General features: G+C 35.5%; 1 long non-coding RNA gene and 1 pseudogene across 1 annotated transcript; both read left to right on the top strand.

The window, feature by feature from the left end:
- Nucleotides 1-38,163: 38,163 nt before the first annotated feature.
- On the top strand, nucleotides 38,164-52,510 carry LOC112642796 (uncharacterized). Its single transcript, XR_003125461.3, has 4 exons — nucleotides 38,164-38,267; nucleotides 46,392-46,457; nucleotides 51,675-51,714; nucleotides 52,402-52,510. It is a non-coding gene; the product is annotated as an uncharacterized LOC112642796 (long non-coding RNA).
- An 11,368-nt stretch (nucleotides 52,511-63,878) lies between these two features.
- Nucleotides 63,879-67,085, top strand: LOC112642795 (elongation factor 1-alpha 1-like; annotated as a pseudogene).
- Nucleotides 67,086-72,089: the final 5,004 nt, after the last annotated feature.

The following is a 72,089-nucleotide window of genomic DNA, read 5'->3' as shown; positions in this document are numbered from 1 at the left end:
ACACTTTTCTCAAGTTATTTATATTCATGACAATTTTTAGACTATGCTTTTAAAAATTGAATTTGTAAATAAATTATTTATAGATGAATTATTCTAGTATAATCCTCCAGAGTTCAGAAATTTATTGAATATTCTTATTTTTATGTCAATAGAGCTATTTATAAAGGTGAAATGAGTATCTATCCTTGTTAATTGGAGATAATTGAAAACATTGGTCATATAACTTAGGCTTTGAATGGAATATCATTTGAGAATGATGCTCATTTAGGGCAGCCCAGGTGGCTCAGTGGTTTAGCACCACCTTCAGCCCACGGTGTGATACTGGAGACCTGGGATCAAGTCCCACATTGGGCTCCTTACATGGAGCCTGCTTCTCCCTCTGCCTGTGTCTCTGCCTCTCTCTCTTTCTGTGTATCTCATGAATAAATAAATAAAATCTTTTAAAAAAGAGAGAGAGAGAATGATACTCATTTAATCACATGTGACCAGAAAGTTTTAAGAAAATAAGTTTTTGTTTTTGTTTTATGAAGCCAGTGCTTACAAAGCTCTCTTGGGAAAACTGGCCTCATATCTGGCTTACAGCTTTCCCAGTCTTACAGGTGAAATAGGAAAGATCACTTTTTGGAATGCATAGGAATCTTAGGATACTTCAGTGACCTCAGGCAAGGAGGAATTCACCCAAATTTATAGGTACCACAGGTGAAATCTGATTGGAAATTTTTGGCTTAGCTTCCCAACTCCAAGAGACTTTTAAAAGTTCAATTTGAGGGGGCAGGGCAAGATGCAGAGGAGTAGGGTCCCCAACTCACCTGGCCCCACCAAGTTACCTAGATAACTTTCAAATCATCCTGAAAACCAATGAATTTAACCTGAGATTTAAAGAGAGAACAGCTGGAATGCTACAGAGAGAGAGGGGTTTTCGCTTCTAACAAGAATCATCTAGGGTGAAATTTACTTAGGTTGTTGTTGATATTCTTGACGCAGCCCACTCATACAGCCACTCTGCACTGAGCAAAATGACTAGAAAGAAGAACTCACCACAAAAGAAAGAATCAGAAACAGTACTCTCTGCCACAGAGTTTCAGAATTTGGATTACAATTCGATGTCAGAAAGCCAATTCAGAAGCACAATTATAAAGCTACTGGTGGCTCTGGAAAAAAGCATAAAGGAATCAAGATACTTCATGACTGCAGAATTTAGATCTAATCGGGCCGAAATTTAAAAAATCAATTAAGGGGATCCCTGGGTGGCGCAGCGGTTTGGCGCCTGCCTTTGGCCCAGGGCGCAATCCTGGGGACCCGGGATGGAGTCCCACGTCGCGCTCCCAGTGCATGGAGCCTGCTTCTCCCTCTGCCTGTGTCTCTGCCTCTCTCTCTCTCTCTCTGTGTGACTATCATAAATAAATTAAAAAAATTAAAAAAATGTTAAAAAAATAAAAAATCAATTAAATGAGATGCAATCCAACCCAAGGTCCTAACGACGAGGGTTAATGAGGTAGAAGAAAGAGTGAGTGACATAGAAGACAAGTTGATGGCAAGGAAGGAAGCTGAGAAAAAAAGAGGAAAACAATTAAAAGTTCAATTTGACATTTCTTATGAGATTCCAGCAAAACAAACTTTAAAAGGCTTAAATAGAAAAAGATAATTCTTGCCGAACCAATGTAAAAAAAAAATGAGCAAATTTAGTCAGACTGAATGATCTTATTTTGTGATCATGAATAATATTTCCTTGATTATCTTTGATCAAGGGAAAGGAAGGGTGACTGTATAAAGAAATTTTTGTGTTTCAATAGAAAACCTAGCATGTCCTTCTGGGTTAACATATTGTGGTCCTGTTCATTGTCTTGGTCTATATTTACTACTCCTTTTAAACCGGCGGTTACTCATAGAGATGCAAACTCTGTCTTTTCTGGTAGATTTGCAAGGGACTTTTTGTTTCACTTGGAAAAACTGGTTTTATTTTTGGCTACTTATACTTTGGATTGGATCCTGTCACCTTGCACAAATTGGCAATGCTTAACTAAACTTCCTCCTGTGTCCTTTAATATCTGACTAAAATTTTCCAAACTAATTTCCAATTTTTTTCCTCCTCCTTGGATTTGTCATCAGACAACTAAAACTTGACTGCTTGTATCCTTAATGGTCCCTTCAAAACCACGGATAACCAAAAGAAACATTCCCTGAGCAACTGTCCAATCATGATACCTGCTCATCTGACTCCCTAACCCTGTTTTCTTTTTTTTTTCAGTCTTTTTTTTTTTAAACCTTTCCTTATTAAAAATCTTTTCTTTCTAATCTTTGAGACTCTTGCAGATCTTATGGTTCTTTCTACTGCAGCAGTCTTTTTGAAATAAGCCTCTCCTATGTAAGTCTATTTTTTTTTATTTGACACTATCTTCTGTTATATTCCTTTTACCTGGAATTATATATTCTTCTATTCTCCCAGAGTTGAGATCCTACTCATATTTAAAACTGAAATCAAAAGCTCTATTAAATTCTTTAAAGCTTTCTCTGATCTCCCAGTTAAAATAAATTGCAAGTCTATTGTATTTGAACCTGTATATATCACTTGTTCATTCTCCCTTTATAAAATATTTGTTTATTACGTTTTGTGCCAAACTAAATTCCTAGTTTCTTTTTTTTTTTAAGATCTTATTTATTTATTCATAGAGACAGAGAGAGAGAGAGGCAGAGACACAGGCAGAGGAGAAGCACACATCATACAGAGAGCCCGATGTGGGACTTGATCCCGGGTCTCCAGGATCACGCCCTGGGCTGCAGGCAGCGCTAAACCGCTGAGCCACTTGGGCTGCCCAATTCCTAGTTTCTTAATCAGGAAAGCTATATTAATCACTTTCTTTTTTCTTTTCCCTTGAAAAAAAGATTTAATAGCCTTTTCAAGGTATATTTTTTCCCCCATGTATTGATATAATCAACTACTTTCCCCAGGTCTCCCATGGGTAAGGTGGTATTTTAGATACATTTTGAGCCACACACATGTACTAATTTATTACATACATACTGAAAATAATTTCTCTAGCCCCACAGGACTTTAAAAATCATAAATGATCTTAGAATCCCTCATAGAAGTGCTCTTTCTCTTTACCTGGATGTGTTAAAATTAGTTTTTGTCTCTGAACACGTAAACATTAGTTTTAAGTTGTAAATTCAAGATTGTAATTATTTGGTTTCCGTCAGATTTTTTTTTGACATTCTAGTTAATATATCAACATAAAGTAGTGATTTTTTAAAACTATAATACGGTATACGTCTATAAGTGTTTCTTGGTCATTCATGCCTATTTATATTATGTGCCATGAAAATAAGGAAGTAAGAAACTAGCTTAGGATGAGTTCTTGTCCATAAAGATTACATCATTTCCCAAGATATAACGTGAAAAACTGCTTATTCTCTCCCCTTGTGTTTCTTATATTTGCTGACCAGTTTTTCTCCTATTTGTAATTTCAGCACCATTCCAAATTACGAAAACTATTGTTTTAGATTTAGCTGGTTTGGTGCCTTGATACCTGTTTCCAGAGCAACAAAATGCCTGACTTGTTCTATGTGCCTGAGTATCTATTTTCTGAAGGAATGTAGTAATGGTCAAGAATGAGATTAAAAGGAACAGTTGCAAAATAATCAAATAGGTGATATCAAGTGTAAAGCATAGCTCCAACACTGAGGATATCTGCCTTAACTTTAAGAATATTAGTGTTCGGAGCACCTGGGTGGCTCAGTGGTTGAGCGCCTGCCTTTGGCTCAGGTCATGATCCCAGGGTCCTGGGATCAAGCCCCGCATCAGGCTCCCTGAAAGGAGCCTGCTTCTCCCTCTGCCTGTGTCTCTGCCTCTGTGTGTGTGTGTGTGTGTGTGTGTCTCTCATGAGTAAATAAATAAAATATTTTTAAAAAAAGAATATTAGTGTTCACAAAGTAACTATAACAAAGTCACCCCAAAGGTAGTAGCAAAACAGTATAGAAATGTATTCATCTTTCACATAAAAAAACAGAAATACTGGGTCCAGAGTTGATAGGGAGACTCCCATCTCTGTGTTAAAGGTACCTATTTCATAAGCAGTTACTCTATCATCATATCCAGGGCATGAGGTATAGAAGAAAAAATGGAAAAGCACATATACATTGAATATACTCTGAATGCATGATCTAAAGTAGACAACATTTCTTCTCATATCCCATTGGTGACTAAATACATATGTTCACAAAAGGTGGCATGAGAGGCTGGGAATTGTCTCTAGCCATGCTCAATTCTGTTATTGCAAGGGAAGGAATAAGTATTAGAAGGCAGTCAGGGATCTCTGCCCCTCAAGCCGAAATAATCAGAGACAAAGAGCCTATGGTGATTTAAATCCTTATGAAGCAGTTCTATCTACAGGTCTATGTATTTTCAGCACCAATTCAACCTAGAATCCATAGGAAAGGATATGGCAAGAAAAAAGTAAAATGCACAATAGAGTAAGAATACTTTGATCTGCCTTGATCTGATTATTTGACTATTCAGGAAGGCCTGGGAAAATAATCAAGGTACACTAAATTATTTAACTTGGAAGTGGAGGAGTTAAACTCACATACACACACACTAAAATAACTTTATGACTTCTGGCTTCATAGTTCGATTTCTGACTAGAGCTACAGGCTTCCCTCAGCCACCAGAGACTCAGCACTTTGAACTGAGACTGGATTATGGGGAATTACTTATTGTTTTAAAAGACAAAATTAAAAAAAAAAAAAGACAAAATTACTATAAGCTTGAGTAAAGATAGTTCTTTTAAGTTTCTACAAACTTCATCAGACAGAGAAAAAAATGTATCAAAGGTAAAGCAGAGCAATAGTCTTTTTTAGTGTGCTTATTTAAAATGAGCATAATTTTCAAAGTCTAAGAATCACACTATTAATTAACATTAGTTACGTTATCCCTTGAGGTATGATCTTTCCTTTGGCCTGTCATTTTATCATACAATACTGAACTTAATCATATCCTTGGACCCTGAAAACTTCAGTATGAAATGCTACATTTTTCCCAAAATCTCACTATCATGTGTGGCCATATGGTATAATGCTGGTCAGTCAGTGGAATATGTGGAAATGCTCTTACAGCTCCTAATTTATATTTTCTTAGAAAGGAGAATTTCCTCTCCTTCCCATGGGCCCCTTTCTCACTCACATTGAAATGACAACATACAACTTTGACCCAGGGCAAATTTTATCCTTATTTCTTCCCAAAGAAATAAAAGTCAAAGAAATTCAAAGTCATTGAAACTCTAGCTCTAGATAATTTGTCCTCTAGCTCTAGATAACTTCCCTTTGAACTACTAAGTGAGAGAGAAGTAAAATCTCTTATATATAATCTATTGTAATTTTGGGTCTCCCTGATATAAAAATTCAACCTAGACTCTAAGTAACTTAGGATAAAGAGGAATCCAGAACCAGAAGAGTGGTCAGGTGGAAACACAAGACATGAAATTGACCAAAAAATCTTAGATGCTCCTGAGATTCTTGAGCCTGATGCTTATTCCCTAAATGTCCCTTAGTTCACTAGGAAGAACACAACTAAGAACTGCCTCCCGTGATACACATACCAAAGGGTGGTTGATACCACCAGAGAGATACAAACTCACAAAAGAAAACTATCCTATCTGAGAAGTAAACTCACTATAAAGAAAAATATCAAATGTAACACATGACATTAAATATTCTAAATAGTTCAGAACTTAAACTGATAGGCTTTATGGAAGTTTATTATGGAAGAATATTAGTAATTTAAAAAGCCCAAAGATAACAAAGTAGAAATTTTACTTAAGGTGGCTAAGATAAAATGCTAAAAGTTAGAAACAGCTAAAAGAATGAGTAAATGGGGATCCCTGGGTGGCGCAGCGGTTTGGCGCCTGCATTTGGCCCAGGGCGCGATCCTGGAGACCCGGGATCAAGTCCCACGTCGGGCTCCCGGTGCATGGAGCCTGCTTCTCCCTCTGCCTGTGTCTCTGCCCCTCTCTCTCTCTCTCTGTGACTATCATGAATAAATAAATAAAATATAAAAAAAAAAGAATGAGTAAATGATCTAGAAATCATATTCAGAATTTTATAGACATCAACAGGAAAAGATAATGAGATAAATAATAAGTAGGTGAAAAGTAGAATTGCCAATGTTTAGACATAGGATACCAAAGTGAGAGCAAATGTTTGAAGAAATAGTAAACTTAAAAAAAAACTTATAAAGTTTAAAATATCATAGTAAAAATAATAAAAAATAAATAAAATAAAATAAAATTTCATAGAAAAATAATTTATAGGATGACTAAAGGAAATCTATACCGGACAGCCCCGGTGGCGCAGCAGTTTAGTGCCGCCTGCAGCCCAGGGCGTGATCCTGGAGACCCTGGATCAAGTCCCACGTCAGGCTCTCTGCATGGTACCTGTTTCTCCCTCTGCCTGTGTTTCTGCCTCCCTCTCTCTCTCTGTGTCTCTATGAATAAATAAATAAAGTCTTTAAAAAATTTTTAAAAAAGGAAATCTATACCTACTTGTTATATTGAAATCTAAGTGAGTCAAAGACAAAAACCAGATTATATAAACTTCCAAAATGAGAGGTTTTATGTTTTTTTGTTTTACTTTATTGCATTTTGGGAAAAAAAAAACAACAAATAGCTAAAGGTAACCACTTATTTTATAGTTAGTATAATCTCAAATCAGATAGATAATACAAAAAAGGAAAATTATAGGTCTGTTTCTCTTACAAATAGATGAAATATCTCTAGATAAAATAAGTGAATCTAACAGTTTACTAAAATTAATGCATCATATCCCTAAAAGATTTATCCCCAAAGTCTGCTGATTCAATATAAAATAGTTAGCATTATAATTCACATTAACAGACTAAAGAAAAAAGATGTCACACATGTAAGTAAAGCATTTGATAGAGTAACATTTCTAAAAAAAAAAAAAATCAATATAAAGGAAATTTTCCTAATACAGAAAGGAATATGTACCGAATACCTATATAGACACATAAAGAACAAGAGGAAGACCAGGATTCTTGTTAATACAGCCACTCTAACATAGTACCGAATGTCCTGGTTACAGTACAAGAATAATGCAAAGAGAGGAGGGTGTTAGGGTGGAAGGGAGAGAGACAGAAATATAAAGAGATGGAAAAAGAGTGAAGGAAGAAGAGAAGGAAAGAAAGGAATAAGAGTCTAAGGATTGAAAGGAATTAAAATGTCATTATTTGCAAAGCATAAACTCATCTACATAGAAAAACAGCATTAAAACAATAGCACTAATAGGTTAGTTGAATAGTAAGTTGTTTAGACAGAAATCTGAGGTCTGGAATTATGCTCAGCTAAAGAAGCATGATAAAGCATATTATTTCTGAAAAGAAACTATTCTATAGTGCAATAATAGAAAATAATTAACTTAAATAACGTCCCCAACAATATGTTGGGAGTGGGAATGGGAGGGGGTTGCTGGGTAGCAACAGCAGAGTGCAATGGTAGTTGTTTTTACTAGAATAGTCCAATGGTGTGCTGGAAATTTTTTCTAGCTCTTTTGTCCAGGTTTTATTGTAATCCTGGAGACAGTAATTTATGCAATATCCCATTAAAACTATTTTATAAATAAAGCATAGTCTCAGATACTGAAACTGAAGGGTAACTGATCTGATTATTGGTACCAGTATTGAAAACAAGGTATTTGTCCATTATTAAGGATGTGAGAAATACAAGCAAGGTGACCTGGCTGATTGTAACAATGCTGGGGAGCTCAAAGAAAGAAAAGGACAGCTTCAAGGTGTTAAACTCTCAAGTAGACTTGGGGTCAAGAAACTAGGACACTTTTTTCTTTTTCTTTTTTTCTTTTAGCCACAGGACTTATGTCCTTGAAAATCTGAATCATAGTTTTATATTGCATCTTCCTGAAATATGGTATATGCTGGATTCAGACCCACCAATTCTCCTATAGAAAAATACAGTGATATAGAGTGAAATTTTAAAATTCAAAATTCCTTGGCATAATTGAAGGAAATCTAAGATGACTTTTTGTGTCTAGCCAAACTATTAGCTGTAAAATTCATATGTTAACATCTATTTCAAGTCTAGCCTCACTCAGAGCTACTAATTAAAATATTTAAAAATTATATTTTAAAATTGTACCTCTAAGCTTCCTCATTTTATTCATTTGAGGTATTTTCATAGAATATTAATGGGAACACAATTATGATATTTTACTCTGAAATCTATACCTTTTTCATTGCATAAATAGTTTTGACATTTATTTCAGATGTTAAAATGACATATTAACTCAAGGATACATGAGTAATAAAGTAAGCATCCAAAATGCCAAGTAATATATAAATGCTTCATTAATTAATTCAAAGGAATGTGAAGGTTAGTTCTTAAATCAGAGATTTTTACTTGTATATAGTTACAATAAAACAAATGGAAGTAATGAGACTATCTCATAAATAAACATCATAATTCAACCAAAATGTTCTTAGTCTAGAGGCAAGAACATTGATTGGGATTCAAGATTTCATAAATTTATCTCATAAACTCAGTTATATTATATACTAGTGCAAATACTTCCTGTTTTCCAAGCATTAATTCTTAACCTTTTAATCTGCTTTCCATAGTACCTACCACTGTGTCCTTTTCAAACATTCTAATTATTCCCTACCTATGTTTAAACTTCAATAACTTTCTATTGTTCTTAAAATGACAACTGAATTTCTTATAGCCTACAAAGCCTTGCATGATCTGAATTTTGCTGACCTATTGACTCTTCTTTCACTGTTTTCTCTTGCTCTAAACTTCTGCTCAGCTGATATTTCATTTCTCCCAGGTTATAGGTCCCAACCTCTGCTGGGACTTTGTACAAGGATTTCCTGAAATATGTCCAATTCCTTTCTCAACTTAGATAACCTGTACTTACCCTCCATTTTCTCAGAAAAGCTTTCCCTGAACTTCAGACTAATTTGTATTTCTCTGATAGTCTCTCATAACATGATGTTTTTTGCTTTGTAGCACTTATTTTTAGATTTGATGCTTAATAAAGTTTTGTTCTGTAGTTATACTGAGTTCCATGAATATATAGACTTGTCTTTCTGTTGTTAATCATTATAAGGTCAGTGCTCATAGATGTGTATACCTGTACATAGTTGATATTTATTTGGTGTTTTTTTAAAGTTTTATTTACGGGAGAAAGAGAGAGAGAGAGAAAGAGAGAGAGAAGCACGAATGGGGTGTGCAGAGGGAGAGAATTGCGATTCTCACTCCCCTCCCAACAAACTCCCTGCTGAGTAAGGAGCCAAGGGTAGGCTGGATCCCACCAAGATCATGACCTGAGCCAAAATCAAGAGTCAGATGCTTAACTGACAGAGCCACCCAGGTGCCCTAAACTCATTGTTTTTTTTTTTTTTTTTAACTAAATAGTAATTAAAGTGAGAGAAGAAAAACTCATTAGTTTGGTAAATGTTTATTGAGCTGTTACTATGCTCTTTGCATCAAGGATATAATGGGTGAAGAGGAAAATTTGGGTCAGATACAGAATTCAACTTGTAAGCTAAATTTGAAATGGAGTCTTCGAGTAGAATTAAAAGTTGTCATATTAAACTATTTAGTATAAAGAAAAGAAGCTCTAGATGGAATTAAAAGTGTATGACTATTTAGTATGCACAATACCATGTAAACAGTTGTTTAAGATGTATGCTTGTGAAAAGAATACTACACTCATGAGAAATGTTGGGACTGCCTTAAAAATTAGGATGGCCAGAAAGAAAACAAAGAACTTGGGCAAACAAGCAAAGCAATTACAAGTTAATTCGTATCTACAAATGCATAAGGTTCAGGAAAAGACTTTCAGGTTAATAATGCAAGCAGTTCCAGAGAATGGAAGAAGATTGGAAATTCTTTCAAAGATTAAACTGTAATTACTTGACATGTTAGATTTCATAAATATATTCTCATAAATTCTCAGGTTTGAATGCTATGTATGCTAAGAATCAGCAAAGAAAGAGTGATAACTTTCATTAATAAAAATAATGAGTTGGATTCCTAGAACTCTAACATATAAAGATACTCACATACCGTACAAAGGTAAACCACATCTAAGGAACTGAGAAGTACCCTCAATCTGCATATCAGGAAAAATAGTTAGGAATGCTTCTATATCTTTCAACCTTCTCAGTTGCAGATAACAGAATCTTCTCTAGCTCGTTTAAGTAAAATAGGATTTTATAGGATGATAGATATCTTACAGAATTTCTGAGAAGCTAAAGATCAAGTTCCTATGTTATACTGTCAGGAACAAACGCAGCCAGGAGACATGCTGAACTGCACACAGTAACTGCTAAAGATGCCACCTGCTAGAGACCAGACATCTGGGTTCTGACACAGGTGCCCCAGAATAATAAAAATTCTCTCCCACAAGATCTGTTTTCTTTGGGAACAGATGCCTCTTCACATTTCTTTGCTTTATTGAAATTAGGTAACAGATCTGCATGTTAACTACAAGAAAATTTGGAAAATTCAGTTTGTAGCTTTCCAACATCTATGGTACAAGCAGACATGCTAGAATGGGCTAAGAGCCAAACTGTTGTGTTTTCTATAACTAGGCGTTGTTTGGTTCTGTTCACTAGTATCCCAATATTGTAGGAAAGGAATCTAGTGGGAAATGTATTATGAGGAACATTCCAAAAAATCTCTAGGTTAGGGTTCTAAGAGAAGTGATACAAATTAGAGGTTGCCCAAGCAGTATTATGATAGATAAACCTTTCTTTGTTTCTCTGGGTGGCTGTAGAAAGCAGAGGTTAGGAGTGGGACAGAGTGGGGTGGGGCAGAGTAGAACGTAATAATGGTATATTCTAACAATGGATGACTTTAGCAAATTCAGAATACAAAAATGACAATATTTTTAAAGAAAAATATATTTAGTTCATGAACACAGGAGGTATAGGGTGGCTAAGGGTCCAAGATTTTCACTAAAGGGCAATATGCAGATAGATGGGCCTCAAGGAAATGATGAAGGCAAAGCTCACCTGTCTTTATTAAACCATCAGAGTCTTTAATCAGCAAATGCTCATGTCTTCATGAAGACACCATGGACACAGTTTGTAAATCTAGTTTGTATATACCAATTTAAATTAAAGGTGAGAGAAGCAAATACTGATTGTTTTCAGAAGGACAATCCCCTGAACAGGTGCTGGAGATCAATGGAGGTAATGCTTGACACAGATTTGACTAGTGTATTAATTATGTATCAGTAAATAATAAGCTAATAATTTTAACTTCATTTACAAATTTACCTCTTGGGAAGCCAGGAATAACATCAAGAGAATATAGAGAGTTGACTATTTAACACTCAATAAAATAGGCGGCAGGTCAGTTCCAGAAGAATTTGAAGGCTTTTTTTTTTTTTAAATGAAAAGTGTACTCTTTCATCTCCATCCCCTGACCCACCTCCCCTCTGGTAAACATTAGTTTGTCCTCTATAGTTAAGAGTTTGTTTCATGGTATGTGTCTCTCTCTCTTATTTTCTCTCTTTTTTTCCTTTGCTCATTGTTTGGTTTCTTAAATTACAGATATATATGAGATCATATGGTATTTGTCTTTCTCCGTCTTATTTCACTTGGCATTATATTCTTTGGCATGTTTCAAATGGAAGGATTCCATTCTTTTTTATGGCTAATATTTCATTACACACACATATATATGTAATATATATGTATACCATACACACACACACACACACACACCACATTTTATTTATCTATTCATTAATCTATGGATACTTGGACTGCTTCCATATCTTGGCTATTGTAAATAATGCTGCTAAACACATAGGGGTGCATGTAAACCCTTTGAATTAGTGTTTTTGTATTATTTTAGGCAAATACCTAATAGTGAGATTCCTGGATCATAGGGTAGTTTAATTTTTAATATTTTTAGGAATCTCCATACTGCTTTCCATACTGGCTGTCTCAATTTGCATTCTTACCAACAGTGCAAGAGAGTTCCTATTTCTCCACATCCTTGCCAACACTTGTTTCTTGTGCTGTTGATTTTAGCCATTCTGACAGGTGTGAGGTGAAATTTCATAGTAGTTTTGATTTGCATTTTCCTGATAATGAGTGATGCTGAGCATCTTTTCATTTATTTGCCATCTGTTTGTCTTTGGAGTAATGTTCATGTCTTCTCATTTCTTAATTGGATTGCTTTTTGGGTGATGAGTCGTATCCATTCTTTACTAACCCTTTATCAGACATCATTTGCAAATACCTTCTCTCATTTGATAGGCTGCCTTTTAGTTAATGGTTTCCGTTGCTGTGTAGAAGCTTTTTATTTTGATATAGTCCCAATAGTTTATGTATGGTGTAAGAAAGTGGTCCAGCCTAATTTTTTTTTTTTTGTTGTTGCATGTGGGTGTCCAGTTTTCCCATTGCCATTTGTTAAAGAGATGATCTTTTTCTCATTGTATATTCCTGTCAAAGATTAACTTACCATATAAATATGCAATTATTTCTTGGTTTTCTATTTTATCCCATTGAACTATGAGTCTATTTTTATTCCAGTACCATACAGTTTTAACTATTACCACTGCATTATATAACTTGAAATCTGGAATTATGTACTTCCAGTTTTGGTTTACAAGATTGCTTTAGCTATTTAAGGTCTTTTGTGGTTCCAAATAAATTTTAGGATTGTCTCTTCTAGTTCTGTGAAAAATGCTGCTGGTATTTTGATAGGGATTGTATTAAATGTGTAGATTGCTTTTAGTAGTATAGACATTTTAACCATATTTTTTCTTCTAACCCATAAACATGGAATATCTTTCCATTTCACTGCATTGTCCTGAATTTCTTTCACCATTATTTTATGGTTTTCAGAGTACAGGTCTATTGCCTCTTTGGTTAAGTTTATTCCTAGATATTGTTTTGGTGAAACTATAAATGGTATTATTTTCTTAATTTTAATTTCTGCTGCTTCTTTATTAGTGTATAGGAGTGCAACAGATCTTTTTTTTTTTTGGTATCCTGTGAATTTGCTGAATTCATTTATCAGTTCTAATAGTTTTTTGGTGTTTTTCAGATTTTATATATATTATATATTATATATATAATGTATATAATTTTTACATATACATAATATATATAAAATATAAATATATTACCATGTCTTCTGAAAATAGTGAAAGTTTTACTTCTTCCTTACCAACTTGGATGCCTTTTATTCATTTTGTCCCCCTGATTGCTGTCGGTAGGATTTCTAGTACTACGTTGAATAAAGCTGGTGCGAATGGACATCCTTGTTGTGTTCTTGGCCTTAATGGAAAAGCTCTCAGTTTTTTACCATTGTTGGCTATGGGATTTTCATGTAAGGCCTTTATGATGTTGAGGTATGTTCCTTTTATATCTACTTTGCAGAGGGTTTTTATCAGGAAAGGGTGTCTTACTCTGTTGAATGCTTTTTCCGCATCTATTGAAATTATCGTATAGTTTTTATCCTTTCTCTTCTTGATGCGATGCATCACATTGATTTTTTTGCAAACATTAAACCTTGCTTGCATCCTGGGAATAATCTCACTTGACTGTGATGTATGATTATTTTAATGTATTGTTGGATTTGATTTGCTAATATTTTGTTGAGGATTTTTGCAACTATATTCATGAGAGAGATTGGCATGAATTGTATGTTGTATTTATTTTGTGGTGTTTTTATCTGGTTTTGGTATCAAGTTGTTACTGATCTCACAGAATGAATTTAGAAGCTTTCCTTCATATTTTTTAGGATAGTTTTAGAAGAATGGGCATTAACTTTTATTTAAGTATTTGGTAGAATTTGCCTGTGAATCTGTCTCATCCTGAAATTTTCTTTTTTGGGAGGTTTTTTGTTTGTTTTTCTTGTTGCTTTTGTTTTTATCTTATTTTATTTAAATTCAATTAGCAGATAGTGTATCATTTGTAGAGTTCAGTCATTCATCAATAGCATACAATATCCAATGCTCATTACATCATGTGCCCTCCTTAATGCCCAACACCCAGTTACCCCATCCCCTCACCCTCCCCTCCACCAACCCTGTTTCTTTCTATAGTTAAGTCTTTCATGCTTTGTCTCCCTCTCTGATTTCATCTTATCTTTCCCTCCCATCTCCTATGATCATGTTTTCTTAAATTCTATATATGTGTGAAACCATATGATAATTGTCTTTCTCTGACTGACTTATTTCACTTAGCATAATACCCTCCAGTTCCATCCATATCATTGCAAATGGTAAGATTTCCTCCTTTTGATGGCAGAGTAATATTTCAGTGTGTATATATACCACATCATCTTTATCTGTTCATCTGTTGATGGACATCTGGGCTCTTTCTATAGTTTGGGTATTATGAACATTGCTACTATAAACATTGGGGTGCAGGTAGCCCCTTCTGATCCTCTGGGTAAGAGAGTGAGAAAATGAGCATGAATGGGAGAAGTAGAGGAAGAAGGAGAGAGAAAATCTAAAGAAGACTCTGCACATAGCACAGAGCCTGTCATGGGGCTCAATCTCATGACCCCCAAATCATGACCTGAACTGAAACCAGGAGTCAGACACTTAATGGGTGCCTGGGAGGCCCAGTCAGTTTTTTTTTTTTTTTAAAGATGTTATTCATTCATGAGAAATAGAGAGAGAGAGAGAGAGAGGGGCAGAGACACAGGTAGAGGGAGAAGCAGGCTCCATGCAGGGAGCCTGATGCAGGACTCGATCCCAGGACCCTGGGATCACATCCTGGGCTGAAGGTGGCGCTAAACCACTGAGCCATTCAGGCTGCCCCCAGTTTTTTAACTCAACTTCCTTGCTGATGATTGGTCTGTTCAAATTTTGTTTCTTCCTGCTTTAGTTTTGATAGGTTATGTTTTTAGGAATGTATCCATTTCTTCTAAGTTGTTAAATTTACTGACATAGATTTTTGTAACATTCTGTAACAATTATTTTTTTGCAGGGTTGATTGTTATTTTTCTTCTTTCATTAGTAGTTTTATTTGGGTCTCTCTTTTTTTTTTTTTTTTTTTTTTGATGAGTCTTGCTAGAGGCTTATTAATTTTTGTTGATCTTGCAAAGAACCAGGTCCTGGTTTCGTTAATATATTCTATTGTGGTGTTGTTGTTGTTTATTTCTGTATCATTTATTTCTGCTCTAATTTTATTTCATTTCTTTTGCTGGGTTTGGGTTTTGTTTGTTCTTTTTTAGCTCCTGTAGGCATAAGGTTAAGTTGTCTATTTGAGACTTTTTGTTGCTTCTTCAGGTAGGCCTGTGTTGCTATAAACTTTCCTCTTAGAACTTTTTCGCCTCAATTATTTTGGACCATTGTTTTCATTTTCTTTTATTTATATGTGAATTATTTCTTTGATTTCTTGTTTTACCAAATTCATTATCAAGGGAAGATAGAGATGTTACTATCTCACACTCAATAATATGTGCTGGGAGTTAGTCCCAGTAGGATTTGAACTTTTTTGAAGTTCTCTAATAAACTGCAGATAACACATTATAGTCCAAGAAGTAGTGTCATGTATTAACTTACTGAAGGATGATAAATTGTATTTTTGTAACTTTCAGATGTTTTAGAAAGGCTAGTTTGCAAACTTAATGTCCCTTATAGTCTTACCTATTATTTTTATTAAGTCTAGTGTAAGGTATAAATCCAAATTGTTCTGAGTCTTCTCAGTTTATACAGATATAATAGAGAACTTTGATAAACCTATAATTAACTATAGCAAATTTATTCATTCAAAAAATATTTAATGGCTGCCACATTCTAGGGACTGTGGCATAACAGCAAGAGAAACAATGTCTGCTATTCTAGTGCCTATTATCTATAACTGAAAGATGGACAATAAACAAACACATAAATATATAATATGTGATGTTAATAAAAATGAGACTGGGTATGGAGAATAGAGATTAGGGGAGGTGCAGGAGGACTGCTATAATATACAGGGTTTTCAGGAAAAGCCTTGAAGCTAAAGGGACACTGGAATAAAGGCCTGAGAGATGTGATAGCATAAAATACATGGCCCTGATTCTTCTGCTGAACAGAATCTTCAGTAGATGGATCAAGGCAAAGGACCTGAGACAGAAGCATGCTTTGCATGGGCCAGTAAGCAAGGATCCTCCTGTGGCTAGAAAAGAATATAGAAGAGAAATAAATAGAGTGGAAAGTTAGCAGAACACCAAATCAAGGTCTCAAAGGCCATGGTAAAGAATAGCAGTAATCACAGTACTCATTTGTTTAAAACCATTTTTGAAATGAAAATACATAGCATTAATAGGGTACAAAAAATCAAGTGGCAGTAAAGTGTTCAAGGTTCTTGGAATTTCATAACAGTAGTGAAAATATTTTTAATAAAACTAATAATCAATGTTGAAAAATCTAAAAGAAAATTTATGAAAAGTGCAAAGTAAACCTTTCTGTTTTTCACACTATTACCTCAGTATTTCAATAACTTTCCTACTTTAGGAAAGTATCTGTGTGGCTCATTTCTTCCTCCATGCAGGAGATTTAGTAACTTTTCTAGAGAGATGTGGGAGCCTATCCTGCATTTAAATTGTGTTATTCTTGGGGTGAGGCTTTAAAAAGCAGCTTAACAGAGCATGTGTGCTTCATAGAGTATTAGATTGTGAAATCCCCAAAATAAAGATGTTTTGCCAGTAAGGAATAATCTAACTTATTTTCAGTGTAAAACAGGTGTCCATTGGCAACAGAAGGCTTAAGTATATGGTTTAAGGTTAAATATGAATAAACTTCTGCTTGTAGCCTCCAAAAGCACATAAGTAGAAAACTGTATGGAGAAACTAAAACTGGTCAAATAATAAAATGTAAGCACAGTGAGTTTCACAGTTCTTTCTGAAAGAGAGACCTAGCAATGTCCTCCAAGATGCTGTCAGGGCTAAACAAACCATGCTCCACCTTCCTGTTTTTATGGTATCCCTGTCTCCTTGATATTCTCTATATCAGTTGTCCCAAAGACTCCTTCTATTCCTTTCTTTTTTCCCCTCAAGCTTTTTCTTGTTCCTATCTGAAAGTCCTGCTCCCTTGCCAAAAATGCATCCCGCCTTCAATTTCTTCAATGATTATTTCCTTCTCCCATTCTTAATGTTAAAGAAAGCTGCATTATACCTTTTTTTAACATTCTATGCATTCTACTGTCTAAAAGTGGGATTCTTATGCTCTTCTTACTGAGACCCATTGACAAGTCTCTGTTAATGTATAAACAAGGAGAAAAATAAACAACAAATGTGCACATGCACACATGCCTCAAATTGCTTCACTGAGGTTTGCCTACCAGTTTTCTAATTTTGAGTGTGCTTTATAATTGTCCATATTTTGTCTCCTCATTTGCTGAGGGGAATCATGAGCCATGCAATTGTTTTGGCTCAATGTAATACTCTGATCTCAGTTCACTGACCTCATCCTCTCCAATGTCCCCTCTATTCCACTCTAGCAGCCATTTCCTATAGCATAAATTGACATTCACCTGAATCTGATCTGCTGTTTTCCCATGATTCAGAAATCCTAAAATATTCTGTATTATCTCCCATTTTGTCCAGCTTACTCATTAAAGACAGAAACTTGCAAACTTCATGGGTACCTTTAATATTTCTAAATTTTTATTTGCAGACTACCTCTAAAATTTAGATTTGATGGACTTTTTTTAATATTCTCTTACTACTTTAACCCTCTTGATTCTTATTCTCTTTACTGTGTTTGTCTATGAAAAGTGTAACTAAAGATAAGTCAAGTTTCTTTTTAAATTTCTTCTACCTAGTGAAGATAATCATATAACTTGGGGTGATTTGGTTTTAGTATAAATTCATGGCTCCCAAACTCAAAATTTGTCTTAAAACTGACAAACACGTTTGTTCGGTTTATTTACCCACCACCTGAAATAACCATTTCAAACCTTCACCCCTATTAGATCTGATTTCTTCTCACTTCTCACTCCTGCTCCTCCACAAGTCACTCTGCATCTTAACGGAAGGAAAAAAAAAAAAAAAGAAAGAAACCCCTCAGAGCATCTTCAATTTATAACTAAAAAATTTATAAATACCTGTTTCTAAAATCAGAGTTCATTCTCTCATCCTGATACAAAGTAGCTTTCTCCTCTAAAGCTGAGTATGTGTATAAATTATTAGATAAAGTTTTATCTACAAAATCATGTTAATCGTGATTGTAGGCAATTAAGAACATTCAAGTATAATTTTTATTTTTAACTATTCTTTCACATGAGAACCTAAGTAAGATGGAATTCTACAGCACTAGGGAAGGAAACAGATAAACTAATGGTTCAACTAATACATTTTTTAAGAGTTGCTCAGATGATAATGGCATATATGAAAACCTAGAGGAAAGGTAGACCTTGACTGTTGAGAAATTTAGAAAAAAAAATAAGTATGGGATTCAAAATGCAAATGTATGTGGAAGATAAGGGGAAAGGGATAGAAATGAGGCTAAAGACACATATGCAGATAAAGGGTTTATAATATACACTAAAAAGTTTGATAGGGATAGAAAATAATTGCAAAGTTTTAAACCAGAAAAGTCTTCTTCATGATTTGGGTATACATTGCTTTAGAAGACAGAAACAGTCTTTGATCTAATAAAGGTTAATGGCCTAAGTGGGATTTAAATAAGATTATAGTTCCATTTCAAAAGGGTGATTTTGGGTGACTTACAAGGTATAGAAATATACAGTGGATATTTCCAGAGGGTATATGACATGTGATATTGTAATAAGTTGAATATCAAAGTAGACATAATAATCCAGCTGATGCAATTAAGGAAGAAATTAAAGAGATCTACAAAAATAGAAAACACTGCTATTCTTCTCACCTTTTGTTTTATAAAATAGTTATTTCCTCATAAAATATAACTTGGGGTTCCTGGGTGGCTCAGTTGGTTAAGCATCCAACTCTTGAATTTTGGCTCAGGCCACGATCTCAGGATTGTGAGACAGAGTCCCACATTGGGGTCTGTCCTAAGCATAAAGCCTCATGATTCTCTCTTTCCCTCTCCTCCTGCCCCTCCCTATCCCTTGACTTGTGCATGCTATGTGCATGAGCACTCTCTAAAAATAATGGTAATCTGTTAACATGTAATTATATTTTAAGACTGAGAATTTTATAAACATTTACAACTCATACAGTAAATATAAATAGATATGATTCACATAAACAAAAGTATTTTGGTGTTCTACATAATTAAGAGTTGCAAGGGGTCTTTAAACCAAACCAAACTTTTGAGATTCCCTGTTCTATTGGACAGAGAATTTAAGTTTACATGCTTCTTCCTTCTTCCTTCTTCCTTCTTTCTTTCTTCTTTCTTCTTTCTTCCTTCTCCTTCTCCTTCTTCTGCTTCTCCTTTTCTTCTTCTCTTCTTCTTCTTCTCCTTCTTTCTTCTTCTTCTTCTTCTTCTTCTTCTTCTTCTTCTTCTTTCTTCTTTCTTCTTTCCTTCCTTTCTTCTTCTTCTATCTTTCTTTTTTTTCTTTCTTTCTTTCTTTCTTTCTTTCCTTCTGTCGTTCTTTCTTTCTTCTTTCTTTCTTCTTTCTTTCTTTCTTCTTTCTTTCGTTCTTTCTTCTTCTTCTTTCTTCGCCTTCTTCTTCTTCTTCTTCGTCTTCTCTTCCTTCTTCTGCCTTCTGCTTCTTCTTCTTCTTCTTCTTCTTCTTCTTTTCTCCTTCTCCTTCTCCTTCTCCTTCTCCTTCTTCTTCTTCTTCTTCTTTCTTCCATCATTATCCATACCCACTTTTTTTTTTTTTTTATGGTCTAGGTAGTAATTGATACTTATTTAGAGATAGGGGAAATATTTTTGTAAGAGCTTCACCAAAATACAGAAAACAAATTTTCTTTTCATTTTAGAGTCTATGCTATCTGCTCAATATACAGCATACAGTTTTCATTACCAAAAATAAAACTTTTTTGAATGTAAAAAAATGCTTAATGCATTGCTATCTTTATAGAGTATCTATTGTCTTACTGTTTTACACATTTTTCCCCTATGGAAGAAATTGCATAGATATCTAGAAATCATATCTTCACGTAAGATTTCCTAATAGTTAATATTAGTGAAATAATAACCCTACCCAGTATAAAACATATATATATATATATATATATATATCCAGGAAAATTCATATTGTAAGGGATGCTCAAGACAACTGAGATTTAAGAAAAAATCTAAAGAAAAAATGAAGAAACCGATTAATTACTATGAATATGTATCATTTACAGTGATTTATTAGACTGAATTTCCTCTCTTATTCCTTTCCTTTACTTCCACCATTTCCTTACCCAGTGATTTATTCATAATTATGTTTTGGGAAAACTGGAACAGGATCTGTGAAAGTCTTACAGTTGAAGTTGCATGATCTCTTTCAACTTAGAGTTTGGAGAGACAACCATAAGTTTGCCTATGAAAAGGTCTGATTCCAGAGTAACTACCATCTGAAAAAGGGCATGTGTAGGATATACAGAGCTTTGGAAGCAGCCTGTTGAGAGACCAAAGGCAAATTATTATTTCCATCATCCACAGTCCAAGACCCATCACTTCAGTATTTTAGATCATAAAAAGAATTCCCTCCATATTAATATTTTTAATATTAGTTTGAGAGGCAGCAAAGTATAGTGGGAATAAAAATCCTGAATTTTTATTCAAACAGATTTGACAACTGAAATGTGAATGTAGGTAACTTATATTAGAGGGAGGTGAATGTAGGTAACTTATATACATATGTTAGTCCAATTTCTCATCATGAAAATGAGTACAATATTACCATTCAGAGAGTTGGTGAGTTTTAATGATAAACATGTATGAATATGCCAGGAAAATCAATAGCACATTAAGTGTCCAATAAATAATTACTTTTTCTGATTTTACAATAAATCCATCTTATATTAAATTCCCATAAACATGGGGGTTCTCACACAATTTGGAAATACTTTTAAATTCAAATTAAAAGTTCATTATAGGAATTCCTGGGTGGCTCAGCAGTTGAGCATCTGCCTTTGGCTCAGGGCATGAACTCGTGGTCCCAGGATTGAGTCTCACATCGGGCTCCCTGCATGGAGCCTGCTTCTCCCTCTCCCTCTGCCTCTGCCTCTGTCTCTCTCTCTCTCCCGGTGTCTCCCATGAACAAATAAAATATTTTTTTTAAAGTTCATTATAAAAGTTTGGTGCTGGGATTATTAACAGCTTATTTTTAAAAAATCCATCACTCCTCTTCTTTGTCCAAAGTTCATACTATGATCTAACATTTTAAAGTTTTAATATCTGATGAGAATGTAAGATGTATTAAAAATTATGGTTCCCTTTATGCATGAGAGACCTATTTCATGATGGAGTGTTGTTATAAATAAGATTTCTTTCATGAAAAATCCTACTTTAGGAGCAATGGTTACTTATATAAACTTCCTTTAAATGCCCCTTAATACATATTTTTACATATGTATGTATATATATATATATATATATATGTGTATGTATACCTATAACTTTGACTAATTTGATTCACTATTTTTCTACTGCCTTGAAATCTTTAGATAATAAATGATGAGCTAATTTGATTTTCATGATTAAGTCCTATAAGTTCCTTTTCTGTTAATATATTTAGCCATGTTCAACTTGGGCTATTTCTTTATTCAAGCTTTGAATTTATAGCCAAACTTAGAAATTTGTTGGTTAAGCACATTTGCTAAAAATGTGGCCCTACATCAGTTTGTGTCTTGTATAATTTGGCGCTGTGCTAATGCAAAGAAAAACTGGTTGTTTTAAAATTGTGGCTATTTAAAGACCTAGCACATTCGTATAACACAACAAAGGGACCTAAAAGAAGATAATAAGGTATATAAAAGTGACTATGAGTTCTTTATTTTACATTTTTTGTTTATTTTGTAATTAAACACTGGTATATACACAAATGTATATATGCTCATACATATATATATACATACACATACACACAAAGACACCACCACATATAAAGACCTATAGATGCATACATACACAAAATTTAGACCTCTATTGCCTAAACAGACCTATCTCCAGAAGTTTGAGATGGGATATGAAGCACGTTTCTAGAGGTTCAAAGATTTGGAATATTTTATCTTTTTTTTTTAAATTTGAATATACTATGGTACACAGTGGAAGGCCTCATGAATTTTTAAGCTAAATCCAAACATTAAAAACAAACAAAACGTCACTTTCAGAGGGCTCCTTTGGACTAAGGCTTAATATTCTTTGATGCTAGGAGCACATCAATACAAGTATGAAAAGCATCACCTTGAACTATCATTATGATTTTCTCATTATAAAAATTTTATTGGTTCTATTGACAGGGTGTGCTAATAAATAAATTTTGTCTCACTTAATATACAGGATTATATGTCACTCAGGCTGGCATGCCCCTCCACAATATGGTTCTCAGTTTCCATAATGCCATTAAATCTATTCCATTCTTCAACTGAACTTAATCCTTCAATGTGCCTATATAATCATACATAATAAAAAACCCAAAATACAAAAAAAAGGTCTTATGTCTTCTTTTTATTATTTTTAAAATGTCAAAATTGTTTAAGCCTTGAGAAATAAAGAAATATATAAAGCCTTGGTCTCAAAGACAAAAATCAAAATGATGCCTAAGTCAGATCTAGGAGGTCTTCAGTCATTGTTTCCTACTTTTATGCTATATCATCCCATTCTTTAAAAGCCCCTGCTCTCCTTAACCTGGGATGTCCTTTTCTCTTTCTGACTGTTATAATCTCACTCATTTCAAGATAATTATCCTGAAATCATTTTTTAAAAAAATTCAAGTAGACTCTGATGAATATTGTATTGAATTTAATTGATTTTTTAATTATGCAAAGGAAGCAGCTACCTTAAACTTCAGCTTTTCAAAGTATTGCTCATTTGCAAAATGGTACACATTTACTTTTCTAATTTATTAATATTTTGATTAAAATCATCTAAATGTTCTCAACAGTATGAATGAATATGAGTTAGGCAAATTGATCATGTGGGGGGAAAATGCCTTTTCAATCACTGAGATTTTAGATGAATTCTATAAGCTTTTAAAAGCTGCAAAATGTTTGAAATATAGTGCAGCTTTTAGTTATTACATATAATCCCAATTATTTATCTTTCTACCCTTTCCCAAGAAAACAGAAGCCTTTTCAAATAAGAATGTAATGAAAATGAGACAAATCATACATTTAATAGGTATTTTTCACTTAGATTAGTCATAATCTCAAATTACTTCTAACAAGCTCTCCTGATAAAGATATACCCAATTTAGGTATAGAAAGTGGCATTAAAGGAAGCACAGAATGATTGAAATTGTTTTAGAGACTGCAAATCAAGTAGTTCTGCTTTCATTGTCAAGTACAGTTTCTTTAAGTCCAAGAAATTTCTGGGTTACTTTAATTGGTAGAATCCATTATTATCAAAAGCTTCTTTTCCAAGGGCATTCTATAATATGATTGAAAAATGACTAATAGGTAATGTGTGAATTTTTAATTAGGTGGTTCCTGCCATCCCTAAAACTCTACAAAAGAAAATTTAAGTAAAAGAATTTTAATGAAGAAAACAATGTTTTTCTTAGAGGCCCATGATTTATTCCTCCTCCACTATCTTTCTATGGCTCCTTTCACCCCTGCAGTTAATTAGAGGTACTTCAAACTTAATTGCCTTTTCAGAAATTGTGCAACTCATCACTCTGCAATATTTTGGTCCTGAACTTGAACTTTTCCATACTTATTATCATTGATGACCTCTTTGACCATTCTGTATGGTTCTCTTTCCATGTGCTGGTTGGATGGCAGCATCATTTGACCTCTCCAGAGGCCTTTCACCCAGCTGAATAAAAATTTACAACTAGTTGAGGAGCCTCAATCTCTCAAGGCTAATTAGCTTTGCTCTGTGTCTGGGTTGGCATGCTTCGGCATGTCTACAGTCCTAATTATGAAAGGAAGGGATGGTATGTATAGATGGAGATTTTAAGATTTTAATTACTCTATGTTAGATATCCAAATAATTATTCCTGGGACAGAAGTCCTGTCCCATTGTCCTTTGTTATTAATTTTGTATACATGATTCAGATTTTTTTTATTTTTTTGATTCAGATTAATTTTGTACTTAATGGTATGTGGACTCAGAATATGATGTTTATAGATACTAAAAGTTGAAACTGTGAATTCTACTACTTGATAAATCTGACAAAGTAATGAATTAAGTTGCCTGCACTTTTTGGGAGGAATCACTGGAAAGAGATGGATTGATAGCATCAAGTTCCAAATCACATACCTCTCAATATCTATATGGTAGTGTCAGTGTGCAACCACTAGAGAGGAGAGAGAATTCTGACCTTGCCTCTTATGCTGAATATCTGAATCAAACATGGATATTGTTCATACATTACCATCTATACCATAATGAATGGATAATTCCAGCAATTGCTTTTTAGATTTTTAAATACTTCTCTCAGTGGGGCACCTGAGTGGCTCAGTTGGTTAAGCGTTTCCCTTTGGCTCAGGTCACGATCCCCAGGTCCTGGAATGGAGCCCTGTGTCTGGCTCCCCACTCAGCAGGGAAGAGAGTCTGCTTCTCATTCTGTCCCCCGCCCCCACTGGCTCATGCGTGTGTGCTCTCTTTCTCAAATGAAATCTTTAAAAAATACATCTCTCAGATGATTCATGAAAGGTTCTACTTGTAAGGAGGAAGCTTTTTTTTTTTTATTTGTTTTAACTTTTATGCTACACAAATGATGGAAAACATTAATACAAGGGAGAAAAGATTTTAATGTTGTGTAATTTTTTTTTTAAGATTTATTTATTTGAGAGAGTGACAGCATGAACCAGCAGAGGAAGAGGCAGATGGAGAGAGAGAATCCTCAGGAAGACTCCCTGGTGAGCACAGAGCCAGAGGAAGCAGGGCATTATCTCAGGACACTGAGGTCCATATCCTGCGCCAAAATCAAGTCAGCCACTTAACTGGCTGAGCCATCCAGGTGCCCCAGGTTGTGTAATATTTTTTAACTATGAATATACTAAATAAATAAAATAATAGGGCATTAAATTTGCAAAAGAATATTTAACACAATGTAAGCAGTATTTTAGGCCTTTAGAAGACTATTTTGAAGTGATTCTACAATCTTGTATGCTCTTCTGGTATCGAATGTTATTTCAAAATTATGTGCCTAAACTGTCTTTATTATTATCTAAAAAAAAGCTTATTCAAAAAGGTTGATATATAATTGTTAACACATAAGCTCACTTGGTTATATATTATACTACATAATTTTTCTCAGTATATAATTATTATATATATATGTATGTGCATTGACAACATACATGAATTTGAAATAACTACAACTAATAGATTTAGAGCTCTCATGGAAAAAAGGACAGATGGGTGATATAAGCAAAAAGATGGAAATTCTGAGAATCAATAGGGAATGCTAGAAATCAAAACACTATAACAGAAAAGAATGTCTTTGATGGATTCATCAGTAGACTGGACATTGCCAAGGAAAGAATCAGTGAGCCTAAAGATATACCAATAGAAACTGTAACAACTGACAAGCACACATTAGTTAACTTCTATCATACTATAATTTACATATTTTTTTTTGAGCAGTAAAACTCGATTCATTTTACTGTGCTTAGAGAGCCATTATGCTTCTTCTTTGCTCAATTTGGGGAAATATATTTATTTGGAAAATATTTAAAAATCGTATTTTCCTGAAATATTTCAATATAAGCATGCAAACTCCCCTTTTTCTTAGAATTTTTTTCTAGGGTCCATCAGTTTATTAATTTAACTAGGTCACACTAATAAATGGCAGAGTTGTGATTAAAATGCAGGTCTCACTGACTTCATAGTTTCATGTGTCAATCATTGTAGCATGTAAAAATAATTCAATATTAACTATGTAATTTAAATAAAAGATAACATAAAAACTTAGGAAATTACAGTTTTCTTTTTTTTTTTTAATTTTTATTTATTTATGATAGTCACAGAGAGAGAGAGAGAGGCAGAGACACAGGCAGAGGGAGAAGCAGGCTCCATGCACTGGGAGCCTGACGTGGGATTCGATCCCGGGTCTCCAGGATCGCGCCCTGGGCCAAAGGCAGGTGCCAAATCGCTGCGCCACCCAGGGATCCCCTTACATTTTCTATAATCTAGTATTCTTATGTCTTAAAATAAGATCATGGTACCTCTGTTCTCACAAAATTATCAGAATTAAAGGAGTTAATGTACAAAAAGCACTGAAATATCACTTAGCATGTAGTAAGCACTCAATACCTAGATATTAGTGCCAGAGAAAGATATCACCATTGTACACTGGGTGATTGAAATAGAATATTAATTTGGGTGTCTCTACAGAATTTTTAAATGGGGAAATTTTGTGTAAATTTAAGTAAATATAATGATAAACATCCAGATATTCTAGAGTATACTAGAGATGTGGACCAATAACCTGACCTGAACCCATGCAAAACAGTGCTGTGTTTGGAGACACAGGATGCCTGGGTCCACCTTTCACTTTTTATGTGAGAGCCATACTATGCGTTCAAATCCTATTTCTTACTCTAGTTCTGAAACCATGTATAAGGTACTTAGTTTGTCTGTGACTCAGTTATCCTACTGTTAAGTAGAGGACAGTATTATATACCTCATGTTATATGATGTAAATAATTTCAAATATTTAAAGCTACAGAACTGGCTTCAGTTCCCATAGGTAAAGAAGTTAAAGTGGTCATTCCCATCCTTACGAGAACATCAATAAAACTGAACAAACTGAAAATCAATGACTTTTCTTGAACCCATCATAGAACTGAAGTTGCAGGAGAAACTGCCACCCAAACTCTTGAGAATCAAGTGAATACAAAGTCCTAGCTGAGTTCTCTCTACCTGGAGCAGAAGCCATGAGTACCACGAAATGGTGGAAACACATAAACAGTAATTTTGACAAAAAGTTGGAAGCTGAATGTGGACCAGCATGAGAAGCTCCTGGGCCAAAGACTTGGTTGGGGCCCCCCGTGTTCATGGATTTTTATTCTAGGTAAAAGGGAGTGCAAAACCATAAAAAGATAACCTCATGTTTCTGGCAGAGGAAGGGAAAAGTAACCAGTTGAAATATACCCAGTGTGCTATCCATATCAAAGGGAAAAAGACTTTACCATGAGCCTAACTCATTCTTGGCCCAGGATGTTACCCCACCTCCAGCACCTTCTATCTTTCCTGTCTCTATGAAAATGGTAGGGGAAGTGTAAAAATATATGTCAAGGCCACAGTCTAAGGACACAGGCTCACTAAAAGATAGATTTAGTCAGAAGGTTATAGAAAAAAAAAAAAAAAGAAGGTTATAGAATGCTTCAGTTGGCCTGCACATGACCACCATGTCAGCAGGGCTCCACCATCCTAGCTGTGGACTATAGCTGAGAGAGTACAGGGCACTCTGAAGGAGTTTTTAGGGTAACCGAAGAGCACAGGAACAAGAAACTGAAACCTCTTGCAGCTACAACTGGAACAAGCATTAAACATGGTAGAAAGAGCCCAATTTACTTAAAACCTCACATTTAGGCCTTTTCCTCAGTCCCTATTATCTAGATATGTGACGTGGCTTTCAACTGAAATTTACAAGGCATGCCAAAAGGAAAGAAAAACACGTAATCTGAAGACATAATACAGAATTTGGAATTACCAGACAATTTAAAATATTTATGATTAATATGATAAGGGCTCCAAAGGAAAAAGTAGGCAACATAAGGGATGGGGGCGAGGAATTGGAAATACTCTGTGATAAGATGCCTGTACTACCATGAATCACTATTATGTCATTTAAAGGTGGACTTTGATTAGTTGTAAAAGTGTATTGAAACTTTGAGGCAAACATTAAAAGAATATTTACAGCCTTTAAAACAGTTTATGTTTAAAGAAAGTACTACATTTTGCCAATTTGCTATTAATTACACAATAGAGACAATAGTTAATATATTGAGTAGTTTCATAGATTAAGATTATATGTGTGTGTGTGTGTGTGTGCTTGTGTGTGTATGTGTGTACTATTGGTTCTGTTTTCTGAAGAACTCTAATATATTTTGTCTTGACAGGTAAAGTTTCATACCCACTTCTTTTTCCAACTCCTGGTGGTTTTCTTGGCCTGTGGAAGTTTTAAATCTTTGACCTTCCTCTCTTCCATTTACTACAGTAAAATTTTATCTTAATGAAACGAATACATATATAAATAGCAACATATAAATAATAAAATTATATATTTATGTGGAATTTAAGAAATTTACAATAATGTAGAATTTTTATACAGTAAAGATATTGATGCCCCAATGTTAATTTGTATATTTTACGGATATTAATTTGTGTATTTTAAGGAAATACCCATATATTTTTAAAAATATGGTCATGTTAGCTTTTTGTCTGTTTCCATTTCCTCCTGAATGACTGACCACCACTGCATGAGATAGAAATGAGGATACAGCCTATATTTTACATGCTCCATAATGCATGCAGCTTTACTTTGCTATCTGTAGGTGACATAACACAAAGAATATCCCAAACCTTGAAAAAAGTTGTGCCTGTCTTTTCGTTAAATGATAAGTGAAACCTCCAGGAAAGATAAATTAGTGCCCCTGTTGGTCTTTCATCTCCAGAGATCCTATGAGTACACAGGAGGTAGTGATAAGTGCAGCTCTCACTCCTCCAGCCCTCACATCAGAGTTGTACTATCAGCTGCAGGGCTGTGCTCACAAGGGATGTTAATCTTCTTTTGGGTCTTCATCAGTTTCTTCATTTTTATTTGCTCTTCTCCCTGCCCTGTACAACCTTCTTGATAGTGTCTGTTATTGCTACTATCTCCATGTGATTTGCTTGTTGTTCCATAGTGTTAACTCCCTGTGTATTCCAAATCATCCTATTTTTTTTAAATTTTAAATGAAAATCTAAATAGCTGTCTTTCAAATAGATACCTACTATGGCCCAAGATTTGTGCTTGGCTCTATGGAATATTTTGAAAAATATATAGGTTCTCTTCCCACTATTGAATGCAAAAAGTAAGAGAAGAGCAAATCCTCTCTCCTCTCTAACTCTAGGGCAACTGCTTAGACTGGAGGAACTTAAATCCTCAAACTCCCTCTACTCTATTTCATAGAGATTATAAGGTATTTTTTGCAAGATTCTTATCATGCCTCCAGGTTAATTTAAAAATAAAGAAATAAGTTATAAAGATTCTCGTGAATCTTGGTTTAGATAAGGCTAATCATCCATGGATAGATGTCTCTTTCTTATGTAGTGGTTTTATGTCCTGCTTTATACGTACTGCTTACTCCTGAGGCACTATATGAAAGTGAGACAAGAGTCCAGGAACTATCTCCTTAACAGAAATATCAAGGGTTATCTCTCTTGTAGGTCCAGATAATTTATGCACATTGTGTCACAAACAGAAAATAATTTTTCGCCTTCATTAAGGCGTTGGACCGTGATGTTTCTGCAGGTTGATCTTGATTGTCTTTTCCTGTGTGGCTGTGTGTGTGGGTTTGCTCCAGCAGTCACCCTATGGATACTCACAGAAGCCACGCAAAGGAATTCTTTTATGAGACAACTAAAGATTTCATGTTCTCTTCCCTAGATTATAAGAAGATTTGTAAGAAGTAAGCTATTGTAAATGTTATTTTCAGTGCTCTAAGTTCCTCCTGTTAACCAGATGAGTGAGCAGAGAGCTTTGGGAGGGGATAGAAAGAGCTATAAAAAGGGTGTCCCGCCACACAGTCACTATTCCATGTATACTGGATGTTAAAGACATACTTGTTTTATTTCATATTCTCATGTGTAGCTATTGTTCTAAATTGTTCTAAATCCATGCCACAGAGTGGCTGATTCTCAAAGATAACTTTAATCCCAGGCCACAAATGATAGTCCATTCTCCCAGTTGAAGCTGGCACTTTATACTTTTTGCTCTTTAATCCCACATTATTTTCCCATATTGGAAACTATTACCCAAGAACCATCAGTCTTCTGTCTGAAGATTCCCTTTTATGGGGCCAAGCAAGCTTTTAAGATACTGAAAAGAAAAATTCTTATACTTCACCCAAAGAAACATATGTCTATTTTCACACATGGGTATAACCAAAAAGACTTTCCAACAGAGCTATTGGAGGACAAAGGGAATTCATTTTTTTTAATTAAAACAACAATAATGTTAATATTCTCTTATTTTTTCATACAATTAAGTAAAAATAAAATACAGGCAAAACTATTTTTACATGTGCTCTCTGAGTCACTTCTAGTAGCAATTAACGGTAAAAATGGAAGTAAACTTTTATAGAAGGAAAGGGAGATTATTTCTTATAAAGGAGTAAGCAATAAACCAGCTGAAGTCAACTAAAGAGATACCGTGGACTTCCACATCCAAATATCCTGTTCTCCATGAGACAATGTATGTATGTATGCGTGAGAAGTAATGTCTGAGAATCCAACATCAGAATGCTACCATATGACTTTTAATAGATGAAGTTTTAATTTTCAAAGGGTTGATGAAAAATACTTATTTACCAGTCTACATTTTCAATTCTCCTACATTAAGCTGAATACGTTAAAGAAAGTTTAAATGTATTTCTTCCACATCACGCATCAACATTGATCTTACTTTTTGGATATGATAGAAATAATAAAATAAAAATGTTTCAATACTTTGAATGATGAGCCCCATACTGTGGGGGAAAAAGTATCAAAATGTATAACTTCTGCAAAAACATCACAGTTAAAGGTGGAACAGATGTTGAGATTTTTTTTCAATAGAGTTAGAAAAGAAAAATTAACTAATGAGGACCTTTTGCTCTTAGTGTAAGTCTGTAAATACCATTTATACCGCTTTATATTCCTTAGATTTAGGGATGCATTTTTCATGTTTATGGAATATAAAACCCAACTTCAATACTGTGTGCCTATAACATGCTTTTCTTAATTTTATTAGCTGCATAAATTTTGGGGCAGGAGAGTTTTCTTTTAGAGTAATGATCTTTGTAATTTGGGATAGGGCTGAATTTAGGGGCTGTATTAAATCAAGTATGTTGGAATCTGCCCTAGACATTTTGTATTATTTAAAAATGGTTTATTAAAACCGTTTTCACGTGCATATGAAAACATTAAAAATAATTTTTAAAACTTATGGCTTTAACCTTTGAGGCTAATTCTTAATTGGTATGATTTTTAAATATTTACATATTTAGAAACTTCTGCTTTAGACATCAGTGGGCTTCCATGTTTTTGATCAACATTTCCGATGAGAACACCAGGAAAAGTTGGAAAAAAATATTTGCGTGTATGAAGTATTCAAAAAGATTCCAAAGTTAAATGTATGCGTTTCACCCTTAAAACACATTTCAGTTCAGCAGAGTGTCAAGTGCTCATGGTGGCTATTGTGTGAGTCAGAACATCAGCAAGGCATTGCCAATTCTAAAGTTTCTGTAGAAAAGTCTGAGATCCTGAGCAGAAGGAAGTGGACTATATGTACTCCAAAGAGCACTAATTAAAAGAAAACATCACTGGGTAATATAAGAGTAAAACATCTAAAAAGTGAAGATAAAGTAGAGAAAAAAAAATACTCTAAGGATCAACAGTAATAGAAATAATTAAAAAGGACTATCATAAATTAAAATACAGATCAACATAAAAGTGAAGGTAGAATGCAATACACAATAATATACTCTAACAAGTAAATATGTTAAGATATTTTTAATCTTAATATTAAGAAAAAAAGAGAATTCATCACAATGAAACCAGGATTAAGGGAGTTCAGGGCAAAACAAAATCATCCCCACAGCAGATAAGAAATAAGGAAGTAACAAAAAGTAAGAGCTGGGGTGAATATGTGGATAGAGCCAAACAAATCACAGTTATACAAAATCACAATAATAATGTGTCATGGAGTTTGAAATGTACACAGAGGATGAAAAGACAATATGGCAGTAGAGTAAAAGAAAAGATATATTTAATATCTGCTCTAAAAGAGAAGATATATTTAACAGACTAAAAGAAAAGGGAAAATATATTCAAAATGTTTTAAAATTCTAGCATATTCTGAAAGTGATTAAAAATCCTAATTTATATGGATTTTAATAAGTGGGGCAAATGTTTTAATCTTCAATATAATATTAAAAGAAGTTTAAGAAAATGTGTAACAAAGTAATGAAGATGAAAATGTAATAACAAAAATAATTCATCCAAAAGAAGACAAGAAATGACAGCTTAATATGAAATAGGCAAGGAAAACAGAAAACAGGAAAATAAGATATATTTTTAAATTATTCAATAGGAGTAAAACACTCCACAGCAGTACATCTTATCTGCTTGTCTGATCATTTTCAACAGTCACCTCTACTTTTGATGTAAATAAATCTACATAAAAATTAAAGTGTTTGCTAACTCCTTAAAAAAAAGAAAACAGTGTAATTATCATTATGGATCAGGACAGGAAATACATATATCCATTATCAATTCATAATGCAAAATTATAGTAAATAAGAAATAGAAGTTGTCTTAGGGCAGGTTCCCAAGAAGGGCCTAGAATCCCTGAGACAGAGACTCACGTGCATATGCTTTTTTTGGAAAATCTATTCTTCCAGAAAATACTGGAAAGGAGACAGAAACAAAGGCTAGGTAAAAGACTAGACAAAAATGAGATATTTGGCCAAAGTTAACTTTACTGTTATTAACAGGTAGCTTTTGGAATATAAATAGCAAAACCAGTTTTTCTACCTTGAAACAAGATGGTTGACTTCAATCTTCATATTAGTCAGTCATCTATCACCAAAGGGAGTATAATATCTTACATTTCTCTAGGCCAGGCAGCTTCCTTTAGCCAAGGCAAATGCTCTGCCGGAGATCACAATACTTAGTCATTGGCTTCAGTATTCATAGGATCAAAAAGGATATTTTGGCAATCACTGTATATTCTAACAAAGGAACATCCTTGATGTAAAAAGTGTACCTTAAAAAAAGACCTTTAGTAAACAGCATAATTAATGAGTAAATATTATGTTTTCACTTTGAGATCAACAGTGCAACTTATCACCATATCTATTATACTGTACAAAAATTTTTTAATGGTTAAGGAAGGGCAAAAAGTAATTTCAATTTTTGTCATAGTCATCCAGGTGTATACAATTGGGTGTAACTTTGTTGCAGCTACCAATTCTAATATTCTTTTTCTACAGTATATATCAGAGAACTTCTAAAGTAACACACAAACAAAATTTATTGGAAAATCACTATAAAAATTCTTAATTTAAAATAAATAGATTTAATATGATTTTTCAAATTTATAATAAGAAAAGAAAAAGAATATATATACAAATATGCATTTCTCCAAAGATTTTAAATGCTAGTGAGAAAAGATATGAACAGAAGTCTCATTTCTTTAATAATTTTATTTTCAATGCAGTTTTATTACACTTTATAAACTACAGCAAAATTATTTTACTGTATTAAAAAATTCTTGAGACATTTTAGACTGAAGCACTTGCCCATTCAAATCCATAGTGAAATACATCAACCTATTTTTACATTTTAGCTTTCTTGTTAAAACATGCTTTGCACATATAATACTAAAATGAACCACCAGATTGAAATGAATATTAGATTAAGCATAGATTTATATTCAAAATCTTTTACTAACTAAGCTGAAAGGAATTCTAAAAATACATAGAATTAAATTTCAAGTAATATCTGAGATTTCCCAGATCACTAAAAAATAATATACTGGAAAGCTGAATTACGGAATATATTTAAATAAGACAGAATAGTTGACTAAATGAAATTCCAGGTTTCTTTTTCTAATTATATGTATAGCTATACATATGTAGGTGTGCATATATATTTGTACACACACGTAACTGCACATCAAATCAGATATATGTATACACACATATACATATGCACATACAGAGTTGGTTGGATTTTGCTTCCAGTTATTTATCACAAAATTTCTTAACAACACATGATACAAATAATCCAGTGGGGACACTTTAAATAGAAGAAAACTGAAGAAGATAACAATGAACTACAACAGTAGTTTCCCATAGGCTGCTGTAACAAATTGCCACAAACTTAATGGTTTAAACACCCACATTTATTTCTCATTTCTGTTTATTTTTTTTTTATTTTATTATTTTTTTTTATTTATGATAGTCACACAGAGAGAGCGAGAGAGGCAGAGACACAGGCAGAGGGAGAAACAGGCTCCATGCACCGGGAGCCCGATGTGGGATTCGATCCCGGGCCTCCAGGTTGGAAGTCAGAAATCTGTTTTGGGATGCCTGGGTGGCTCAGCGGTTGGGTGCCTCCCTTCAGCCCAGGGTGTGATCCTGGGGTCCTGGGATCGTGTCCCATGTCTGGCTCACTGCATGAAGCCTGTGTCTCTGCCTCTTTCTCTCTGTATCTCTCATGAATAAATAAATAAAATCTTAAAAAAAAAAAGAAAGAAATCTGTTTCAAATGGCTGAAATCAGGATGATGCAAGGCACTGTTTCAGGGTCTAAATTATTTCTTTGCCTTCTCTAGCTTCTAGAGGCTGCCTGCATTCTTCAGCTCATGTCCCCTTCCTCCATCTTCAAATTCAGCAGTGCAGCATCTTCTCTTCTCTCTGACCCTCTGTTTTCAGTCTTACATCTCCCTCTATCCCTTGGTTCTGTTTCCATTACCATGTCACCTTCAAAGTCTGTGATCATCCTGCCTTCCCTCTTATTAAGGATCCTTGAGATGATCTCACTTAGATAACATAGGATAATCCTATCTCAAAATTCTCTTTTTTTAAGATTTATTTATTTATTCATGAGAGACACAGACTGAGAGAGAAAGAGAGGCAGAGACACAGGCAGAGGGAGAAGCAGGCTCCATGCAGGGAGCCCGACACGGGACTCGATCCCAGATCCCAGGATCATGACCCGAGCTGAAGGCAGGCGCCCAACAGCTGAGCCACCCAGGATTCCCTCAAAATTCTTAATCACATTTGCAAAGTCCTTTGGCAATATATGTAACCTATTCCCAGGTTTGAGGATTAGGACATAAATGTCGTTGAAAGACTATTATTTCATCTACCCCAGCCATATTATAAATATATCTAAAACATGTAAAATCTGAGAGATATACAATTAAGCATCAGTCCTATGAGAAAAATTAACTTTCAAATATCGATGGAAGAAATGAATTCCCTCACAAATGATGTATTTTTTATGCAGACTCTAGTTAACTCATTTGCTTGAATGATGGAAAACTTCATAGTGTTTTTTCTGCACTCATGATAAGTAAATCCAACTAAATAAATCCCCAAAATCGATATGAAATCAATCAAACTGGGTAGGGGAATTAAAAGTGTGTCACATCTGTAGATTCAGTATAAGTCCAATTATCCCAGCAGATAGTTTTGTGGATGTTAACAAACTGATGTAAAGTTTATATAGAAAGACAAAAGTTCCAGAATAGCAAATACAATACTGAGGTAGAATAAAGTCTAAGGACTGACACCGTCTGACTCTAGGACTAACTATAAAAGCAACAATAATCAAGACACTGTGGTACTGGCAAAAGAACAAAGAGATCAATGGATAAGACCCCAGAAACAGACTCATACAAATAATCCACTGATCTTTGGTAAAGGAGCAAAACCAACACAATGAAGAAAGGATATATTCTTGAATACATTCAAGTATATTCTTCAACAAATAATGCTGAACAACTGGCTATCCACATGCAAAAAAGCAAAAAAAAATAAATAAAGTCTTACAAAAATCTAAAATGAATCATAGTCATTAATGTCAAATGCGAAAGTATAAAATTCCTACCAGACAACACAGGAGAAAATCTAGAGCTTGGCAACAACTTTTTATATTGCAACCAGAAACATGACTCATGAAAGAAACAACTGATAAGCTGCACTTTATTAAAATTAAAAACTTCTGGGGGATCCCTGGGTGGCTCAGTGGTTTAGCACCTGCCTTGGGCCTAGGGCCTGATCCTGGAGTCCTGGGATCGAGTCCCGCATCCGGCTCCCTGCATGGAACCTGTGTCTCTGCCTCTCTCTCTCTCTGTGTCTCTCATAAATAAATAAATAAATAAATAAATAAATAAATAAATAAATAAATAAATCAAACCTTTAAAAAAATACACTTCTGCTCTCTGGGAAGACACCATTAAGAGAATGAAAGACAAACCACATCCTGGGAGAAAATATTTCAGCAAACGTATATGATAAAGGACTGTTATCCGAAATTACATAAAGAACACTTAAAACTCAGCAGAAACAAAACAAACAACTCTGTCAAAAAAATAATGGGCATAACCTGGACAGGCACCTCACCAGAAAAAAAAAAAAAAAAAAAAAGATCTACAGATGGCAAATAAGCAGATTTGGAAAGATTATCCACAGCATAAATCACCAGGGAAATGCATTTTAGGAAAAACCATGAGATTCCACTACTCGTAACCCGTGAGAAGGGCCAATAATCCCAAACGGTGAGGACACCAAATGCAGAGGAAGATATGCAGCAGCTGCAATTCACCTTTGGTGGGAAGGTAGAGTGGTACAGACACTTTTGTAAGACAGTTTGGCGATTCCAGGCCAATCTAAACCTAGGAGTGGCGTCGCTTTTCCAGGGCTAAGTGCCAAGGTAGATGGTCGAGTCCTCCCTGCTTCCTTGGGGACAATTGGCTAATTGCTTTACCTTCTCTGTGAAATGTGCATTTTCTCTTCGACCACCGTTTCCTTCCCTAGTGTCCTTCCACGCTCGCAGAGGAGTGTCCCGGGCTTCTCGCTCACAGTCGACTCGCTGGGTTCTTTCCCGCAAACGCCCACACGCCATTTCCGAAGCGGCCTGGCTTACGCGGGACAAACGCCGTCTCTCCAAAGGAACGGCTCCACCTCACTTCTCTATTTATGTCCCCTCATGTATCTTCAGGTTACACATTGCCACATAAAGATGGATTTTCCCTGGTCCTTTCTACAACCAGCCAATCAGAACGGCTGGTCTGCTGGTGTTTTGTTTTGTTTTGTTGTTTTGTTTTTTCAGGATGTCTCTCCATCCATTTGCCCCAGTGCTCACTGTCACGGTCTTGCCTATCATCAACTCATGACTCGGCCTGGATTGCTGAAATGCTTCTCCCAATACCCTTCTGACTTTCCACCCTTCCAGGTCCAGTCCCTATGCCAGAGCCTCCAGGGCCGTCCTTAATAGCCGATTGGTGCGGGAGGCCGGGAGGAGCACCTGCCCCTGACCCAGGGCGTGACCCCGGGTCGCGGGATCGAGTCCCATGTCGGGCTCCCTGCGTGGGGCCTGCTTCTCCCTCTGCCTGTGTCTCTGCCTCTCTCTCTCTCTGTATCTCTCATGAATAAATAAATAAAATCTTTAAAAAAAAACTGATTCGTGTGACACGCTTCTTAAATTTTATCCACGTCACATCCCTCAGACGGTCTTACAGATCAGCGGAACCCAATTTTTCCCCCCAACACACCAGGTATGTTCTTAAAGCTAATAGGCAATTTGTGCAATTTTATTAAATACCCACCTTACGGTTTTCTCCTCTCACCTCGCGCTAAGGGGTCTGGAGGAAGTCCAAGGGCAGGGAGGAGGCGGTGGCTATGCAGGCCCCACCCAAGGGCGGGAAGGAGGGAGGAAGAGGGGTCCGCGCGGGCGGGAGGACCTGTGCGCATGCGCGGGAGTCGGCTGCCGCCGGCGACCCCGCCCCCACTGCTGACCCCGCCCCCGATGCCACAGACCCCGCCCCTGAAGCCACAGACCACTCCCCCGGAGCCACAGACCCCACCTCGACCCTGCCCCGCCGCCACCGTCGATCCCGGCCGCTGCTCCGCTGCCGCCCCCGCCCCCGCCCCGCCGACCCCGCCCCCGCCAACCCCGCCGACAACGTCCTGTCCCCACCCCGCCGCCGACCCCTCCCTCCGTTGACCCTGCCCCCCGCCGCTGACCCCGCCCTCCGTCGACCCCGCCCCTGCCGCCGACCCCGCCCCCTGCCGCCGACCCCTCCCTCCATTGACCCCGCCCCCCGCCGCCAACCCCGCCGCCGACCCCGCCCTCCGTTGACCCCGCCCCGCTACCGCCGACCCCGCCCCCGACCCCGCCCCCAGCTCGTCCCTCGGGACCCTGTCCCCGCCGCCTGCGCACCTCGACTCATTGGCCAAATACCCTATTTTTTTTGAGGAATTCCAGGTATGAGAAAACTCTACAGCGTTGTGTGGTCGGACTTGAGCGTTAGGTCACCTCTTTGTATGGCTCACGTTTAAGTTTTCTTTTTCAGTCAGCAGGTGGGTCCCCCCGCCTCCAGGTTTCATTGTTCCTGTTACTCTCAGTTGCAAACGGATTCAGGGACGTTCTCACCCCGAGGGCAGGTTGACATAAGTTTAGGATGAATGTTTTCCGTCACTCGTATACTTACGTTCTAAGTTTGCGATTTCAGTTAATCTCGACTATACTGACAAGGCAGTTGATTTCGATTTTTTTTTTTTTTTTATGTCAGACAAATGAAGGAAGGTTTCGGGGGAAATCATTTAGTTAACAGGCTTTAAAGAATATAGCGATTTTACAAAGCAGGATCCCATCGTCAGGTGAAAATTGTGCAGCCAACCTACATGTTAGAAAAATAGAGAGATGGCTCACATTATAAAGAGCATTCTTCTCTGCAGACATACAAAAACTGCTGTGAACTGCTATGCATTATAGCAGTTCCTTTTGGTAGTGATGAGGAATTTCCCGTGGAAGTGGATCTTTAACTGATGACGCTTTCTGTTCCGAGAGCTCTTGATCAAGGCTAAGGGGGTATGTGTTGTAGCTTACAGCGAATGGTATTGCTCCCTAAGACAGCAGAGCTGTCTAGAAATGTCAATTCTGAAAAAAACAAGAGAACACTTTAGCTAATATCTAAGAACTAATGTCTTTCAATAATGAGGTTTCTTTAAGTCTCATGCTTTGTTGTAGCAAATAGGAGAAGGGCAAATACACTTACCTTAATAATACTTAAATGGGGAAGTATTCCATACTAGTAATACTTATTAATACTAATATCAATACTAATACTACTTAAATGGGGAAGTATTCTATTCTAATAATACTTAAATGGGGAAAGATTCTATAAATCTTTACCTAAGCAACTTAGGGATCATTATTATTAAATACTATTTTACAAGGGATTAAAATCATCTAAATCAATATTACCCTTACACCTACTCACCTATATACTCATAAAAGCTGAATTTTCAATGGGATGGCATAGTCTAGGGATGGCAAGGCTTGGGAGAGCTTATATTTAAGGGGTTAAAGCACAGGGATGTGTGAGGGTTGGAAGACAATGTTCCCTTCATGAAATCTGTCAGGAAGGCAAAGAGATGGAAGCATTAAGATTTCCTTTAAAAGTAGAAGCATGGGTGGCTCGGCGGTTGAGCACCAGCTTTTGGCACAGGGAGTGACCCTGGAGACCTGGGATCGAGTCCCACATCGGGCTCCCTGCATGGAGCCTGCTTCTCCCTCTGCCTGTGTCTCTGCCTATCTCTCTCTCTCTTGTGTTTCTCATGAATAAATAAAATCTTTAAAAAAATAAATAAAACAAATAAATAAAAGTAGAAGCATGATTAAGCTCTGGGGAGAAAGGAAGAAGAAAAGAAGAAACTCAGTAGGAATAAAGGATTTGGAATGAACCATGAGGACTAACATTTATTTATTGTCTGCTGCATGCTAAATACTGAACTTTGTGTTTTGCAAAAGTTATTTTAGTTTTTATCTATTTATTCATGTTCATATTTAAGTATTAAGTTCCCAGAGAAAAATGATAGATTATGGGTACTCAGTTTAGTACTGAGTATCAATGTCAAGTTAGTTTTTTGTTGTTGTTTGTTTTCTTTTGTTTTTTGTTTTTTTTTTTTTTAACTACTCTCTAATTTTGACAGGGTGCGAGATAGGGTTTTGTCATGGACATAGCTAAAGGCATGTGCGCGGTGAGTAGGTGTACTATCAGGCAGTAAGACTTTGGAAGAGAACAAGCAGTAAAGCAGATTCGCTGTGTGAGCCATTAAGTTTCTGTGCTAAAACTGTGCTCTCAGACTGAGTTTAAGATAAGAAGGGGGGCAGCCTGGGTGGCTCAGCGGTTTAGGGCCGCCTTCAGCCCAGGGCGTGATCCTGGAGACCCGGGATCTAGTCCCACATCGGGCTCCCTGCATGGAGCCTGCTTCTCCCTCTGCCTGTGTCTCTGCCTCTCTTTCTGTGTCTCTCATGAATAAATAAATAAAATCTTAAAAAAAAAGAAAAAAGATAAGAAGGGTCTTGGTTTGGGGAGTGGTTGATCATGTATGTGAAACTGATACCAACGCACGTGTGGCCCGCTCCTTCTTGGTAAATTGATGGTCTTTATATTTTTATTATCCAGTTTTCTGAGTCATTAAAAACAATAACTGGGATCCCTGGGTGGCGCAGCAGTTTGGCGCCTGCCTTTGGCCCAGGGCGCGATCCTGGGGACCCGGGATCAAATCCCACATCGGGCTCCCGGTGCATGGAGCCTGCTTCTCCTTCTGCCTATGTCTCTGCCTCTCTCTCTCTCTGTGACTATCATAAATAAATAAATAAATGAATAAATGAATAAATAAATAAATAAATAAATAAATAAATAATAAATAAATAATTAAAAAGAAAAAACAATAACCACGGTGACGCCTGGGTGGCTCAGTGGATGAGCGTCTGCCTTCAGCTCAGGGCGTGATCCTAGGATCTGGGATGGAGTCCCACATTGGGCTCCCTGCGGGGAGCCTGCTTCTCCCTCTGCCTCTCTCTCTCTCTCTGTCTCTCATGATAAATAAATAAAATCTTTCAAACAACAACAAAAAACCCACAAAACAAAAACCGTATTTGAATGTAACACAAAAAGAATACACTTATCACGTAAGTAGATCTAATCTATATTAACCAATGTAAACTTACATCCTGTGTCATCCGAGATAATAGCAATTTTGGGGTTTGTTTCTAATACTTTTTCTAGGTTGATTTTTTTTTCTAAGTTTACCACTAGTAACCTGAGAGTTAGAAGGTGGTAACCATTACATCCTCAATGGTGTTGAAAACTACCTAGTGATTCCCACACTGAGACATCAAAAAATTAATTCAGTTACATTTCTTCCTAACTCATGTGCTTTCTTTTTTTTTTTTTTTTCTCATGTGCTTTCTATCCAACTTAGGATCGTTTTGCTAGTAAGAATTGCAATTTTCCCCAATTAATTCTAGTAATCTTAACTCTTTTTATGTTTTTATTGTCTATGGATTTGTTTGCATCATTCTATAACTGTCATCCCCATTGTTATATCACATATGTTTTAAGTTTGAAATCCAGTATTTACTACCTGCTTATTTATGCTAAATGCTGTATTTCCCCCAATAACATGTCCTTATTTTGATTTGCCTTTTGGTTATTAGAATTTCTTTGTATGATCAGAATTCTCCAGGTCTTGGGGCACCTGGGTGGCTCAGCAATAGAGCCTCTGCCTTCAGCCCAGGGCGTGATCCTGGAGTACCAGAATCCAGTCCTATATCAGGCTCCCTGCAGGGAGCCTGCTTCTCCCTCTGCCTGTGTCTCTGCTTCTCTCTCTCTCTCTGTCTGTCATGAATAAATAAATAAAATCTTAAAATAATAATAATAGTTCTTCCGATCTTAAATCTTTGACCATGTCTTTCTGTTGTTTTCATACTCTGATGACTTATGTCATGCTTTATTTATTAAAAAAAAAAAGAATTATTGATCTTGTTACATTAACTTCTGGGGAAAAATCTTTGTTGGGAGAAGTTTGAGGTCAGTTGTTTTTATAATGGGTGACTTTTTTTGTTTGTTTTTAAAATATATCTTAAGAATTTTTGAATTTTCCACATTATGTCTAGTATTATTAGGAATTAGAGTTTTTAATTGAAAAGAGCATCCTTATTCTATTTACAAATGCATTTTTTTCATTCCATTTCTGGGATTTGTGATTTTATTTTTATATATTTGATTTTTTAAAAAATCTGTGTGTTCAATTTTTACTTTTAGTCTTCTATGTTAATGAGGTTTTCTCTTAACTATTTCATGTTTTCTTCCCTATGTACTCTCTGCAATATTCTTACATTTCATTTTTGCCTTTTCTTTGTTTCTCAGTTGTAGTTTTGTGTGTTTATGTATGTGCTGTTTGTTTCTAATTTAGATAACACTTTTGTGACGACATTGCATTTGTGCTTTTGTTCTCTGTTATTTTTTTCTTTGAGTCTCCTTTTCATTTCCTTCTGTTGGTTTTTGGTATCATGTTGATTGTCCTCATAGAGAAGATGTTATTTTCATTTTCAACATTGGCACAAAATATTTATTGCAGAATATATCTCTTATGGTGGGATATTGACTTGCAAAATAATTTTTCTAAAATTTTTCTTTGTTCTACATGTTTGTTTCTTTTCATTCTTTTCTTTTGTCTGTAGCAGTTTTTTTTCCCCTTTTCTTTTCCTTCCCCGCCCTTTTTTTAACAGTGTCCTACCCATGATTGTTAGACATGGGTAGCTCTTTGTCATTTATTCATCCATATGTAATAAGGGTGAATTCTCCTGGACTACCTCTTGGCTTCATTTATGCCCTGAGTGACTTTCTTCTAACGTGTAATTTAAGAGGTGGGTAATTGTAGCCGATGTTCTTCTCCATAAGTAAGTGGAAGCAAAGCAATGGCTCAGCCTCAGTACAGTTTACTTTATGTTAATTTTTTATTTAATTTTACTAACATTTCCAAACAACTCCACACATTGCATCTGTATCTCATTACATGGCAGCTGTCTTTAAGCTTCAAGCTTTCATTTTGAGAAAGGTTTGTCAGCATTTGTGGATATTTATTCCCAGGTTATTACTGCTACATAGCTGTCTCAGTTGTTCTCCAGGCCTACAAAAAAAAAAAAAAAAAAGAGTAAAACAAAAGAACATACAACGTATGAGTTTCAGATATGTCACTCTTAATGTTTGGTGGTGTATGACACTTTCCAAACATCTTTCCCTGGGGCCCACTCTCCTTCAGTGACTCCTCCCATATTTCACATTTCTCTTGTCTTCACTAACTTCCTATTTGTTGTTGTAGAAAATTAGCTCTGCACTATGATCCCAGGTTTATTGTCTCATTTCAGGGCTTTTTCAGGAAACCAAGGGGGGAAAAATAAAAGGTTGGATATTGGAAGTTGTTGGTCAGTGATTGTTATTGCATCTGTTCAATAGGAAGAGACTTTTCTCCTTTTAGATATTATGCTTTCTGTTTTGATTCACTAATGTTACCCACCAGGTTGCTTATCTGCCTCTGTTATATCTCTTTTCTTCCAATTGGAGAATATATATTTAATGTATATTTTAAAGAATTTTACCTATTCAATTTTTCTCTTACTACAAAAACTTTTCATTTCATTTGTAAAGGTTGTTATGGTTTAGATAAAAATTTGTAGCATTTTCTATTACGTGTCAGGAATAACATTGTTTGCATCTATTAAAATGATGGATTTTTGATTAAACCATTTCCCTCACAACCTTTCGTCTTTTTTTTTTTTAAGATTTTATTTATTGAGAGAGAGAGCATGAGCAATAGAGGGGAGGAGCAGAGGGAGAAACAGACTCCCCACTGAACAGAGAGCCCAATGCCTGACTCAATCCCAGAACCCTAGGATCATGACCTGAGCTGAAGGCAGACACTTAATTGACTGAGCCATCCAGGTACCCAAACTTTCACCTCTTAAACCAAGCTGCTTCTTCTTCTTTTTTAAATATTTATTTATTTATTTATTTATTTATTTGAGACACAAAGAGAAAGAAAGAGACAGAGACATAGGCAGAGAGAGAAGCAGGCTCTCTTCATGGAACTTAAGGTGAGACTCTATCCCAGACCCGAGAATCACACCCTTAGCCATGGGCAGATGCTCAACGGCTCATCCACCAAGGTGTCCCTTAAACTAAGCTTCTCAAACTGAAAGATTTATTGCCAGAGGCACTGCAGGGTCTCTTTACCAAGACAATATCTACTGTATGGTAGAGAGTTCTATTGAATTTTGTCTATAGCAGTACTATACAGTAGAACTTTTGACATTGATAGAAATATTCTATATTAGCACCATCCAATATGTTAGTCACATGTTGCTACTGAGCACTTAAAATATGACTAGTACAACTGAAGAACTAACTTTGTTTTTCATTATTTGAATAGTCAGAATGGTTAGTGATCATTAAACTATTTTGAAGAAGACAAAATTATATACAGAAGGTTTTGCTGTCCATTGTTAAGGCTTTGACCTAAACTGTTGTCATATAAAAGGTTTATACAACATTAAGAAACAAATGAAAGGCTTATTCATTCTGAAACCAAGGACATTTTGAAGGAAGGAGAAAATATAGAGAAAAGCCACCTCAATGTTTCATAAATTTCCCTCTCTAGATTTGGTCTAGAGAGAGATGTACATTATTACCTAAGTATGGGAAACATTGGGTAGAAAGATTTTCTCTGTTGCATCTAGTAAGTATAATCCTTTGATCTCATCATCTGCAGATCATCCAGTGATAAAATAATAACAAAATAATCTTGTTAGTAATATTCAGCCTGGAATTATCTAAAATCTCTTAAGGGCTTTTTGAAAGCAGGTGACTTGAAAGTCCTAGACATAACCAGTGCTCAAAGTAAAAGGTGATGTGAACTCTGAGTTGAGACTGGAGGTGATCCACCTAGTGAAGGTTTCTGGTTAGGAAACTGATAGCACTTCTGCTTAGGAAACCAGGTTTCTGGTTAGGAAACTGATGCTTTCTCTCTTCTTTCTTTCTTCTTTCTTTCTTTCTTTCTTTCTTTCTTTCTTTCTTCTTTCTTTCTTCTTCTTTCTTTCTTTCTTTCTTTCTTTCTTTCTTTCTTTCTTCTTTCTTTCTTTCTTTCTTTCTTTCTTTCTTTCTTTCTTCTTCTTTCTTTATTATTTTATTTTTTTCAGTATGGTAAGTGTATTCTGTAATCTCTATCTCCAGTTTCACCCACCCTCCCATCCACCTGTCTTGGTAACTATAAGCTTATTCTCTACAGTTAGGAATCTGTTTCTTGGTTCTCTCTCCCTCTTTCTCTCTCTTTTTCCTTTCCTTTTTTGTTTTATTTCTTAAACTCCACATAAGAGTGAGATTATATGGTATTCTTATCTAACTGACTTATTTGACTTAGAATTATACTCTATAGCTCCATTCATTTTTTTGAGATTTTATTTATTTATTAATGAGAGGCATAGAGAGAGAGGTAGAGACATAGGCAGAGGGAAAAGCAGGTTCCCTGTGGGGAGTCCAGTGTGGGACTCAATCCTGGAACTCTGGGATTACACCCTGGGCCAAAAGCAGATGCTTAACCACTGAGCCACCCAGGCATCCAAGCTCCATTAATGTTATTGCATATGGAAAAATTTTATTCTTCTTTATGGCTGCATAATATTTCATTGTATATTAAGACAACATCTTATATATCCATTCATCTATCAATGAACTACTTCCATAGAACATTTTAAATTTTGAACCATATAGAACCAAACCTTACATTTCTGCTATCCAGCAATTTAGATTTTATGATTAAGGTAATGTTACTTTTTTACTTATATAGTCTAGATCAGATGTCAGCAAACTATATCCTGGGCTGTAACTGTTCCACTGCTTGTTTATGTAGATAAGTTTTACTGAAAATCAACTCCAGGGGCACCTGAGTGGTTGGTTCAATGTCTGATCTTAAGGCCCTGGCATTGAGTCCCTTGTTGGACTCCCTGCTCAGTGGAAAGTCTGCTTCTCCCTCTCCCTCTGCCCCTGCTCATGCTCTCTCTCTCTCTCTCTCTCACTTTCTCTAAAAATAAAAATGTTAAATTAAAAAAAATATTAAAAAAAGAAAAAAATTAGCTCCACTTATTTGTTTATGTATCGTATATAACTACTTTTGTTCTACAAAGGGTTGAGTAGTGGAGAAAACAACTAAATAGCTCACAAAGAGTGATATATTTATCATTGCCTTTTTCAGAAAAAACTAAATTTTACTGTATAACAACCCACAAAAATCAATGGCTTAATACGCTGACTATTACATCTTGCTAATGCTTTGTCTATCACAGATTAATGGGAACTATGCCCCACAAGTTGATCAAGAACCCAAATTGATAGAAGCTCAAGCTTCACTGTATGTGATCCTTGATGACCTTGAATTACACATCAGAGAAAGAGCTAAAGGGAAGGGGTGTTGCATAATGAGTTTTACATGCTTCTGCTTAGAAATGATATATATATTCTTTCATTCACAACCCATTTCCCAGAACTAGACCCAGGGATTGCCTACCAATGAAGAGAATGGGAAATGCTGGAAAGCTAATGGATATGCAGTGAGTACTAAGTGATTCTGTAAAAATTAAATAAATGACAAAGCTATATTTTTCTTCTCCTCTAGTTGATATGTGAATGAGTTTCAACTCATGGGAATATCATATTTTCTCTGACAGAGATGTCGCAAGTTTATCATATTAGTTTCTTCTCAATTTTAGAGTTGCTTGTATGTTTCAGGTGTATTACATATGTGCGTATATATGTATGCCTATATATATATATATAAATATATATATATATACACAAACCTATACCATATATATGTCTATATAAATACATACATACTCACTATATGCATTTTATTAAATTTTGGATGAGGATATGTTTTGCTCTAATTTTTAATTTGTCATCTTTACCTGAAAATTCAATTTCTTACATATTAAGGATACATTTTATTATCACTTTGAGATACATTATTGTTACCTCGGTTTGTACTTTCTGTTTTTTTATGCTTTGTTTTTTTTCATCTACCTGCTATTTACTTATAGACACCACTATTTACTTTGGCTTTACTTTCTGACGGGCATAGATGGAATTTTTTAACATATTTGTTTAATAGGATGTTTAGTGTTAAGTTTAAAAATATACATTTAATATAATTTTTCAAATTCCTCAAATTATCAGTGAAGTCATATTATTTCAGGTTTCCCATGTTTCTCAAGGGTAGGGGGATTCTTGCTTAACTCACTTATTAGGATGCTTGTGAAAACAGTATTTTACAAAAAAGTGTACAGATGGGCCTAGGAGAAGGTTCAGGAGCCTGACTAAAATTTGATCAAGCAAAGAATATTTGTCAGTGCCTACTCATCACACAAGACAGATCTTGGGTAACATTTCTTCATTGAAATTTTCCATGTCCATTCTCCCATAAAAGCTGGTGCATGTTTCTGTTAAAGCATGTATAATGCTACATCACAAAATAGTTTTTTGTAAACATTTCTGTAATCTTTTCCCAGTTCTTTAGGGCATTAATTTTGCTGAGTTCTCAATGCTAGGCATGCCACCTCATATGTCATAGATGCTCCATACTCTTTTTTTATTATAAAAGAAATGAATATTTACATTCATATGAATGATATCATATGCTTTTCACTAAGTAATTTTTGATAGAAGTGTGATGAAGGTAAGAATTAAAGAAAAATCAGAAAGGGAAAATAGTATTTACTGAAAGCAAATCTCTTTTAAATTACAATTTTGTGAACAGCTCTGCTGCCTGAATAACTAAATTCTATGAGCAATGATTTGTCTTGTATTCATAAATATTTTTGCGAATTTGTATATTATCATGACACAGGTCATATTAAAGTATTTTATAATACAAATCTAATATTTAGTAGCCACAATGGCAATGAGACATATTAATATCGGATATTTAAAATTGGTGGTTAAATATTTACTATTTAGAAGCATTTCTTACCTGCTTATTACAAATATGCTGGTGATTTGCAATGATAGGAAAGATGTCGACATATCTTTACACAGGGAGCCAGATGGCCTTCAACCATGACCTTTGCCCCATGCTATTAGCATCCAAGGGTGCTGAGAAGCTCTGGCTCATTATCCACAACCAGATGTTTTCTACTTCTCTATCACTATTGCTAAGTGGCGGTTAATGTCTAGCACAATGGGTATTTGCTTGAACCTATGATCCATGAAATGCTGTCTCTTAAAATACAAATACCACCCACTAGCAGAGACTTCTCCCATGCATTTGTAATTCAATCATTCCTCTTCATTAGAAATCCTGCTATAATCTTAGAGAAATTTTATTTAATATTTTTCCAACTTTCCCAGTTGGCAGCAAGTAAGGATATTCTAGCCAAAGAAAGAATAAAGTTAAAAATTTGAATAATCCAGGAATTACTTCTGAGTATTTATTATTTCAGATTAATTATCACAGAATGTTAACTCTATAAACACCACATAAACTTCTAATTACCCCATCACCTCCAGAAAGCCTATTACTAAGAGAGGGAGTAGAAACTGTTTTAGTAGCTGTATGCCCTGACAGGTTCAATAGTCAGTTTTCTCTAAATCTGGCTGATCAAAGTCAGTCTTTCAGAATCTAAACTATTCTGGATGAATTGATATAACTGAAATTATAGATAGCCTTAAATTTGGAAGAACAAAGTATGCCGATCAAATCAGGACCGGGGGTGTAGCATATATTTATTTTACTTTGTGCCAAGCTAGGCAATATATGAAATATTGTGTCTGATGTGATTTTTCCAGATCTGTCTTTTAATTGCCTTTCATAGTCTACTGGTCTATTATGCTAGAAACAGTAGAAAGAAGGCTGAGTTACTCTGTTACTCTGGATGAAGTGAATTCATATATCAAGATCCACAGAATGGAGGCCACCCATGTAGCCTGGCCCATATCACACATCTAAACCTAAGTCAACCAACACTTCCTGGAAACACCTGTCAAGGAAACCTAACATACACCAATCAGAATTCTCCAACTCTAGTTTGTCTAGCTTACCCTAAATAGAAGGACCTGCTCACATTATAAGGAAATTCCTGACCTAGCCAATCATTCCATTTCTACATTGTTTCTTCTCACATTCCATAAAACTCCCTCTTGCCCAAAATCGTTTGGGAAGAGTGCTTCATGGATTTGAGGCACTCTACTTTCCCAAATCAAGGATTAGTTTTCTTTTCAAAGACATCAAATTTGTTATTAAATTATTTTAGTTTTTTTCACTTGACATGATTATAAGCTTTCAAAGATTGTTGCAATTTTTGAAATTGGTAAGATATGCCACAAAACTAGTTCTTCTTTGTAATAATACTGCATTTATTGGTCTGTAAGCTGTTGATCTGTCAAAATTTGTTTATTCATCCAATTAAGTATTTGTTATATGTCAGACATTCTGTGATAAACTGTTTATGTTTTGGTAAGCATTGAAAGTAGATGTCTTTCTATGGAGAATTGAGACACCATGTTTTGATGAAAGGTTCTCTCTTGCTTTCATTCTTCTTCTTACTAAAGTATGGGTCTATAGTCTTCAGTAACCAAATTTTGATTTTGACTATCTTGACTATTTTGATTTGACTATCTTATAAATATATTAAATCACATTTTAATGACATGACAAGATGTCCAAAGAAGACTTTTCTTCTTTGGAATTATTTGTCATAATTATTTGTCATTTAATTTTTCACATAACAATATAGGTTAATAAAAGGAAAGCCTGTAGATAAGGCTGTCCATATCCCATATCAAGTAAATTTAATATAATGTATCAGAGAAGATGTAGCTCCAAATCAGGGCTAATGGCTTATTGAGCAAATATGATTGAAGCTAGATTTTATACTGTACTTAAGCATAAACTTGGAGACTGTGAAATACAACCTTATAACTATATGCAGAGATACTGCCCTCAATGTGCTTTGTTCCGTAATTGAGCCTTACTAGATACACTATTTGACTATGGCTCACTTTGACTTTATAAGAATACAGTTCTTCTTTGGACTAAAAAATGATGCCAATATTGTAACACTTTTTTTTTTTAAATCTGACTTGTAGGCAAAATACAGTTTGCTTTTTGTATCATAAAACCATGATCATCCTTAAGCAAAGTGAACCATGTGTATTGTCTCAGATATTCTAGAAACAAAGCTAGAGGCAAAGTTTAAAGTGTTAATAGTTTGGGAAGTACAATGCTAGGATGGTGAAGATGAGAAAAATGAGAAAAAAAGGTAAGGAAATGCAGCAGTATGGTGCTATAACCTTACTTACTGTCTGTGCTTAGATATGAACTGTAGAAAGGCACAGAAAGCTGGTCCTCAGTAGCTCAGCGTGTTCACTCAGCATGTGAATTTATCTGGCAAGGTTGTTAGTCAAAGTAGGATATAGGAAGCTAACACTCCGGATTGCATCATCTTGCCTCTCAGAGGTTGGATGAAAAGCCAAACTGCATACTCTACAGTAGGACATTTCATCTGAATCTAGAGGGGAATGGGTGATTTGTTTCACGTAGGCAAGAAACAGGAAGAGGTAGTTGATAGAGGGAATATGAGAATGTGCATAGTGTATTTACCCAATAACCATTCTTCCTGTTTGTTTCCATAGTACTTAATCCTAATGACTGAAGGCTACAATCCATGGGTTTTAGCCCTTTAGGGTCCTTGAAAAGCTATATTGTTCCTCATCCATGTTTAGCATATTGCCTATAACATAATAGATACAAAGTAAATAATTGTTGAATTAATGGTGGATTATATGAGATAAAAAGCAAAGAGAGATAGTAATTCTCAAACAAGGAGTAGTTTAAACAGGTATAGATCTAGCTATTGTGTTTAAGAACAGAAAAGAAGATGATATCAATCCTTTATACCTTAGGCAGACCTTTGGTGCAGTTTGTCTCCATTGTTAGGGATTTTTACTCTTCAGAATATTTTCCCTCTTCTATTTTATTCAGAATAGACACCAAGTAGATTATAGGGAATAAAATTGTCGAAAGCCTATTTACCACCACTTGTGGAATTTGGATAGGGTTCTGGAGTGCCCTTGAAAACAGGAAAATGATTCAAACTCTTCAGGATCTCAGTGAGCTAAACTAATATCAGTGTACTCTAATTAGAATTGTGTAAATCATCTATTTCTGCAAAGTCTGCCAACCAACAAACATGAAATCATACATTCTCATGAACCTAAAAAAATAGCATATAAGTTTCCTGTATTCCTGAATAATTTTTCCTTCTATTTGTGAGTTCTCATGCAAACCAAAGAAAATTAATTATAATTCAGGTAAACTATGGATCAGTACATACTTTCTTGTTAGTGGTTTTTTTTTTTTTTAAGATTTTATTTATTTATTCATGAGAGACACACAGAGAGAGGCAGAGATGCAGGTAGAGGGAGAAGCAGGCTTCAGGCAGGGAGCCCGATGCAGGACTAGATCCTGAAACTCTAGGATCACACCCTGGCCGAAGGCAGAAGCTCAACCGCTGAGCCACCCAGGGATCCCCAGTTGTGTTGTTGCTATTGTGTTTATTATAAATATGCTCTATATCCTTTATATTATAAATATTACATATATAATTATATTATATATGATATAAAATATATTATATATGATTATATATATGTTATAAATATTATATTATATATAATATATTATAAATATTATTATATATTATATATATGTTCCTTTTCTTCTCTTTCCTGTAACTCATCTCTATTTTTTTCCTTGAACTCTCTTGCAACAGAGACCTTTAGGCTCTAAGCTGATAACAATCATTCTTTGAGGTAAGAGAAATCATATTTGAATAGTTTAATATACACCATCAGTGTCAGTAAGCACAATACAAACTCTATTTGTATACTGAAGTAAATTCTGAGAAAATACTGATAGGAATGAGTCAAAATGATGAAACTCTTCCTTGCAAACCATGTGCAAAGTCTGTTACAATCAATTCCACAGCAGACTAAACTTTAGTACATGCATCTAAGATCCATCATTTTAATATTTCTCCATGGCTATGAAATTTTAGGAGTTGGAAAGACTCTTCAGATACCTGAGATTGAAAAGAGTGTCCAGTAGCTTACCTTATTGCTTACTTTGTATTTAGCAGAAAAGGAAATTGCTATTAATAGACATCAATAGACTGACAATGGTTGGTTGTATTTCCCTGTGAAAGACATTCTGTGTTGGAAAAATAAATAGTTTCCAATGGAGATATGGGTGTGATGTAAACGGAAGAGATTCCTTTTCCTTCCTACCCTTTGGATCTCAGAACTAGTTCTCAAACATATATTTATCTTTTTTTTTATCTACTTTGGTCACAATTGTTTTTTTCTTCATGGTTGTTACATGAGGCAGAACTATTATGAACTATCTCTCCCTACATTGCATTTATCTGTTTTGTATGACTATAGGCTATTAGAGTTCTATTCTATTTATTCAACTATTTTTATTTTATTTTTAACTTTCAGGGAATCAATAAAGGAAACTCAGGGGATCTAAAAGCTGCTGTAACATACTATGTCCCTTTGTCTGCATGTTTGTCTGTATCAGTCTAATAAACTCTGCCATAAGCATTCATATTTTGTTTCCCATCCTTGCTTTTGTACAGGAATTTCATATATAAGATGATCCTTTAAATGCATTTAAAGAAATAAGGATTTTATATATGCAGACACTGTTCTGATCCATTTAGAATGGTCACAAAATATCTTAAAATATTTTTTAAAGATAAAATCATGGCTTGCATACAGTATAATAATGAACTCACGTGATCTAGTTTTTTTTACTCATATACTATGAGGGAATAAGCATGTGTTATAACTAACTTAAAAAGTGAAAACAGCACAAATTTATATGAAGTAAAAAAGAACGTTAAGGTAAATTGCAAATGGGGACAAAATTTGTTTTTACATCAGGGAGAGCAATTCAATTAAAATCACTACCCAAAGAACAGGATGCACTTTATGTAACTATCAGAAAGAAATTGATTTAAGTGGCGCCAATAGAGATTAAAAGTTTTGCTCAAAAAAAAAAAAAAAAAAAAAAGGTTTGCTCAGCTGATGTGCATCTGAGAATACTTGAAGACCCAGAGACACCCCATTGAAGCATCAGGGTTTTCATAGCATAGGAAAAGTTAAGTACCTGGCTTTATGATTATAGTTTAAGTACCGGTTTTCAGCTAGTGAAAACTTACATTTGGAAATTGGTCCTATTTTCATGTCTTTTGCTTAAGATCTCTGGTACATTGCTGAAAACCATTAAATCTGTATTCTTTGGAAAATATTTGTGTCAGTCTGAGAGGATTATCAGCTAGTAAAAGTTTACAAGGTAGGAGAGATAAATTGCAAAAAAACCAAACAAACAAACAAAAAAAAAACAAATTAAAAATAGCAGTAGTGGCAGTCAGGGGAAACTGGGAATCCTCTAGCATTCTATTTCCATCCTTCCTCAAATCCTGTATTTACCTGAATAGGTTGAAATTGTTAATCTCTTTTATGCAAGAAAGTAAAAGAAATAGACTATTAATGATTTTAATACAGTGTGCCTTCAGAGCTTAACGTAATGCAATACTGCCCCTAAAGAAGAATGCTTAGAAATAAAAGACAACTGTGTGAAAATCTGCCTACCATCATAGCCACCCCCAATAAGGACCATTATAACTATAGCACTTTGACCACACACACAGAAAGCACCCCAGTGACCTCCACTGTTCCAGAAAATAGCTGGATTCAGAAAACCCTCCACCCTAAACACTAAATAATTATTCTCTTGCGGGGTACCCAGACTGCTCACTTGACCCCTTGTGGCAACCTAGGATTCCCAAATGTAACTAAAAAAATTTCACTTCTCAAACTCCCACCAAAATAGGATACTTGCCAAACTGAAACGGTCTGTGTTTCATCTTTGAACTTTATAAAACATAACTCTCCTTTCCCTGATGAAACTTAAGTGGTGGCAGAGAAGTTCCTTTGTCTCAATTTAATGAGTAAACAACCTTTTAAGATTTTGTTTCACACTCAATTTTATTCTTACAGAACAAAAAGTGATCTTTTGTTGCCTAGCTGATATGGGAATGTTTTATGAAGTGGACTGGCTTTCCCTCCCTCCCTCCCTTCCTTCCCTTCCTTCCTTCCTTCCTTCCTTCCTTCCTTCCTTCCTTCCTTCCTTTCTCTCTCTCTCTCTTTCTTCTTTCTTTTCTTTTCTTTTCTTTTCTTTTCTTTTCTTTTCTTTCTTTTCTTTTCTTTTCTTTCTTTTCTTTTCTTTCTTTCTTTTCTTTTCTTTTCCTTTCCTTTTCTTTCTTCTTTTCTTTTCTTTCTTTCTTTTCTTCTTTTCTTTTTTTCTTTTTTTTCTTTCTTTTCTTTTTTCTTTCTATTTTAGGAGGCAGAGCAGGGAGAGTCTTTATGGAATGGCCATTTTCTACCTGATTCATTATAAAAAGCAAATAGAAAGGTATTTTGTGGAGTGCTTGCTAAAAATTTTTTCTCCTTGATCTTCTACTGTGAACTAGTAGCTTCATAAGGAGGCCTAATGCTCAGTGAGTGGGTAAGGCACAGATATTGAAAATATGATTAGATCAGCATCTAGTCAAGGACTGATGCGTCCAGTATGTTACATGGATATATTGTTTTGCCAAGGAGAGGAAATTTCTTGGGTTAACCTATAACCTAAACTAGATATGTCAAGATCTATTATTGGAAATTGGAAATGCTCTTATGGACTTCAATGAGAAAAAATTCTGATCTCTTTAGTATCCTTTAATGGAAAGAAACACATACACACACACACACACACACACACAAACACTACACACACATTACTTAAAAAAAGTAAAAACTCTAGAAAATAAAGCTTTTTAGGAGTCAGAAGGGTGAACAATTTTTTAGATAAAAACAAGTTTAAAATTAGGATTAAATGGCTTGATTGAATAATTCACATTTCATAAATCATGTTCAATCAATTCAAGACATATTTTCCTTTAAATTTCTTCACATTTTCCCTAATTTTAAATATTAAACAATAGCTTCAGTTTTAAAATAAATATCCTATTATTTTTTTTAAAGAGTTCATTTATTTATTCATGAGAGACACAGAGAGAGAGAGAGACACAGGCAAAGGGAGAAGCAGGCTTCCTGCAAGAAATCTGTTGTGGGACTTGATCCTGGATTGGATTCTGGGATCACACCCCGAGCCAAAGGCAGACACTCAACCGCTGAGCACCCAGGTGTCCCAAACATCCTATTATTTTTTATTTTATAGGATTTTCTATGTTAACTATCCTTTTGGCTATTTCATACCTTCATAATTTCTCTAATACAAAAGAGCTCCTGATCATTTCTATTCCCGTAATGCATCGGTTGTAGAAAAGTTTGTGGTAACTGAAATTGCATGATTTTTTTTTTTTTGTTATTCATTAGTTTATGGACAGTTTAACTTAATCCTTTAAAGAGAATTGTGAATGTATTATTGGCTTACATTTGTATGCTAATAACAGCAAGCTATGAATTCAGAATTAGCATAAAATGCTTAATTACAAATAAATATGACAGTAATGTGATAACTAAGAAGTTAAATTCTGATGATTTCTAATAGATAAAATAGGAACTAATTATCTGCTTTCTACTTAACAATTCTTAAATAATGGTGTTAGCAATAGCAGAAGTCACAGGGTGTAGGGTAAGACTGTCTACTGAATTTTACAGAATAAATTACTAATTACTCTTTATAAAACACTCTTTGGGGATTTTTGCTTTTATACGTATCTTAAAGAAATCAGGTGAAAAGATTCCTTTCAGGTGACTAGATCTGAACTTGACAAATAATTAAATTAAATGTACATTTCAATTGATTTTAAAGTTCAAGATTATAGCACAAAAACAATCTTTTTCATTTAATTTAGGTTTCTGCCCCCCAAATGCTCAAAAAGTAAGAAAAATGTAAAATATACTGATTCTGGAACCAGACTAGAGGATATAGGTGATAGATTGTTGTCAGAAAAATTTGAAATTACACTTCTCTACAATAATCATAAAAGTATAAACAAGATAACTAAATTATCTTACTATGATTTAGGAAAATTAAAGTAATTGCATATTCACACACGTGCTATAACTGTTATTTGACCTATTTACAAAAGAGAAAATTGCATGCAAATTTCTATTAGAATAAAATGCATTGGGATCCCTGGGTGGCGCAGTGGTTTGGCGCCTGCCTTTGGTCCAGGGCGCAATCCTGGAGACCCAGGATCGAATTCCACATCGGGCTCCTGGTGCATGGATCCTGCTTCTCCCTCTGCCTGTGTCTCTGCCTCTCACTCTCTCTCTGTGTGACTATCATAAATTAAAAAAAAAAAAAAAAAGAATAAAATGCATCCAATTTCAGTAATTCAATAGTTCAGCTGATTCAACCAAGTTTTGACTGAAATTTATATTTTCAGATTGTTGACATGGATATTTACCCTAAAATAGTGAATTTTGTTTAAGTATTGTAGTTTTGCAAAAACCCATGAAAACCTATTTTATGTATATAAACAATTCTTATTAAATTATTAAAGCAAATCCAACAACTTTCATTATTTTTTTCTAGTTATAATGTGTCTATAATCATAAAAATAAATCACATTGAAGCATTTAATATTGCATATCCACAGTACAGCATTCATGCTTTTTGCTAGAGCATTCCTCATGAGCAGTAGTGATCATTACGTGCTAAATTTCTATTAAAATTTAAAAAGTAAAACAAACAAACAAACAAACAAATCAGGACACCTAGATGGCTTAGTTGGTTAAGTATCTGCCTTCAGATCAGGTCATGATTCCATGGTCTTAGAAAAGAGCTCTACTTGGGAAGAAAAAACTTTATGAAGAAAAATATAAATACTAAGTAATTATGTGTTTATAGAAATAATGTGAACAATCAGTAAAGGGGGTATTTGATGCTATTTTTATTTCTAACTTTCACTTATCGTATTTTATTGGTTTAGTGTGCAAATTACTGTTTAAATAGTTATCTGATGATACCCTGATTCTTGGCTGTTTCCCAGAAGAAGACATAAATCATAATGTTGATATTAAAAAACAAGTTATTGCTATTATGATTTATTTTTAAAATATATTTCTGATTATTGGTATTCCTCAGCAAGCTATCCATTTCTTATACACGCTGGACCTCTATAATTCACATATATCTTTTAAATCAATATTTAGGGATCCCTGGGTAGCTCAGCAGTTTAGCACCTGTCTTCGGCCCAGGCCGTGATCCTGGAGTTCCGGGAACGATTCCCAAGTCGAGCTCCCTGCATGGAGCCTGCTTCTCCCTCTGTCTGTGTCTCTACCTCTCTCTCTGTGTCTCTCATGAATAAATAAATAAAATCTTTAAAAAAAATAAATCAACATTTAAATGAAAATTCCATGATGAATATCAGGTCATCCACCAAAATTATTATCCATGTTTAAGGCCACTGTCAGGAATGGTAAATGTGAAGATCATTTTTTGAAAAAGACAAAGGATATTGTGGGGAGGTAAAATTTACCTCTTCCCTTTAAATGTTCTTCTGGCAAGATTTAAATTAACATAGATTAACAGGAAAAGTTCTAATATAATGTTGTTTGCATAGGAACTCCACATACATGACAGATGAAGCACAGGAAGGTAAAATGAGATATAGATTCCTATCTTATGCTAAGGAATGGGATAGGAACTCTCAAAGGGAAGGAGGGCAATTCATAGAGCAATAGGAAGAAGAGCAGATGTTTGGTAATTAAGTGTTTGCTCTGCCATACAGATGGGTCACTCAGATAATATTTATCTCTGGTAATAACATTATTATAGAAAAGATCATAAATTCTTCTACATAGTTAAGGGAGAAGCAGAATTTCTCTAGAGGCTGCAGAAATCTTGATTACCTTCAGCTCAAAATAGTCTCCATGCCAAAGTGACACATTTGGGGGAGACATGTTCTGAATTCCTTCATTGTGCTAATTATACTAAGGATGGTAGGCTTGTAAATATGAATTACTGTCTTAAGTTTTTATTTTGCTGCACTGAAATTTACTGTTTTTCACTGGAAAAAACTTTTGTATATATATTAAAGAGTTTTATCTCTAGAGGTATTTGTTTAGCAAATGTACTACTTGCAAAAGGCTTATAAAAAAGTAAGTTCAACTGATCCCTTTTTCCTTCATATTTTATACATTTTAACAAGTATATTTTTATCAATAAACATTTAGCAGGACATGATTCTAGGATTTGAATTGATAAAATACATATTTTAAAAAAATCAACACCATTTATGCATAAATTTCTTCATCAGACTTTTCTTGTCTTAAGTAAATTTTTTTAATACTGTACTCAGATGTATAATTAATTTTTTCACCAAAAACTGCCTTTTCAGATAGGGGGAGGATCAGTTTTGACTTAGCTATGCATATCATAAATTTCATAGAATTTGTCTCAATTAATTAAATTCATAATTATAGCTTATTGAGAAATTACCTACTTATATTTTTTCACTATAACCCATGTTAGTCACCTTAACCTAAGAACATACTGTCAAGGATTATTGCACCTTACTAAATATGTCATTGGCAATGAAAATATCCAATTATTTGTTCATTGTCATTCAATGATTTTTTCACTTAACTAGTTTTTTTCATTTAAAGCATGTTTTGAAATTTAGTTTGTACCAGGAGCTTTGCTCTGGAGGACAAAGAAATGGAACAAGCGTGACTAATTTCATGAAGTGATTTTTTTAAAGATTTTTAATTAATTAATTAATCAATTTATTTATTTATATATTTATTTTTTAAAAGATTTACTTATTCATTCATGATAGACATAGAGAGAGAGAGAGACAGAGACACAGGCAGAGGGAGAAGCAGGCTCCATGCTGGGACCCTGACACGGGACTCCAGGATCATGCCCTGGCCAAAGGCAGGCGCTAAACTGCTGAGCCACCCAGGGATCCCCCCATGAAGTGATTTATAATCTAACAGCAAGTTAGGGAGGTGAAAAAAAGTTTTTCAGTGTTAACAAAATTTAGAGAAGAATGGGAACATAAAAAGACAACCAATTCAGAAAGAAAGGGCCATAGACATTATTTCTTAAATAAGAAAATACGTGTTAAGTAATTAAGAAATCAACGTTGTGGGGAGATATTTATATTGACAATAAAGGAAGGAGCACAAGAGAAAGCCTGAAGTAGGCTAGGACGTTCACATTACAAGTATATTGTTATAATGAACATAGAGTATTATGTGTGCAAAGGACAACAACAACAAAAATATTAGGTTGAAGAAACATGGAGTTGCCAGATAATGGTGCCAGAAATAGTCAGTACCAGCTAGAAAATCGACAGTGTATTTGGAATAGTGGGCTTTGAGGAACTTGAAATAATTATTAAATAATAATATTATGACTTTGATTGCTCCTTTTAGTTGATAGTAGGATCTAGTTAAAAAGTCAAGATATGAAGAAGGCATAAACAGAGATTCCTGTTTCCAGCTTAATGGAGTAAAGTGACTAGATTCACTCTTCTGCTTCAAACAAATAAATACTAGATAAAAAAATAAGGCAGTTTTCTTTTCATATATTCAATAACAGCCAAGAAAACAATGATAATGATAGCATATAAGCCAAATGAAGCGATTCCTGGAGTTGGCTTAGGATTCGGCCTATGGAATTTCCAGGTGATAGCACCTGGAGGGGGAACACAGGTAAAGCCCAGAAGCTCACTTGCTTTGAAATTATAAAGTTGAAATTTCAGGAAAGACAAGAATGCTAATCTAGCATTAGATCTGTGCTAATAAAGAGTAACTGATATCTATAGCAGCTGGAAAAGTTAAGAATTATAAGTAGGATTATAAATGTAGGATTATAAGCCCCCAACCTCCAGAAAGGAATGCAGCTCTACTGATGCTTTGATTTTTGGTCAGTGATACTTACTTCAGACTTCTGTCCTCTATAACTTTAAGATAATAAGTTTGCATTTTAAGAGAATGTATTTGTGATAATGTATTACAGCAGTGATAGGAAATGAATACAAGAGGCTAACATCTGATTTCAGGACACCTGATAAATCAATATAGAGTACAATTGGCATTAAAACAAAAACAAATTGATTAATGAAACAGAAGAGATTTATGAAATAGACCATAAGTAACTGACTTTTAACAAAAGTTCTAAGAAAATTCATTGGTGGACAAATAGCATTTTCAGCACATTGTGCTGAAGCATTTGGATATCCAGATGGAAAGGAAGTGAAATACAAATGTCAAAACTTATCCAACTGTATACTTTAAATATATGCAATTCATTGTATGAGAGTTATATCTCAATGAAATTAAAAAATTTAATTTAAAAATTTTGAAACAATGTTGTCCTCAGTAATGGTCTAACTTTCCATAACCTGCTGTGTTTGTGAGTTAGTGGCATTAACTCAGGCTTATATAATTCCTCTTTCCTCTGCCTGGAATGTTTTTCCTCTAAGATAGTGGCATGTCTTGCTCTGTCACTTTATGCAGGTCTTCTAGTCAAAGGCATCTACAAAAAGGGTCTGTCCCTGCCCAATAGGCCACTGTGTCTGGAGCAGAATGCCAAAAGTGGAACAAGATAAAATATGTTAGAGAAATAGCAGGTACTAGATTTTGCAGGTTCTTGTTATCACTTCATTGACTTTTGTTTTTCCTTGTAGTGAAATGAGCCTTTGGACGCTTTAACTAGTGGCTTCTTATCTCACTCTAAGGGAAAACAAAATAAAACAAAACACATTACTGACATCAATTTTTGTAGGATCATTCTAGCTGCCATATTTTGTAGGGTTATAAGTGGGACAGAATGGAAACAGGAGACCAGATAGAGATGATGGTGATTAGATCAAGCTGTTAGCTTTATCTCTATTAATTTCCTAGTGGTATGAATAATTCACCACCAGAAATATTAACTACTTAATAAATAATGTACAGAAATGCTAATTGGTGCTGACTAAACCTTAGAGAATGCTTTCTTCAACACAATATATTCTAGACTATTATTTGTCAAGAATTTCTACCAAAGTCTTTTATTTGAAATAGCTTAAATAAAAGTAAAATCAACTTAATTTAAAGAATTGCAGAATTATGCATTTTTAAAATTTTATTTATTTACTTGAGAGAGAGATAAAGAGTGCACACAGGGAGGAGGGGCAGAGGGAGAGACTCTCAAGCAGACTCCCTGCTGAATGCAGAGCCCGATGCAGGGGTACATCTCACAATCCTGAGTCATGACTGAGCCAAAATCATGAGTCAGATGCTTAACTGACTGACCCATTCAGTCACCCCAAGGATTATACATTTTTTAGTTTATAAGCATGTGTTGGTTTTGTTTCCATTGTTTTTAGACTATAATGCATTTTGCCTATGTTACTTTGTCTAATAACAGTGATGTCTAATATATAAACAGATATGAGTAGATGCATATATTAATTTGATGCATGTGCTTGACAGTGAGTTGTGGATGATGCCAATGTTTATTCATGATATTTCTGTCACTGATTTTTGTTACATACAGATTGAACTAGCTGGACACGTGGTGTCCTCTAAACTCTAGGGACCACATAACCAGAATTCAAGGCTATTGTGTATATTATAGCACAATACGGCATTGCTCCAGTGATTGTCTAAACATTTCTTTCTTAAATTATCATTTAAAAAAACTTAGGTCCTTTGATTACTCTCTAGTTTCACCTAAGCATAAAAAGTTAAATGAACATGGATCTAAAATTCTCCTGAATGTTATTGATTACTGTAGTGCCAGTTTTAGGCAGATCAGTGTGGTTAAAATAAATAAATACATCACCAGAGAGCATAGTAACATGTAGGGGTCATGGGGGTCATAGGTATGATTATTTTATTAGAGTATGGTGGGCAGGAGATTATTTTTGTAATTATACCATTAACTGGATGCTGATATCTTGTCCACTTTGTCCAAATGCTTCTTTATCTATCTAAGTATAATTGTTAATTTAAAATCACACTGATTTCCATACCAAAAGCTCTATTTCAAAGATGTTCTCCTCTCTATTTGTATGCTTTAATCTGCCAAACACTCTCCTAAACTTGTGCCCCATGGGACATTAAAACTCCTTCTTAGCTGCCTGGTTGTGCAGTACCAGCATCTCTGAATTTGGTATTTGGCTAATAGCTCTATTACCTTTCATGCTGAGTCCAAAGCTTTACCTCCCTCAATCTTTACTTCTGCCAACTGGAAAATTTTCCATCATGTCAAGAAAACCTACTGTGCAGTGTGCTTAGGGAATGGTCCCTCTCTTGCTGACTGACAGCTATTCAATAGAGAAAAGAGCCGCAGAGAGATGCCGATACGTATTAAGCTTACTGAAGAGAATAAGCTTTGTATTTCAAAATGTCACTTTTCTTAGAGTTCAGTGGGAGTGAGTAGCTATAATAAGGTAATTTCTAGCGGGAACCATACTGTAGTTCATTGTATAAATAATTGATTTGATCAGCTGAAATTATTGTGCCTAGTCCTGAATGACCTTTCAGATGAATTGCTGGGTTTTCACTACAAAGGCAACCAGAGCTTATAGTACGATATCAAAAAAAAAAAAAAATCCATATACAGTAGTTTTCTATAAAAAGAAAGGGTATTTACATGGCATTATTTCCTTAGAATAGCTAAAATATGATCAGTTATTTCCCTGTGTACAAGTAGAGATGGCATATCTTGGGTTTTATTTTTATGTTCAAGGTCAAACACTACAGTGAATTATTTCAACCGTGTCTTATACATGAATGTTTTAAAGAATATGTTACAAAATCAAACAGAAACAAAAGCATAAATATGATTACACCACAGGGAGAGGTTTTTCTCTTTATAAGATGAGAACTTATCATTATAATATCTTAAGAGAATAGTTTCTTTTAGAAAATTAATAAACACACTTGAAATTCTACACAATGATAGAGTTTAATTAATCTCACCATGGCCTCATCTCTTACTTCTTTATGTCCCAATCCTTATTATAATGTTTCACTGATGTCTGTTTAAATAAACTATATATTCTCTTTCTAGTCAGCAATTTTGCATAATTAATCACATTATGCCTTTCCTTCAATGCTCATTTAACGCAATTGCTTATTTTACATTATAGAACATTACTGATCATTGTTAAATATTATCCAAATAATACTAATTTAAAGACTTAAAAAATATTCATTCTGAGTCCCCTTATTCCCTATTTCATACTTCCACTCCCCATGTGTAACCATGATCAAATTGATTGTCCATTTTCTTAAGCATAGATCTGTATCTTTTATCCATACATATATATATATTCAACTATATCTATATGAAAACATTCAATTATATATACACAGAGCTACCTTTCTACATGTCTACACAGATATCAATTTTAACACAAAACAGGTCATTCTGTGCATACTTTTCAGAATTAGTATATATATTAATATATATCTCTTAAATACCTTTTTCTCTTTTCATAATATAGTTTTAATTATGGAAGTTATATATGTACAAAGTAAAAATTTTGAAAGTATAGAGTGAAATTATAACTTGACTACCCATATACTTCTATGTCATATATCAGACATTCCTGTTTCAAAATTTTTAAATATATCTACCTACTTCTTGTTAGTAGTTGCCTGTTATTTCATTGGTGGTTATAGTGACTTTGGATATACTGTTTTTTTCTGTCATCTTATTTTTCCTATTTCCTACTTGTGAGTTTTTCAGTAATGTTTTTTAAAGATTTTATTTATTTATTCATGAGAGACACACAGAGAGAGGCAGAGACACAGGCAGAGGGAGAAGCAGGCTCCATGCAGGGAGTCCGATGTGGGACTCGAACCCGGGTCTCCAGGATCACGCCCTGGGCCAAAGGCAGGTGCTACACTGCTGAGCCATCCAGGGATCCCCCAGTTTTTCAGTAATTTTTTTTAAGTATTCTACCCACATCCTGAATCACGACGTTCATAGTTAAAATCAGGCTGTAAAAAAGCACACTTCCACAATGGAAATGGCCTGATTAGTGGACAAAATGCCGATTTAGATGTTGAATTATCAGACCTTACCTCATGATTGTAGTTTCATATAAGCCTAATTTCCAGCATCCTGCCCATGTGAAAGTGTAAGTCTACTTTATTCAATAATGTAGTATTTGCTTACACTTTTGGGCTCCAGGAGCACCAAAGGTCGGCTATGATTGAGGGCACCAATATTTTGGTGAAATACGGGTAAAATCGATAATAGAATTATCCAGTATTGGAATTCTAGAAAGGTTCCATAGACATATATTTGGCATTATCAGTGGAAAATATATGTTTTTTTTTTATCAATTCTTACATTTCTGGTCCACATTTTTAATTTTATCTGAGAATAGCTCTGCCATTTGAATTTGAGAAAGGATATGTAACCTGCAGAATTTACCGTTACTTATTATTCCTCACAGCAGGGGGATGTCATTTAGCTAGGCAAAATCTGAATGCTAGCCCTTTTAAAAGATTTGCTTCTGTTTTAAATAGCTAGTTCTTTAAATTCTCCACAAATATGACCTGACCCTATTTAACTCAAATCCTCATTTTAAGCCACCATACTCTACCTACACTAGTGATCTAACATTGACTCCAGGGAACAAAATAGTTTTCAATTGCAGTCCTTCAAATAGGCTGCTCTTTGTTCAGAGGGCTGCCCATTGGGCCAATGCCTTTCACTTAGCTAAATGTGTTGGGTCTTTAGCCTCCAGTTATGAGGTCAAATCTGAGTCCAGACTGCTAACACTAATGTCCTCCCCACCCCATGTCTGGCTAGCTAAAAAAATTGCACACAATTCATGTGAATTATAAGCTCTGTGAAGTGAAAGCTGTCATTATATAGCCACTTCTTGACACAATGCTCTATAAATATTTGTTGGTTGAAAAAGAAGGGAATGAGCTTTTTCACAACGGGTTTGCCACCAGAACACAGGTGTTGTGAAAACCACCACTAAACCTAAACCAAAATGGGAAAGCAAAAGACTCACATCAACATTGTAGTCATTGGACATGTAGATTCGGGCAAGTCTACTACTACTGGCCATCTGATCTACAAATGTGGAGGGATCGACAAAAGAACTATTGAAAAATTTGAGAAGGAGGCTGCTGAGATGGGTAAAGGTTCCTTCAAGTATGCCTGGGTCTTGGATAAACTGAAAGCTGAACGTGAGCGTGGTATCACCATTGATATCTCCCTGTGAAAATTTGAGACCAGCAAGTATTATGTGACCATCATTGATGCCCCAGGACACAGAGACTTTATCAAAAACATAATTACGGGCACATCTCAGGCTGACTGTGCTGTCCTGATTGTGGCTGCTGGTGTTGATGAATTTGAAGCAGGTATCTCCAAGAATGGGCAGACCCGTGAGCATGCCCTTCTGGCTTACACACTGGGTGTAAAACAACTAATTGTTGGTGTTAACAAAATGGATTTCACTGAACCACCCTACAGCCAGAAGAGACACGAGGAAATCGTTAAGGAAGTCAGCACCTACATTAAGGAAATTTGCTACAACCCTGACATAGTAGCATTTGTGCCAATTTCTGGTTGGAATGGTGACAACATGCTGGAGCCAAGTGCTAACATGCCTTGGTTCAAGGGATGGAAAATCACCCATAAAGATGGGAAAGCTAGTGGAACCACACTGCTTGGATCTCTGGATTGCATCCTGCCACTAACTCGTCCAACTGATAAGCCCTTGCATCTGCCTCTCCAGGACGTCTACAGAATTGGTGATATTGGTACTGTCCCAGTGGGTCGAGTGGAGACTGGTGTTCTTAAGCCTGGTATGGGGGTCACCTTTGCTCCAGTCAGTGTTACAACTGAAGTAAAGTCTGTTGAAATGCACCATGAAGCTTTGAGTGAGGCTCTTCCTGGGGACAGTGTGGGCTTCAATGTCAAGAACGTATCTGTCAAAGATGTTTGTTGTGGCAACATGGCTGGTGACAGCAAAAATGACCCACCAATGGAAGCAGCTGGCTTCATGGCTCAGATGATTATCCTGAACCATCCAGGCCAAATCAGTGCTGGATATGCACCTGTGCTGGATTGTCACACAGCTCACATTGCTTACAAGTTTGCTGAACTGAAGGAGAAGATAGATCATCATTCTGGAAAAAAAGCTGGAAGATGGTCCCAAGTTCTTGGAATCTGGAGATGCTGCCATTGTTGATATGGTTCCTGGCAAACCTATGTGTGTTGAGAGCTTCTCTGGCTGTCCTCCTCTGGGCCGTTTTGCTGTTTGTGACATGAGACAGACAGTTGCTGTGGGTGTGTCATCAAAGCGGTGGACAAGAAGGCAACTGGAGCTGGCAAAGTCACCAAGTCTGCCCAGAAAGCTCAGAAGGCTAAATGAATATTATCTCCAATACCTGCCACCCCAGTCTTAATCAATGGTGGAAGAATGGTCTCACAACTGATTGTGTCAATTGGCCAGTTAAGTTTAATATAAAAGACTGGTTAATGATAACAGTGCAGCATAAATGCATCTGCATCCTTTCAGAAGGAAAGGAGATTTTGTGGACCATTTGGGTGTGTGTGTGTGTGTGTGTGTGTGTGTGGCAGTTTTAATTTATTAGTTTTTAAAATCACTACTTTTAATAGAAACAATTGACCAAAAATCTGTCACAGAATTTTGAGACCCATTAAAACAAAAGTTTAATGAGAAAAAAAAAAAGGAATGAATGTTGAAAGGAGAAGAAAGGAAGAAAGACAACCAGATATTAGAGCATGTAATTATGACAGCAAGAGACTGAATATACAAATAAACCATAGCCAGACAATCTATGACAATAGAATTCTGACCTAGAAGTCCAGGAGACCAAATCACAACCTTTGCCATGATGTACTTAGAGCAATCAAGACTTGGTGAACAACTGCCAAATTTCATATTTTTGCCCCCATTTTCAACTCAGAAAAAACAAACAAACAAACAAACAAACAATAAATAAAACCACCAAAAAGTTAAGTGTGTGTTTTCTCCATTGTCAGCAACATCCAATCAGGACATACCCAGAGCTTTCCAGTTTTTTCACTATAAAGCTTTGCCACTCCATGCCTGCCAAACTTGGTGATGGTAGCAGACTCCCTTGCTATAGTAATCACTGAATCAATATCCTCTCTTTGTTCTCATGTGGTTGGCCTTTTAAAATTTCCACAACAGAATTTTGTATTCTGTAGAAATATAAAATATGGGAACATGACCTACTCTGAAAACCACATAAAAGTCATATATATGTTGTGACCAAGATGATAAGTTAGCAGAGATTTGTTCTTAAATTCCATATTGAAGAATCTGTGACAGTTGGCTGGTAGTATGGAAATATTTGAGGACTATTATTTTTAATGTTTTAAAATATGTTTATTAAGCATTAAGTATTATTTCTTTCATTAATAGCTTTCTAGATTATTGGTTTAGCTGTGTGGTCATGGTCTAAATAATAAGTAGCCCTTGCTTTATTTTTTAAATTTTTAAAAAAGATTTTATTTTATTTATTCATGAGAGACAGAGAGAGAGGCAAAGGGAAAAGCAGGCTCCATGCAGGGAGCCCCACGTGGGACTCGATCCCAGGTCTCTAGGATCACGCCCCGGGCTGAAGGTGGCACTAAACCGCGGAGCCACCAGGCTGCCCAAGTAGCTCTTGCTTTAACTGTTCAGTTCAAAGTATTTTGAATACTCAGAAATATTAAAGTATTGCTAGTATGTGTCATAAGCTGTTTAACTTTATAAATGTTGAACTTTTATAAATAAATGTGTTAACTTAATAAAGCAAATAAAGTTAATGCATCCTCAAAATAACCAGTTGCTAATAATTTTTATAAGTTCATTCAACAAACTTACATTCATCAGTGCTTTTTAAGAAATTTAGGTGCTTTTTAAGAGATTTGCTCTCTAAGAAGGAAGATAAAATCCACAAGAAATGCATATGTGATGAATTATATTAATTGAAGTATAAAAAATCTATACAACTTGAGGTAATATGATATTTTCTATTAGGATAATTAAATGAATCAGGAATGGTGTTTTAACCTGTTGTCTTAAAGGTAAGTTCTTTTTTTAAAGGAAGTATTTTTAAATTGGTTAGTAGAGTCTGAGTAGAAGGAAGTAACAGAAAAGCATAAAACCAAGAACAAAATCACAGATAGGAAATAGGTAGTCTGGATAACTCTGAGTGAATATTTGCAGAGTAGTTAAAAGGCAGTTTCAGTAGAATATAGGTCTCGTAAAGGCAATAGTGCAGTTAAAAGCTTGGAAACATAGGCTAGATTCAGATTGTAAAAGTAAGCACTTATTATAAATTATTATAATAGACTGAACAGGCTGATATTGTAGAGTGGGTTATTCATAACCATTCTACTTTTATTGTATCTTGTACTTCTTTGTGGTAGAGGTTATAAAGCTAAAGACTACATTTCCCAGACTCACTTCTAATTCAGTGCCGATGTTGACCTGGCCTCCTCTAAGCAGAAATAGCCATACGCATTTGGAGGGTTGTTGTTTTGCAATCTTAAGTACCTGGGGGAGAGAATTTGAAACTGGTCTCCATACTAAGAGGGCAGGAGAGAGCAAAGAAAGTCCCAGAGCACTGCGCTTTGGTTGGTGGCAGTTCTAATAAACAAGGGAACTCAACATGAAATTTGTCATGGGCATCCACAAGATAAGTAGATCCCCACACTGCCCACCTAAACTTTAGGAGTTTATATAGATGCCTTAACAGAGTTTAATGTTGTATACCATTCGGATGGTCTCAGTATCACATTACTGTCTCAAGGTTGTGTCTTTGAGATGGCAGCTAGTATGGGAATAGTATGTTGGTTATCATTCCAAGGTGAAGGGGGGCGGGGGGAGAAGGAGCCTCTGATTGCCTGTGTCCAGCTTTCAGGTTACCTGACAGTCAAATTATCTCCATGACCTCCTCCAAGTTTCATCTCTCGCATTGTTACACCCATCATGTTTGTTGTGTTACATAGTGTACTCTGAGTGGTCAGCAAGGGGTTCTGTTAACATGGGGATGACTTGGTTGGTAGCTGTCTGGCCGCACTGGAAACAGATATCACAGCAACAATATAGGTGCATGCAAGAAAAAAAGTAGATTGATGTAATGATTCCCAAAATAAGTTACATTTTTTTTCCCACTAAAAGCCCCATGATTCAAATCACTGATTTATTAAGGCCCCTAGGCTATGGTTCAGATTACTCAAGGCATTCACTTTTGTCCTTATGTTAATAAGGCTGATATATTAACAGACTCATCAGGGATTGACACAATACTCTGCTTCAATAGTGGCACAGGTGCCTTCTCGCAAGGCAGTGATAATGTCCAAAGAAGGCCACACTCTTCTGGAAGACAGCTTTTCTCAATTAGAGACATTTCAGTGTTCAGTAAAGACAGGCTTTGTCAGCTATCATTTAGTGCTTGCTGAGTGAATTTAGTAAAGGCTTCAATGTGTTCTGTAATATCCTGCAGGCCAATGGAGGGAACAAAGGAACACAAATTGCAATAGTGGAAAAGAGAACATGCCCATCTGGCCTTGAGGAAAAGGAGGCTGGCAATTTCTGTTACCATGGGGTGGATTCTCCCCTGTGCCTAGGGTGCAGTAGCCCAACCACCCAGGTTGAAGCCATGGCTAAAGCTATGTGCCACACAAGCACTGGGTCCTGTTCAGGGATACTCAGTAAAAACCTGGGTGGCACAACCAGTCAGTGTCAAACCGATTGTTCTCCTTTATTGCAACAGAATGACTGAATTGTTCCAATGATATCCATCTGATTTCCCTGGTATAACTTGGTTGGTTGTGTTTCAAGTGGGTTTTTGTTTGTTTGTTTTTGTTTCTGTCTTTTTAGTTCTTGGTTCTTAGCATAGGGGTGTGTGAGTACTCAAATGTCCGTAACCTGAGGTAACCTAGATAAACCAATCCCAAATCTGAGGGTATTCATTCATGTCTCTGATGATGGCATTTTCAGGACCCAGTCAGTAGTTTGATAGGTTGTCTGTGTAGTTCGATTGACAGGAAAAGAATACCTATAAGCAGTACTTTTTTTTCGTATAAGCAGTATTATTGAGAGTATATACTATGGGCCAGATTTTTGGATCATATCAGTAGTATCAGATGAATTAAGAGTATTAGTTCTTGCTTGTTCTTCCTTAAGGTACTGCTTTGGTGTCTTCTAATACCTTTCCTGGAGTAGTGTTACCCACCATAACAATCCTGATAAACCAGAAAGGTGCAGTTGTCTAGATATACCCAATAGTTGGATCGATTCCCTTGTTGGACATATGAGTGGACCCACCACAGAAAGGCATTTCCATCAGATGTCCATCTTGTCCATCAGACACCACAACAGTAACAGAAGTCTAAGAGCAAAAAGAGAAGCATTTAGTAGGAAATTATATGAGGTCTTCCCCTTCTATAAGAATTATGCTTGTGGCCTGTTCCTGACATGTTAATGTGGCTGTAGCTTGACTTGGTTGTCTATACCATACATGTTGGCTGGAGGAGGCAGTGCTATTAGGTAGGAGAAGATAGACTGGGGACAAGACATGCCAGACCAGGACTCCTACCCTTTTCCCTCTTTCAATGATGTGTATTTCATTCCAGGTATAATGTGTTTCAACAAGTCAGGCTTATAGTAGGACAATGGGATCCCAGTGGAGATCGAATAATTCTCCCTCACCCAGGGTTATGAGGTAACTCATCCATCAGTGGGATGTCTCACTGCAAATGCTACTACATAAAGCCTCTCCCAGGAGTGATGAGCCTTGGTATTCTCAGCAGCATAGAATATTGATCCACAGGAGAGTCAGGGCAATGGCAATCTCTCATGATTCCATACCTCTATGGTATTGGATATCTCAGCAGGTCTCCCCAGTGTGGCAAATGGGGCAACAGCCCCATGTTTAATCATTCAAATATATTCAATCCTGGGATAGTATTTTAACCCACCATTCCAAAGTGGTTGTACTTGTTACTAATTTAATCTGCTCCATTAATATTTCATTCCTCCTTTCTGTTAAGACTGCTGCCTGTGAGTCATAGGGGAGATGGAGCCTCCATTCCATGGCATGTTTTTTTTTTTCTTTTTTTGCCTAGTCTTGCATATCATAACCAATAAAATGTGATCCCTCATCACTGTCTATCCAACAAGGCTATCCATACATTATACTCAGTTTCTCTAATCCCCTAATGATGGCAGGCTGGTTTGCATAGGGACAGGGGAACGTTTATATTGGGCCAGATTCAGCATCCACCTAAAGTCTGGCATTTTCAGAAAACCTACTTGCAGGGAGGGGGCCAATATACTCAATTTGTGAATCCCTTACTAGTTGGGAACTTTGGTGGATGGTCCCAGGCTCCTTTGGCAGTTGTCTTGGGCATTGTTTAAAATACATAGGACATACTGTTATTGCAGGAACCAAGTCACTGTCTTTCAAGGACAATCTGGCATCCTTGGCAATACATCATCCCACTTAGGCACTACAGTGACCTCTCTTCCCATGCACCAAATCTGCTGTCTCACTGAAGTTGCTAGGGCTTGTACCTGAGTTCAGGCATCAGCTTCCTCATTGCCAGAGGGTATCAGGACCTTATCAGCTGGGATGTGGAAAACAGTGAGGACTGTTGCAGGTGAACCCCAGTATCTTTTCACATTCCTGACCCCACAAGGGGCTTCTTCATAATAATCTATCCTATTGTCAAGCCATAGAGTCAATCCCTTTAGGACAACCCAGCTATCAGTGCAAAGGGTTAATGGCCAGGGCTCATGAGTGATCACCAGTCAAACAGCTCCGAGTTTAGCCCACTGGCAGCTGTGGTTTGTTCGTGTTTCCATCTAGATTGTATCAGTGCAGGGCTGAATAGCAACTGCAGTCCATATGGGTGGATTGCTCCAACTAGGCACATCTGTATACCAGGCATCAGCAGGAATTTCCCCCATTCCCCTTCTACAGGCTGCAGGGACTACCAGAGGAATAGGGGCAGGGGCATTTGGAGAATCTACATGTTCTACTAAACCTAGTAATGCTTGCATTTCTAAAGACAGCGGGCTGGCAGACAGGATGCTGCTCCTATGTTGTAATGGCATGCTACTTAGTCAAAGTGGGAGTTTGAGCCA

This window comes from Canis lupus, chromosome 19, assembly GCF_003254725.2.
Source record: "Canis lupus dingo isolate Sandy chromosome 19, ASM325472v2, whole genome shotgun sequence".
Taxonomy (NCBI): domain Eukaryota; kingdom Metazoa; phylum Chordata; class Mammalia; order Carnivora; family Canidae; genus Canis; species Canis lupus.
Note: the sequence above shows the minus strand (reverse complement) of the source record. Positions and strands in the feature narration are given on the sequence as shown.